This window comes from Coregonus clupeaformis, chromosome 31 (assembly GCF_020615455.1).
Source record: "Coregonus clupeaformis isolate EN_2021a chromosome 31, ASM2061545v1, whole genome shotgun sequence".
Lineage (NCBI taxonomy): Eukaryota > Metazoa > Chordata > Actinopteri > Salmoniformes > Salmonidae > Coregonus > Coregonus clupeaformis.
The window spans coordinates 43,150,548-43,222,636 of NC_059222.1; the positions used below are offsets into that span (position 1 = coordinate 43,150,548).

Here is a 72,089-nt window from a genome sequence, read left to right on the forward strand (position 1 = left end):
TTAGTCTCTATACAGGGTGTAGCCTCTATACAGGGTGTAGACTCTATACAGGGTGTAGTCTCTATACAGGGTGTAGTCTCTATACAGGGTGTAGTCTCTATACAGGGTGTATACTCTATACAGGGTGTAGACTCTATACAGGGTGTAGCCTCTATACAGGGTTAGTCTCTATACAGGGTGTAGTCTCTATACAGGGTGTAGTCTCTATACAGGGTGTAGCCTCTATACAGGGTGTAGTCTCTATACAGGGTGTAGTCTCTATACAGGGTGTAGCCTCTATACAGGGTTAGTCTCTATACAGGGTGTAGCCTCTATACAGGGTGTAGTCTCTATACAGGGTGTAGTCTCTATACAGGTTGTAGTCTCTATACAGGGTGTGGTCTCTATACAGGGTGTAGTCTCTATACAGGGTGTAGTCTCTATACAGGTTGTAGTCTCTATACAGGGTGTAGCCTCTATACAGGGTGTAGTCTCTATACAGGGTGTAGCCTCTATACAGGGTGTAGTCTCTATACAGGGTTAGTCTCTATACAGGTTGTAGTCTCTATACAGGGTGTAGTCTCTATACAGGGTGTAGTCTCTATACAGGGTGTAGCCTCTATACAGGGTTAGTCTCTATACAGGGTGTAGACTCTATACAGGGTGTAGTCTCTATACAGGGTGTAGCCTCTATACAGGGTTAGTCTCTATACAGGGTGTAGCCTCTATACAGGGTTAGTCTCTATACAGGGTGTAGACTCTATACAGGGTGTAGTCTCTATACAGGGTGTAGTCTCTATACAGGGTGTAGTCTCTATACAGGGTGTAGCCTCTATACAGGGTGTAGTCTCTATACAGGGTGTAGTCTCTATACAGGGTGTAGTCTCTATACAGGGTGTAGTCTCTATACAGGGTGTAGTCTCTATACAGGGTGTAGACTCTATACAGGGTGTAGACTCTATACAGGGTGTAGTCTCTATACAGGGTGTAGCCTCTATACAGGGTGTAGTCTCTATACAGGGTGTAGTCCCTATACAGGGTGTATACTCTATACAGGGTGTAGTCTCTATACAGGGTTTAGTCTCTATACAGGGTGTGGTCTCTATACAGGGTGTAGTCTCTATACAGGGTGTAGTCTCTATACAGGGTGTAGTCTCTATACAGGGTGTAGTCTCTATACAGGTTGTAGCCTCTATACAGGGTGTAGTCTCTATACAGGGTGTAGCCTCTATACAGGGTGTAGTCTCTATACAGGGTGTAGTCCCTATACAGGGTGTATACTCTATACAGGGTGTAGTCTCTATACAGGGTTTAGTCTCTATACAGGGTGTGGTCTCTATACAGGGTGTAGTCTCTATACAGGGTGTAGTCTCTATACAGGTTGTAGTCTCTATACAGGGTGTAGTCTCTATACAGGTTGTAGTCTCTATACAGGGTGTAGTCTCTATACATGGTGTAGTCTCTATACAGGGTGTAGTCTCTATACAGGGTGTAGCCTCTATACAGGGTGTAGTCTCTATACAGGGTGTAGTCTCTATACAGGGTGTGGTCTAAGGCACTGCATCGCAGTTCTAACTGTGCCACTACAGATCCTGGTTCGAATCCAGGCTCTGTCGTAGCCGGCCGCAACCGGGAGACTCATGGGCGGCGCACAATTGGCCCAGCGTCGTCCAGGGTAGGGGAGGGAATGGCCGGCAGGGATGTAGCTCAGTTGATAGAGCATGGCGTTTGCAACGCCAGGGTTGTGTGTTCGATTCCCACGGGGGGCCAGTATAAAAAAATAAAATAAAATATGTATTCACTAACTGTACATAGTGTTATATTGTTATATAACCAGACAGTGTTATATTGTTATATAACCAGACAGTGTTATATTGTTATATAACCAGACAGTGTTATATTGTTATATAACCAGACAGTGTTATATTGTTATATAACCAGACAGTGTTATATTGTTATATAACCAGACAGTGTTATATTGTTATATAACCAGACAGTGTTATATTGTTATATAACCAGACAGTGTTATATTGTTATATAACCAGACAGTGTTATATTGTTATATAACCAGACAGTGTTATATTGTTATATAGCCAGACAGTGTTATATTGTTATATAACCAGACAGTGTTATATTGTTATATAACCAGACAGTGTTATATTGTAATATAACCAGACAGTGTTATATTGTTATATAACCAGACAGTGTTATATTGTAATATAACCAGACAGTGTTATATTGTTATATAACCAGACAGTGTTATATTGTTATATAACCAGACAGTGTTATATTGTAATATAACCAGACAGTGTTATATTGTTATATAACCAGACAGTATTATATGGTTATATAACCAGACAGTGTTATATTGTTATACAACCAGACAGTGTTATATTGTTATATAGCCAGACAGTGTTATATTGTTATATAGCCAGACAGTGTTATATTGTTATATAGCCAGACAGTGTTATATTGTTATATAGCCAGACAGTGTTATATTGTTATATAACCAGACAGTGTTATATTGTTATATAGCCAGACAGTGTTATATTGTTATATAGCCAGACAGTGTTATATTGTTATATAACCAGACAGTATTATATTGTTATATAGCCAGACAGTGTGTGAGAATTAAGGTTTTATTTCCATCCAGATATAGGTTGCATCTCAAATGGCACCCTATTCCCTACATAGTGCACTACTTTTGACCACAGCCTATAGAACTCTGGTGAAAACGTAGTGAACTATGTAGGGTGCCATTTGAGATGCTGCCACACTTCCCCGCATGTCTAAACAATGCCTTTATCTGTGTAGAATCATCTGATTAGGAAATGGAGGAAAAGGCTATTCCCTATATAGTGCACCTTATTCCCTAGTTAGAGCACTACTTTTGACCAGACCCTATAGGCCTCTAGTGCACTATATAGGGAATAGGGTGCCATTTGGGATGCACTCTAAGTTTTTGTTGTAGTTCTGCTGTGAACTTTGGTTGAACTGCCTTGAATTATGATGCCTATCTCTGCAGGCAACAATATCTGCTTTCAGTGAAGAGAGAGAGAGATACTGAGGGGAAAGGAAGGAAATAGCATCTTGTGTGCATCTCAAACGATCATATCTCAGCGCTTGTTGATTTACTTTCACGAGACTGTCATGTTGTGTTATTTTCCAAATGTCTGTGCTCAATATAACTTTTGTGAATTGTTTTCTTGATTAATTGAATTTCGGCTAGTAATTTAGTTTAAAAGGACATGCACTAAAATAAACAGCTTAATGCAGAATGACGGATAGATAACTAGGCAACAGATAGCCCTATTTGGTAAAAGACCAAGTCCATATTATGGCAAGAACAGCTCAAATAAGCAAAGAGAAACGACAGTCCATCATTACTTTAAGACATGAAGCTCAGTCAATATGGAACATTTCAAGAACTTTGAGTGCAGTCGCAAAAAACATCAGGTGCTATGATGAAACCGGCTCTCATGAGGACCGACACAGGAATGGAAGACCCAGAGTTACCTCCGCTGCAAAGGATAAGTTCAGTAGAGTTATCAGCCTCAGAAATTGCAGCCCAAATAAATGCTTCACAGAGTTCAAGTAACAGACACATCTCAATATCAACTGCTTAGAGGAGACTGTGTGAATCAGGCCTTCATGGTTGAATTGCTGCAAAGAAACCACTACTAAAGGACACCAATAAGAAGAAGAGACTTTCTTGGGCCAAGAAACACGAGCAATGGACATTAGACCAGTGGGAATTTGTCCTTTGGTCTGGAGCCCAAATTTAAGATTTTTGGTTCCAACCGCCGTGTCTTTGTGAGACGCGGTGTGGGTGAACGGATGATCTCCACATCTGTATTTCCCACCGTAAAGCATGGAGGAGGAGGTGTTATGGTGTGGGGGTGCTTTGCTGGTGACACTGTCTGTGTTTAATTTAGAATTCAAGGCACACTTAACCAGCATGGCTACCACAGCATTCTGCAGCGATACGCCATTCCATCTGGTTTGGACTGTCTGTAAGAAAGTCATTTCGTGGGGAAAAACGTATTCTGATTGGCTGGGCCTGGCTCCCCAGTGGGTGGGCCTATGTATGCCCTCCCAGGCCCACCCATGGCTGCGCCCCTGCCCAGTCATGTGAAATCCATAGATTAGGTCCAAATGAATTTATTTCAACTGACTGATTTCCTTACATGAACTGTAACTCAGTAAAATTGTTGCATGTTGCATTCATATATATTTTTCAGTATAGCTTTACAGTGCTGCACAATGTATTATATAGCGTTACTACAGACTGCGGAGAGAGTTCTGAAAGGTTGCCAACCTCATCAAGTCTTAAGCAACATTAAGCACATCTTATTCCTTCCTCCTCGTGTTATCATATTCTCCAACGTTTGGATGAATAAAGGCAACCTCGATTTTTTAAACTTTATTGGCTGTGTTGGCTTGGAGAAAACTACTGATGAGTGAAAACACACTAAGAGGTTCATATAAATCTAATACAATCAGTTCTGATACTTTAGCATATTCCTCTTTTCAGTGGTGGAATAAGTACTCTATTGTCATACTTGAGTAAAAGTAAAGATACCTTAATAGAAAAAGACTCAAGTAAAAGTGAACGTCACCCAGTAAAATACTACTTGAGTAAAAGTCTAAAAGTATTTTGTTTTAAATATACTCAAGTATCAAAAGTATATGTAATTGCTAAAATATACTTAAGTATCAAAAGTAAAAGTAAAAGTATAAATAATTTTAAATTATAAATAATTTTAAATGTCTTATATTAAGCAAACCAGACATCCTCATTTTCATTTATTTATTTATTTACGGATAGTCAGGGGCATGCTCCAACCCTCAGACATAATTTAACGAAGCATGTGCTTAGTGAGTCCGCTAGATCAGAGGCAGTAGGGATGACCAGGGATGTTCTCTTGATAAGTGTGTGAATTTGACCTTTTTCCTGTCAAAATGTAATGAGTACTTTTGGGTGTCAGGGAAAACGTATGGAGTAAAAAGTACATGATATTATTTATGAATGTAGTGAAGTAAAAGTAAAAGTTGTCAACAAATATAAATAGTAAAGTAAAGTACAAATACCCCCAAAAACTAATTAAGCAGTAATTTAAAGTATTTTTACTTAAGTACTTTACACCATTGCCTCTTTTGTATAAGTCTTTATATACAGTGGGGAGAACAAGTATTTGATACACTGCCGATTTTGCAGGTTTTCCTACTTACAAAGCATGTAGAGGTCTGTAATTTTTATCATAGGTACACTTCAACTGTGAGAGACGGAATCTAAAACAAAAATCCAGAAAATCACATTGTATGAATTAATATTTGGTACAGAAACCTTTGTTTGCAATTACAGAGATCATACATTTCCTGTAGGTCTTGACCAGGTTTGCACACACTGCAGCAGGGATTTTGGCCCACTCCTCCATACAGACCTTCTCCAGATCCTTCAGGTTTCGGGGCTGTCGCTGGGCAATACAGACTTTCAGCTCCCTCCAAAGATTTTCTATTGGGTTCAGGTCTAGAGACTGGCTAGGCCACTCCAGGACCTTGAGATGCTTCTTACGGAGCCACTCCTTAGTTGCCCTGGCTGTGTGTTTCGGGTCGTTGTCATGCTGGAAGACCCAGCCACAACCCATCTTCAATGCTCTTACTGAGGGAAGGAGGTTCTTGGCCAAGATCTCGCGATACATGGCCCCTTCCATCCTCCCCTCAATACGGTGCAGTTGTCCTGTCCCCTTTGCAGAAAAGCATCCCCAAAGAATGATTTTTCTACCTCCATGCTTCACGGTTGGGATGGTGTTCTTGGGGTTGTACTCATCCTTCTTCTTCCTCCAAACACGGCGAGTGGAGTTTAGACCAAAAAGCTCTATTTGTGTCTCATCAGACCACATGACCTTCTCCCATTCCTCCTCTGGATCATCCAGATGGTCATTGGCAAACTTCAGACGGGCCTGGACATGCGCTGACTTGAGCAGGGGGACCTTGCGTGTGCTGCAGGATTTTAATCCATGACGGCGTAATGTGTTACCAATGGTTTTCTTTGAGACTGTGGTCCCAGCTCTCTTCAGGTCATTGACCAGGTCCTGCCGTGTAGTTCTGGGCTGATCCCTCACCTTCCTCATGATCATTGATGCCCCACGAGGTGAGATCTTGCATGGAGCCCCAGACCGAGGGTGATTGACCGTCATCTTGAACTTCTTCCATTTTCTAATAATTGCGCCAACAGTTGTTGCCTTCTCACCAAGCTGCTTGCCTATTGTCCTGTAGCCCATCCCAGCCTTGTGCAGGTCTACAATTTTAACCCTGATGTCCTTACACAGCCCTCTGGTCTTGGCCATTGTGGAGAGGTTGGAGTCTGTTTGATTGAGTGTGTGGACAGGTGTCTTTTATACAGGTAACGAGTTCAAACAGGTGCAGTTAATACAGGTAATGAGTGGAGAACAGGAGGGCTTCTTAAAGAAAAACTAACAGGTCTGTGAGAGCCGGAATTCTTACTGGTTGGTAGGTGATCAAATACTTATGTCATGCAATAAAATGCAAATTAATTACTTAAAAATCATACAATGTGATTTTCTGGATTTTTGTTTTAGATTCCGTCTCTCACAGTTGAAGTGTACATATGATAAAAATTACAGACTTCTACATGCTTTGTAAGTAGGAAAACCTGCAAAATCGGCAGTGTATCAAATACTTGTTCTCCCCACTGTATATCTTGCCTTTGTGCCTAAGAAAATACTGTATATAAGTATTAATCGACTGTGTCATGGTGACGTAAGGGTTAACAGTCCCAGTTGTCACAGTAATGTCAATGTTTGTTTTTTTACAGGATGTTTTCTGAAATCTTCTCAGCCATTACTTTACAAGTAACTTTCCACTACTAATAACATGAAATGCATTCAACTCAAACACTGCCCTCGAATCTCCACTTCATTATAAACTATCATATCGTGTGAAGTAATTGAGAAAGAGCTACGTGCTGAGTGATACAAATTACCCTAATGATGGTATGAATTACACCACAAGGTTTGGCCAGTAGAGACCTTTTCCTCTCCGTGCCGTGGCAGAACAGATCAGAGCACAGTCAGGAGAGAATGGGTGCGTCCCAAATAACACCCTCTTGTCTTTATAGTGCACTTATTTTGACCAGAGCCAATAAGGTGCTGGTCAAAAGTAGTGCACTATATAGGGAATAGGCTGTTATTTTGGGACTCATATCATATCTGACGTGTCAAAGTGTCTGAGGCCAAGGAGGCAGAGAGAGAATGAAAAGCTAGCTGCCTCCATCCAAGGTCGTTTAGCAGTAATTGCAAGCAGAATCTACCTCTCTGATCTCAGCAGCGGTATGCACCATGCCAAAACAGCCAGGCTTTGACAGATAGTCTTCCCACTATAACAACTTATGCATGTTCTCTTTTCTCAAATGAGGCCATGCTTCCCTCACACCCACACCACACCACAAAATGGGAGTACGGATTGCTTCTTTTTTTTATTCCTCTCCACAAAATATATAACAGTATATATGACAATATACATTACAGTATATATGACAGTATAGACAGTGAGGGAAAAAAAGTATTTGATCCCCTGCTGATTTTGTACGTTTGCCCACTGACAAAGACATAATCAGTCTATAATTTGAATGGTAGGTTTATTTGAACAGTGAGAGACAGAATAACAACAAAAAAATCCAGAAAAACGCATGTCAAAAATGTTAGAAATTGATTTGCATTTTAATGAGGGAAATAAGTATTTGACCCCTCCGCAAAACATGACTTAGTACTTGGTGGCAAAACCCTTGTTGGCAATCACAGAGGTCAGACGTTTCTTGTAGTTGGCCACCAGGTTTGCACACATCTCAGGAGGGATTTTCTCCCACTGCTATTTGCAGATCTTCTCCAAGTCATTAAGGTTTCGAGGCTGACGTTTGGCAACTCGAACCTTCAGCTCCCTCCACAGATTTTCTATGGGATTAAGGTCTGGAGACTGGCTAGGCCACTCCAGGACCTTAATGTGCTTCTTCTTGAGCCACTCCTTTGTTGCCTTGACCGTGTGTTTTGGGTCATTGTCATGCTGGAATACCCATCCACGACCCATTTTCAATGCCCTGGCTGAGGGAAGGAGGTTCTCACCCAAGATTTGACGGTACATGGCCCGTCCATCGTCCCTTTGATGCGGTGAAGTTGTCCTGTCCCCTTAGCAGAAAAACAGCCCCAAAGCATAATGTTTCCACCTCCATGTTTGACGGTGGGGATGGTGTTCTTGGGGTCATAGGCAGCATTCCTCCTCCTCCAAACACGGCGAGTTGAGTTGATGCCAAAGAGCTCGATTTTGGTCTCATCTGACCACAACACTTTCACCCAGTTCTCCTCTGAATCATTCAGATATTCATTGGCAAACTTCAGACAAGCCTGTATATGTGCTTTCTTGAGCAGAGGGACCTTGCGGGCGCTGCAGGATTTCAGTCCTTCACGGCGTAGTGTGTTATCAATTGTTTTCTTGGTGACTATGGTCCCAGCTGCCTTGAGATCATTGACAAGATCCTCCCGTGTAGTTCGGGGCTGATTCCTCACCGTTCTCGTGATCATTGCAACTCCACGAGGTGAGATCTTGCATGGAGCTCCAGGCCAAGGGAGATTGACAGGTCTTTTGTGTTTCTTCCATTTGCGAATAATCGCACCAACTGTTGTCACCTTCTCACCAAGCTGCTTGGCGATGGTCTTGTAGCCCATTCCAGCCTTGTATAGGTCTACAATCTTGTCCCTGACATCCTTGGAGAGCTCTTTGGTCTTGGCCATGGTGGAGAGTTTGGAATCTGATTGATTGATTGCTTCTGTGGACAGGTGTCTTTTATACAGGTAACAAACTGAGATTAGGAGCACTCACTTTAAGAGTGTGCTCCTAATCTCAGCTCATTACCTGTATAAAGGCACCTGGGAGCCAGAATTCTTTCAGATTGAGAGGGGGTCAAATACTTATTTCCCTCATTAAAACGCAAATCAATTTATAACATTTTTGACATGCGTTTTTTCTGGATTTTGTTGGTGTTATTCTGTCTCTCACTGTTCAAATAAACCTACCATTAAAATTATAGACTGATCATTTCTTTGTCAGTGGGCAAACGTACAAAATCAGCAGGGGATCAAATACTTTTTTCCCTCACTGTATGACAGTATATATGACAGTATATATGACAGTATGTATGAAAGTATGTATGACAGTATATATGACAGTATATATGACAGTATGTATGACAGTATGTATGACAGTATATATGACAGTATGTATGACAGTATATATGACAGTATGTATGACAGTATATATGACAGTATGTATGACAGTATATATGACAGTATGTATGAAAGTATGTATGACAGTATATATGACAGTATATATGACAGTATGTATGACAGTATGTATGACAGTATGTATGACAGTATATATGACAGTATGTATGACAGTATATATGACAGTATGTATGACAGTATATATGACAGTATGTATGACAGTATATATGACAGTATGTATGACAGTATGTAAGACAGTATATATGACAGTATATATGACAGTATGTATGACAGTATGTATGACAGTATATATGACAGTATATATGACAGTATATATGACAGTATATATGACAGTATGTATGACAGTATGTAAGACAGTATATATGACAGTATGTATGACAGTATATATGACAGTATATATGACAGTATGTATGACAGTATATATGACAGTATATATGACAGTATGTATGACAGTATGTAAGACAGTATAGATGACAGTATGTATGACAGTATGTAAGACAGTATATATGACAGTATGTATGACAGTATATATGACAGTATGTATGACAGTATATATGACAGTATATATGACAGTATATATGACAGTATATATGACAGTATGTATGACAGTATGTAAGACAGTATATATGACAGTATGTATGACAGTATGTAAGACAGTATATATGACAGTATGTATGACAGTATGTAAGACAGTATATATGACAGTATGTATGACAGTATATATGACAGTATGTATGACAGTATATATGACAGTATATATGACAGTATATATGACAGTATATATGACAGTATGTATGACAGTATGTAAGACAGTATATATGACAGTATGTATGACAGTATATATGACAGTATATATGACAGTATGTATGACAGTATATATGACAGTATATATGACAGTATGTATGACAGTATGTAAGACAGTATATATGACAGTATGTATGACAGTATGTAAGACAGTATATATGACAGTATGTATGACAGTATATATGACAGTATGTATGACAGTATATATGACAGTATATATGACAGTATATATGACAGTATATATGACAGTATGTATGACAGTATGTAAGACAGTATATATGACAGTATGTATGACAGTATGTAAGACAGTATATATGACAGTATGTATGACAGTATGTAAGACAGTATATATGACAGTATGTATGACAGTATATATGACAGTATGTATGACAGTATATATGACAGTATATATGACAGTATATATGACAGTATGTATGACAGTATGTATGACAGTATATATGACAGTATGTATGACAGTATGTAAGACAGTATGTATGACAGTATGTATGACAGTATGTAAGACAGTATATATGACAGTATGTATGACAGTATGTATGACAGTATGTATGACAGTATATATGACAGTATGTATGACAGTATATATGACAGTATATATGACAGTATATATGACAGTATGTATGACAGTATGTATGACAGTATATATGACAGTATGTATGACAGTATGTAAGACAGTATATATGACAGTATGTAAGACAGTATATATGACAGTATGTATGACAGTATGTATGACAGTATGTATGACAGTATGTAAGACAGTATATATGACAGTATGTATGACAGTATGTAAGACAGTATATATGACAGTTTGTATGACAGTATGTAAGACAGTATATATGACAGTATGTATGACAGTATGTATGACAGTATGTATGACAGTATATATGACAGTATGTATGACAGTATGTAAGACAGTATATATGACAGTATGTATGACAGTATGTAAGACAGTATATATGACAGTATGTATGACAGTATGTATGACAGTATATATGACAGTATGTATGACAGTATATATGACAGTATATATGACAGTATATATGACAGTATATATGACAGTATGTATGACAGTATGTATGACAGTATATATGACAGTATGTATGACAGTATGTAAGACAGTATATATGACAGTATGTATGACAGTATGTAAGACAGTATATATGACAGTATGTATGACAGTATGTATGACAGTATGTAAGACAGTATATATGACAGTATGTATGACAGTATATATGACAGTATGTATGACAGTATATATGACAGTATGTATGACAGTATACATTACAGTATACACTACCGGTCAAAGGTTTTAGAACAACTTCTCATTCAGGGTTTTTCTTTATTTTTACTATTATCTACATTGTAGAATAATAGTGAAGACATCAAAACTATGAAATAACAAATATGAAATCATGTAGTAACCAAAAAAGTGTTAAAAAGAATAAACAAATATTTTGTAGATTTTAGATTCTTCAAATAGCCTCCCTTTGCCTTGATGACAGCTTTGCACACTCTTGGCATTCTCTCAACCAGCTTCATGAGGTAGTCACCTGGAATGCATTTAGATTAACAGGTGTGCCTTCTTAAAAGTTAATTTGTGAAATTTCTTTCCTTCTTAATGCATTTGAGCCAATCAGTTGTGTTGTGACAAGGTAGGGGGGTATACAGAAGATAGAACCTATTTGGTAAAAGACCAAGTCCATATTATAGCAAGAACAGCCCAAATAAGCAAAGAGAAACAACAGTCAATCATTACTTTAAGACATGAAGGTAAGTCAATACGGAACATTTCAAGAACTTTTAAAGTATCTTTAATCAATCAATCAATCAATCAAATATTATTTATAAAGCCCTTTTTACATCAGCAGATGTCACAAAGTGCTATACAGAAACCCAGCCTAAAACCCCAAACAGCAAGCAATACAGATGTAGAAGCACGGTGGCTAGGAAAAACTACCTAGAAAGGCAGAAACCTAGGAAGAAACATAGAGAGGAACTAGGCTCTGAGGCGTGGCCAGTCCCCTTCTGGCTGTGCTGGGTGGAGATTATAATAGTACATGGCCATTAAGGCCAGATTTTTCTCCAAGATGTTCAAATGTTCATAGATGACCAGCAGGGTCAAATAATAATCACAGTGGTTGTAGAGGTTGCAACAGGTCAGTACATCAGGAGTAAATGTCACTTGGCTTTTCATAGCCGGGCATTTAGAGGTTGAAATAGCAGGTGCAGTAGAGAGAGAGAGTAGAAAACAGCAGGTCTGGGACAAGGTAGCACGTCCGGTGAACAGGTCAGGGTTCCATAGCCACAGGCAGAAGAGTGGAAACTGGAGCAGCAGCATGACCAGGTGGACTGGGGACAGCAAGGAGTCATCAGGCCAGGTAGTCCTGAGGCATGGTCCTAGGGCTCAGGTCCTCCGGGATGGGAGGGAGAGAGGGAGAGAGAGAAAGTTAGAGGGAGCATACTTAAATTCACACAGGACACCGGATAAGACAGGAGAATAACACCAGATATAACAGACTGACCCTAGCCCCCCGGCACATTGACTATTGCAGCATAGATCCTGGAGGCTGAGACAGGGTGGTGGGGTCGGGAGACACTGTGGCCCCGTCCGATGATACCCCCAGACAGGGCCAACCAGGCAGGATATAACCCCACCCACTTTGCCAAAGCACAGCCCCCACACCACCAGAGGGATATCAACAGACCACCAACCTACTACCCTGAGACAAGGCTGAGTATAGCCCACAAAGATCTCCACCCAGGAAGATCACGTCAGCGACTCAACCCACTGAAGTGATGCACCCCTCCTCGGGACGGCATGGGAAGCACCAGTAAGCCAGTGACTCAGCACCCGTAATAGGGTCAGAGGCAGAGAATGGAGAAGTGGAGAGAGGGGAGCCGGCCAGGAAGAGACAGCAAGGGCGGTTTGTCGCTCCAGTGCCTTTCCGTTCACCTTCGTACCCCTGGGCCAGTCTACACTCAATCATAGCACCTACTGAAGAGATGAGCCTTCAGTAAAGTCTTAAAGGTCGAGACCGAGTCTGCGTCTCTCACATGGATAGGCAGACCATTCCATAGAAATTGAGCTCTATAGGAGAAAGCCGTGCCTCCAGCTGTTTGCTTAGAAACTCTAGGGACAATAAGGAGGCCTTCGTCTTGTGACCGTAGCGTACGTGTAGGTATGTACGGCAGGACCAAATCGGAGAGATAGGTAGGAGAAAGCCCATGTAATGCTTTGTAGGTTAGCAGTAAAACCTAGCCTTAACAAGAAGCCAGTGTAGAGGCTAGCACTGGAGTAATATGATCAAATATTTGGGTTATAGTCAAGATTCTAACAGCCGTGTTTAGCACTAACTGAAGTTTATTTAGTGCTTTATCCGGGTAGCCGGAGAGTAGAGCATTGCAGTAGTCTAATCTAGAAGTGACAAAAGCATGGATTAGATTTTCTGCATCATTTTTGGACAAAAAGTTTCTGATTTTTGCAATGTTACAAAGATGGAAAAAATATTTCATTGAAATATTATTGATATGCTCGTCAAAAGAGAGATCAGGGTCCAGAGTAACGCCGAGGACTTCACAGTTTATTTTGAGACGACTGTACAACCATCAAGATTAATTGTCAGATCCAACAGAAGATCTCTTTGTTTCTTGGGACCTAGAACTAGCATCTCTGTTTTGTCCGAGTTTAAAAGTAAAACATTTGCCGCCATCCACTTCCTTATGTCTGAAACACAGGCTTCCAGGGTAGGCAATTTTGGTGATTCACCATGTTTCATCGAAATGTACAGCTGTGTGTCGTCCGCATAGCAATGAAAGTTAACAAGTGCAGTTGCAAAAACCATCAAGCGCTATGATGAAACTGGCTCTCATGAGGACCACCACAGGAACGTAAGACCAAGAGTTACCTTTGCTGCAGAGGATAAGTTCATTAGAGTTACCAGCCTCAGAAATTGCAGCCCCAATAAATGCTTCACAGAGTTCAAGTAACAGACACATCTCAACATTAACTGTTCAGAGGAGACTGTGTGAATCAGGCCTTCATGGTCGAATTGCTGCAAAGAAACCACTACTAAAGGACACCAATAAGAAGAAGAGACCTGCTTGGGTCAGGAAACACGAGCAATGGACTTTAGACCGGTGGAAACTTGTCCTTTGGTCTGGAGTCCAAATTGGAGATTTTTGGTTCCAACTGCCGTGTCTTTGTGAGACACGGTGTGGGTGAACGGATGATCTCCGCATGTGTTATTCCCACCGTAAAGCATGGAGGAGGAGGTGTTATGACAGTATATATGACAGCACATATGACAGTATGTATGACAGTATGTATGACAGTATATATGACAGTATGTATGACAGTATGTATGACAGTATATATGACATTTTGTATGACAGTATATATGACATTTTGTATGACAGTATGTATGACAATATGTATGACAGAATTTATGATAGTATATATGACATTTTGTAAGACAGTATGTATGACAGTATGTATGACAGTATGTATGACAGTATATATGACAGTATATATGACAGTATGTAGTGCCTACGGTCTAGTACATCACTGGGGCCAAGCTTCCTGCCATCCAGGACCTCTATACCAGGCGGTGTCAGAGGAAGGCCCTAAAAATGGTAAAAGACTCCAGCCACCCTAGTCATAGACTGTTCTCTCTGCTACCACACGGCAAGCGGTACCGGAGCACCAAGTCTAGGTCCAAAAGGCTTCTTAACAGCTTCTACCCCCAAGCCATAAGACTCCTGAACAGCTAATCAAATGGCTACCCGGACAATTTGCATTGTCCCCCCCCCGGTACCCTCTGTATATAGCCTCGCTACTGTTATTTTACTGCTGATGTTTTTCTACTTATCTATTTTTTACTTAATACTTATTTTTCTTAAAACTTTATTGTTCGTTAAGTAAGTAAGCATTTCACTGTAAGGTCTACACCTGTTGTATTCCGCGCATGTGAGAAATAAAATGTGATTTGATACACACAACCTGTATCGTTGAACCCACAGGGTAGCCTTGGGTAACCACAACAGGAAGTGATCCCACCGTGCCTTTCTTATTCTCTCTCAGCTGATAAAACGACGTCTCGAATTGCATCCTATTCCCTATATAGGGTCCATAGGGTTCTGGTCAAAAGTAGTGCACTATAAAGGGAATAGGGTACCATTTGGGATGCAGTCTGTGCCCTGCTATCCTGCTGTTGCCCTGCCTCAAGACAGACAAACAGACAGAGGGACAGAGGGACAGACAGAGAGAACCCTGTGTGCTCCTTTGTGGAGGTGTATTCTCTGGCCCATCAAAAGGCCTGGCAGCTCCACCCTGTGACTGTCCAAACAACGTTTAGTCTGTGTCCCAAATGGCACCCTGTTCCTTATATAGTGCACTGTTCAAAAGCAGTGCACTATAAAGGGAATCGGGTGCCAATTGGGATACAATATTTAGCCTTCCACATCAAACACACACTGCCCTGCCTCTAACTCCGACTGCCTGCAAAGCCCATGGGAAAGTTTAAAACCACAGGGTGTTGCAAGTGCTTATTTATTTATTTATTTTTCACATATAAAAATGTGTCAGCTGGGGCACTCGTTACTGTAATTTATGGACTTTATTAAACTATATATTAGGCTTTATTCCAAGAGCCGTTTTGACATTGGACTACATACTGGACGTTAAACTAAACCCAGTTCTATTGGACATTAAACTATACCCGGTACTATTGGACATTAAACTATACCCAGTTCTATTGGACATTAAACTATACCCGGTTCTATTGGACATTAAACTATACCCGGTACTATTGAACATTAAACTATACCCAGTTCTATTGGATATTAAACTATACCCAGTTCTATTGGACATTAAACTATACCCAGTTCTACTGGACATTAAACTATACCCAGTTCTATTGGACATTAAACTATACCCAGTTCTATTGGACATTAAACTATACCCAGTTCTATTGGACATTAAACTATACCCAGTTCTATTGGACATTAAACTATACCCAGTTCTATTGGACATTAAACTATACCCAGTTCTATTGGACATTAAACTATACCCAGTTCTATTGGACATTAAACTATACCCAGTTCTACTGGACATTAAACTATACCCAGTTCTATTGGACATTAAACTATACCCAGTTCTATTGGACATTAAACTATACCCAGTTCTATTGGACATTAAACTATACCCAGTTCTATTGGACATTAAACTATACCCAGTTCTACTGGACATTAAACTATACCCGGTGCTATTGGACATTAAACTATACCCAGTTCTACTGGACATTAAACTATACCCAGTTATATTGGACATTAAACTATACCCAGTTCTATTGGACATTAAACTATACCTGGTTCTATTGGACATTAAACTATACCCAGTTCTATTGTACATTAAACTATACCCGGTTCTATTGGACATTAAACTATACCCAGTTCTATTGTACATTAAACTATACCCAGTTCTATTGGACATTAAACTATACCCAGTTCTACTGGACATTAAACTATACCCAGTTCTACTGGACATTAAACTATACCCAGTTCTATTGGACATTAAACTATACCCAGTTCTATTGGACATTAAACTATACCCAGTTCTACTGGACATTAAACTATACCCGGTGCTATTGGACATTAAACTATACCCAGTTCTACTGGACATTAAACTATACCCAGTTATATTGGACATTAAACTATACCCAGTTCTATTGGACATTAAACTATACCTGGTTCTATTGGACATTAAACTATACCCAGTTCTATTGTACATTAAACTATACCCGGTTCTATTGGACATTAAACTATACCCAGTTCTATTGGACATTAAACTATACCCAGTTCTATTGGACATTAAACTATACCCAGTTCTATTGGACATTAAACTATACCCAGTTCTACTGGACATTAAACTATACCCGGTGCTATTGGACATTAAACTATACCCAGTTCTACTGGACATTAAACTATACCCGGTGCTATTGGACATTAAACTATACCCAGTTCTACTGGACATTAAACTATACCCAGTTCTATTGGACATTAAACTATACCCAGTTCTACTGGACATTAAACTATACCCGGTGCTATTGGACATTAAACTATACCCAGTTCTACTGGACATTAAACTATACCCAGTTATATTGGACATTAAACTATACCCAGTTCTATTGGACATTAAACTATACCTGGTTCTATTGGACATTAAACTATACCCAGTTCTATTGTACATTAAACTATACCCGGTTCTATTGGACATTAAACTATACCCAGTTCTATTGTACATTAAACTATACCCAGTTCTATTGGACATTAAACTATACCCAGTTCTACTGGACATTAAACTATACCCAGTTCTACTGGACATTAAACTATACCCAGTTCTATTGGACATTAAACTATACCCAGTTCTATTGGACATTAAACTATACCCAGTTCTACTGGACATTAAACTATACCCAGTTCTACTGGACATTAAACTATGCCCAGTTCTATTGGACATTAAACTATACCCAGTTCTATTGGACATTAAACTATACCCAGTTCTACTGGACATTAAACTATACCCAGTTCTACTGGACATTAAACTATACCCAGTTCTACTGGACATTAAACTATACCCAGTTCTACTGGACATTAAACTATACCCAGTTCTATTGGACATTAAACTATACCCAGTTCTATTGTACATTAAACTATACCCAGTTCTCCTGGACATTAAACTATACCCAGTTCTATTGTACATTAAACTATACCCAGTTCTATTGGACATTAAACTATACCCAGTTCTATTGTACATTAAACTATACCCAGTTCTACTGGACATTAAACTATACCCGGTTCTATTGGACATTAAACTATACCCAGTTCTATTGGACATTAAACTATACCCGGTTCTATTGGACATTCAACTATACCCAGTTCTATTGGACATTAAACTATACCCAGTTCAATTGGACATTAAACTATACCCAGTTCTATTGGACATTAAACTATACCCGGTTCTACTGGACATTAAACTAAACCCAGTTCTATTGGACATTAAACTATACCCGGTTCTACTGGACATTAAACTATACCCAGTTCTATTGGACATTAAACTATACCCAGTTCTATTGGACATTAAACTATACCCAGTTCTATTGGACATTAAACTATACCCAGTTCTATTGGACATTAAACTATACCCAGTTCTATTGGACATTAAACTATATCCAGTTCTATTGGACATTAAACTATACCCAGTTCTATTGGACATTAAACTATACCCGGTTCTACTGGACATTAAACTAAACCCGGTTCTATTGGACATTAAACTATACCCAGTTCTACTGGACATTAAACTATACCCGGTTCTACTGGACAATAAACTATACCCAGTTCTACTGGACATTAAACTATACCCAGTTCTATTGGACATTAAACTATCCCCAGTTCTATTGGACATTAAACTATCCCCAGTTCTATTGGACATTAAACTATACCCAGTTCTATTGGACATTAAACTATACCCAGTTCTATTGGACATTAAACTATACCCAGTTCTATTGGACATTAAACTATACCCAGTTCTATTGGACATTAAACTATACCCAGTTCTATTGGACATTAAACTATACCCAGTTCTATTGGACATTAAACTATACCCAGTTCTATTGGACATTAAACTATACCCAGTTCTATTGGACATTAAACTATACCCAGTTCTATTGGACATTAAACTATACCCAGTTCTACTGGACATTAAACTATACCCAGTTCTACTGGACATTAAACTATACCCAGTTCTATTGGACATTAAACTATACCCAGTTCTACTGGACATTAAACTATACCCGGTTCTATTGGACATTAAACTATACCCAGTTCTATTGGACATTAAACTATACCCAGTTCTATTGGACATTAAACTGTACCCAGTTCTACTGGACATTAAACTATACCCAGTTCTATTGGACATTAAACTATACCCAGTTCTACTGGACATTAAACTATACCCAGTTCTATTGGACATTAAACTATACCCAGTTCTACTGGACATTAAACTATACCCAGTTCTACTGGACATTAAACTATACCCAGTTCTACTCAGCGTTTCTGCATCCAGTTGATTCTGCTTCAGGGGAGTAACAAGGATAGACAAGTTAATTAAATATCCTTTCAGCCTACCGTTCAGTTTAGGCAGCTAGTGCACAACCCACAATGTATGAGCCTAAAGCGAGACCGATTCAAGACTAGGACTAGAGCAAATCGAGTCCGAGTCAAGACCGGAGGGGGTGGGGCAAGACCGAGTCTAGACCAAGACCGGGAGGGGGGTTAGGGGCAAGAGGTCCGAGACCAAGTCAAGTCCGAGACCAGAATAATGCGATTCCAATTCAAGACCATGGTTGTAATTGTGTCAAATTACCACGATAATAAGTTCAAAATGCCCAGTCCCTTACGAAAACATATGGCAGTCAGAGTGCAGTATAACTGCAGTTTGCTGCAAATACTGCATCCAAAATAACACACGTTTTTTTTTACTGCAGCAATTTTGCAGTACAACTGCAGTTTAACTGCAGTACACTGTAGTTATTCTGCAATTACTGCGTCCAAAATACCACAGTCGACTGCAGTTACTGCACTTTTACTGCAGTTTCAATACAGCAATCTTTTTTTTTTTGTAAGTGGGGGATTTCTGTGTTCATATTTCAGGAGAACATATGGATTCTTTAGACATTCAGAATGGTGAAAAAAATAAAGGACAGTAGTGTTACAAGTAAAGTAGGTTTCAATAGGTAATAAGATAATAATGTGTCATGAAAGAAGTGTGGTTATTTGGCCTGGCGAAGAGGTTTTATGGGCTGACTGAATGAGAGCTGATAATTATGTGTTTTTCACTCCGCTGGTCTCAGTTGGTCTTGGCAAGAAATTACAAGTCCTAATTGTCCGAGACTGAGTCAGGACCGAGTCAAGACAAAGTAAAAATGTATCTGACACAGAGACACTCAATATGTGGTCTGGAGACCTGTCTCGAGCACTACAACACTGCAAGCTACGCCAACGGCTTAAACCGGGTCACTAATCCATTCATCCTGTCTTGAAAACCTTAAAACGTAGACATTCGTGGGTGAATGCTGTGTGGAAATGTAAATCCACTTTAGAGGAGCTTTGGGTCAGTGCTGGATAAAACGCATAGTCTTGGCATTTACTCTGCAGGCCATCATTCATCCCCCGTCTGTGTGTCGTAGGCAGAAAGCAGAGAGGGAACCTTATTCAGGAGAGAGAGAGAGAGCCCCTTCTGGCCCCTAGATGACCTGGACTCACTCAGTAAGACCTGCTGTGGTTCAGATGCCTTTCTCTGTGACTGATCTGGGTTCAGAAACGATTTAAACAATCTTTCACGTGCTTTGAGTGTTTGCTTAAGTCTGCGTGGAGTGTCAAAAAAATGCAGGGGTTACAGTTTTGGGACTTTTCTAACCCAGGTTTACTCTGTGACTGAAAGGAACATTCACATGACTGTAATAACTGGGACTGTTAACCCCTTATGTCACCACGACAAACTTGATCATTAATCATTTTTATTTTCTGTTTATTGCCTATTTAAAAACCTTCTGTTTTAGTCGTAGTGTACTCAATTTAACTTTCAAGTTCATATCTTTATAACAATGCCCTTACATTTAAAAAAAACGTTGTCGCTTGTAACGTGCTGTATTAACTATTTTGTTCTTGTCACACGACAGGCCTGTATTGTGTACAGTACACCTACGTTTGAGCAACTCGAACATGGACACATTAAAAAGGATCAACTTCAAAGGTAGGGATTCATCACCAGTGTCCTCACACACACACCAGTGTCCTCACACACACACACCAGTGTCCTCACACACACACCAGTGTCCTCACACACACACCAGTGTCCTCACACACACACACCAGTGTCCTCCCTGCCACCTGCACAAACAACCTACCCTACAGACGACATTGATCAAGTGATTTAACTGTTTAATATGGTGACATTTTATTCCCTCCTAAAGGAGCTCATGGCAGTTAGTGTGTTTACAACATAGTCATGTGAGTGTCATCTGACGCCTTTACCTCTCCGACGGGTTTAGTCATGCACATAGAAGTAGGAACCTTCTAAAGACTTAAAATGGAGAATCCTTGACTATGTGGGTCTACATTGCCGACCAGTTTGAGTAGACTTCTCCTTGACATTATCTTGACGTCAGGGTTGAAATTCTCCAGCTGGTTTTGTCTGTCAGATAAAAGACAGGAAATGTGTTGTTGATACGTTAATTAAAACATGCTTGTTTGTCCGCCTATTCGTTAGTCATTCAAAAATTCAGTTGATGAAGTGACATGCAAAGTAAAACACCAGCTGCTGAAATGCATTCTCGCTGCTGAATATGCACATATCCACGCTTTTTCAAATCATAGACAACATGACAACTTGACATTCCCTGAACTGTGAACTGTGGCGATAAACCTCTTGTAAGCTATCCAAATATCTCTGTGCGCATCTCAAGTGGCACCCAATTCCCTATGTAGTGCACTACTTTTGACCAGGGCCCATAGGGATCTGGTTAAAAGTAGTGCACTATATAGAGAATATTGTGCCATTTGGGACGTAGCCTCCGTGCACAGATTGCAGCTCTGGCGAGTAAATACAGCTGCAGCCCTATCTGAATAACTAGCATGGCTCCCATGCAGATCATCACAGGATGTGACCACCGATAGACAGACCACCTCTTATCGCCTGCTCCTATCAATCTACCAGTAAATAACTCCTTTGACACCCTCCCTGCGTTCTCTATTTCCAGGGTGCCTCACGTGACCGACGCCGCCATCTTGGAAATAACAGGAGAAGGAGGGGAGTGGGGGTTTTGAGGGGTGAGAACAACACACGGGCCAAATGTTTTTATTTTAACCGTCCCAAACCCCCTCACCAACCACGCACAGGCTTAATCCCAAATGGCGCCCTATTCCCTATTAAGTGCACTACATTCGACCAGGGCCCATAGGGCATATTGGGAATAAAGTGACGTTTGGGACTCAACCATAGACATACATCCTCACATCCTGCTAGACCCCATTTCAGGCAGTACCATCGGGTGTCACGAGTTAGTCCTCTCGATATCACTCCTTTGAAATCATATCATATCATGAATGTCCTTCTGCCTGGCCGCTACAGCTAAATCAGATGTATAACTACTGTCAAAGGCAGGGAAGACATGTCAATGAGTTTAAATGGCTGGCATCTGGACTGCTGAAACTGGCTCTAACAAGCATAAAGGTCTCAATGAGCTGTCTTTTAAAAGTTTGATGTGTTTCGTGGATGGAGATGAATTACCTCTGTCATAGAGATGTATTTATACAGCAGTTGGAAGGAAGGGTGTGCCTGCCACCAGATCCAGGACATGAGCGCTTTCATGAGCTCTTGCAGGCAGGCAGAAGCAGCATCTGTTAAAGGAAGGTTGGGTCCCAACTGGCACCCTATTCCCTATTTAGTGCACTAATTTACGGCTCTGCTTTACGGACGCAGAGGGAAGTCTTGTACTGTATTAGTTGTAACGGTTGAAGCCATCTGTTTAGCTATTAGATACATGATAATGTCATTACAGTTGCAGATTTGATTTAGATCTATACATACTTGATGATGCAACAACATAATGGAAATGTCGCTGAATCTATAAACGTTGTACTTTTATATGTGGATCCACCTGCACTCGCGTCTGCCTGGTTATGTCTTCAGATGTAGGACTACATAATCAAACAGGACCATACTAACATCCAAGGATATGGTAAGATTGAATATATTTATGGAGAAAAACATTAACCCTCTTGAGTCTAAGCCTGTGCGGGGAGGGGGGGGTTCTACTAAGCTAACATATGGAATTGTTTTAAGATGGTCATAACATGGATCATTTAGCTATTTGATTTAGAATTTTAGGACACGTGGGTATCAACATCTTTTTTTTTGTTGCCTTATTGCTATTAGCCCATAGAAACACATTGAATAACACATTCATACATCGCAAAACAGATAGTCCAAAAATTAATCAAAAGGAAGTATGTTTTGAAGTGTTTGTCCTATATCTGATAGATAGTAGAACTGGGTATAAAATTGTCCGTGATGAGATTTGAACACCCATGCACCTCGACCAACCATTCTACTTTCATTTTTGCCTTAACTAACCTTCTGTCTAATGTAACCGTACCAAACGTAACATATCATACTAATTTGAGTGTCCCGGGATTTACATTTACTGTGTTACGTCTAGCCTATGAGACCGGGCTGAGCAAAACAGCGTCATGTCCTTGTTCGGAGAGTCTCAGCTTTCCGTGGTGGGGTCAAAATACTTTCTAGCTCAAACCGTTCCGGACTTCACAGACGTTTTCATGAAAAATTACTTTTTGGCATCCTCTCATGTCTGACAAACACCGATTTTCTGAAGCGCCTGTCTACTGCATAGGTGAATAGCTGACAACGGCAGATTCAGTGGATTGTGACGCAGCCCATGCAACAACAAAAAAAACAGGAAGTTGCTAGCGTAAACACACAGGGTTTTATTTAATAAAACGTGATGATGTCACCGATTTCAGCATGGACATCGACCTAGGAACCAGGGAATAATTTCAAGATTGAATGAATGAAAGACAAGACCACCAGGACTGGGAGTGGTCAACCATGTCATTGTCAGCCCCACCCCCTCACTAACCTCCTCCCTCAGCCCCACCCCCTTACTAACCTCCTCCCCCAGCCCCACCCCCTCACTAACCTCCTCCCTCATCCCCATCACATGAACCCCAGCCAGCCGGCAAGACAGCTCCACCCTCCACTGCCTCCTGGACAATAGATACTAGGAGGTCATGCTCCTCTGCAATTCTGGCCCATTTTTTCTCCAGAACAGAGCAGGCTAAGATCCTCTCAGTTTAAAGAGCCAATTATAGATCACTTCAAAAACTCTTCATTATATCACTTTTAAAAAACTCTTGCAGATGGAGAAATGTTCCCCCTCGCTAGTAAAAAAAAAAACTGCCTTGATTGAACTAAAAGAACATGCATTTTGTGTAGTTGACCGTGTTACGTTAGCTAGCTAGTTCTACTGGCTAACACACAGAGGTGTTACCAGGCAACAGCATTTTGTTGTCTTATCTTTCTTTATTGAAATATAAAAATGGCCGAAAGTCCTCCTCATTGATGATGAAGTGGCGGCTCAACTTTAAGCTACAGTACCCCACTTTTTAGATTCATTCATCACCCCAATAATCCTCTATAGGGCTTTAAAACTTCAAACAGTTATTCTACAATGTAGAAAATAGTAAAAATAAAGAAAACCCCATGAATGAGTAGGTGTTCTAAAACGTTTGACCGGTAGTGTATATAATATTTTTTAAATGTTTTTTTTTGGGGGGGGGGGGTCCTGCAGCACCACCCTCAGCACCCCTACTTACATCCTCCACAGTTTAATTTAGAGAATACATCCTCCACTATTTAACTTAGAGAATACATCCTCCACTATTTAACTTAGAGAATACATCCTCCACTATTAAACTTTGAGAATACATCCTCCACAGTTTGTGTGTTCCTTTTCAGAGGCTACCCGAAATGGCCACGGTAAACTTTGCTCTAATTCCACTAGGATCTTGCTTTTGTATGAGCTAATAAAGAAAGGTTTAAGGAACACTCAAAGCACAGATTACCAAGGGAAGTATAATGCATTGTACTTTTCTTGCAGATAACCTGGTAATAAGGACAAATAAGTCTATGACTGAAGAAGATTTCAAGTTAGTCCAGCTGTACATTAGAAAATGCGGTAGGGTCATTGAGAAATCAACTGAGATAAAACGTCTGAGATGACTACTCTTGTGCCCTGATCCTTTTTACGATCCCCTTTAAATTAAACATTCTTTCCCATTTCTGTAAAACCATACTGACGTGTAATATGAACATTAATGTTATTGAAACGTTATTGTTAAATTCAGCTCACTGTCTCCTACTAACATTATTATCCTCCATTTTGTTTCCATCTTGAACATGTTTCAATATTTATAGGGGCTTGCTCATGTGAATCAACTGATTCAATAGATTCTCTGAATTGTTTTGTCAATAATGTCCTCATAAACCATATCCTAAACTCCAGGTTGTTGGAGGCACAGTCCACTGTTAAATCCTGTTAAAGATCAATAACCCAAGTTACCCCATTATTCTGTTCTTTCTCGTTAAACAAACCACTGACTGAACAGGAGTGAGGAAGTAGACAAGGGAAAGCAAAGCAACTGATTTCAATGTAATAAGGAATTCCTTTGTTCCTATTCAAAACTGTTCTAGCTTATTTTTCCGTTCTGGAAAAAGTTAATGAGAAAAAGTGTGGACGCTCTTTTTTTTCCCCCTCATGTTGAGTAAGAAGTAATCTAAAAACCACAAGCCCTATTGGACCTTGTCAAAAGTAGTGCACTACATAGGGAATGTTGTGGGACGCAGCCCATGTGACCAGGAACCAGGAAATCATGCCAGCGTCTGAAAGCTGGTCTCAGGGCCATGTGCACTTCACTTCACAGCTCACTAACTGACGACAACCGTCTAACCATAAACACACCACCAAATAAATGCTGAAAATAAACTCCCGTAATGAAAGGCAACAATTTAACTGGGTGTTTAAGTATTCAATTATGTACGAGCACCACATTTTTAGAGAACATCATAAAGTATTAATTAAGCATTTAAACATTGCTTTATGAGGCTTTTTTTTTTCTCCCAAACATGAAGTCTTGAGTTTATGGTAAATGAATGGGTTCTCTGTCAAAAGCCCTTGAGAAACTAATGAGTCTTTCTTTCCACTCTAATTGGAGAAGTGTCCATTTTGACAATCAATCTCCATGGTAATGATGTGATCTTTCCCAAACACACTTCTAAACCACACATTAACGCAGAAAACGATGTCAGATAACCAAGATAATAAAGCTATTGGTATGCTTAAACCATGAAACCATGACAACAGCATGGCATTGGAATTTTTTAAGAGACAACAAATTACCCTTGGTCTTCATGTATGACATGTTACTTCCTTTTTCCCCCCAACTAAACAGTGACGGAGCACTTCTCCGACCTGGGTTCAAATACTATTTAAAAATCTTTCAAATACTTAGCCTGCCTAGAGTGCCAGATGGGTGGAGTTTACAGTTATGGGACTATTATTTTGGTCCAGGCAAGCTCAATCAAACACAGATAAAGTATTTGAAATGATTTCAAATCGTGTTTGAAACCAGGTCTGGCACTTCTAACCATTGGCTGTGTGTCAACCTGCTTTTCTAATGGACGGTCACAGAGCCGACAGGCAGTAAATGATTGGGACTATAGAAGGCCATTAGTGGAAGGATACACAATAAAACCTCTGTAATGGGGCTCATAAACCCAGCAGCGCTACACCACACATTCTTATGCTATGGTTTGAGTTTCAACAGAAACCATGAATGACTGAAAATAGCGTAAACTCAAAAGGGAAATTTTCCTGAGGAAAAGATTGTCTGACTTGCTTCAGCTGGCCAATTGTATTTTTATATGACTGTATTACAGTAGGGAGACAGTAGCCTTTAGTGGTATAGTCACAGTAGGGAGACAGTAGCCTTTAGTGGTATAGTCACAGTAGGGAGACAGTAGCCTTTAGTGGTATAGTCACAGTAGGGAGACGGTAGCCTTTAGTGGTATAGTCACAGTAGGGAGACAGTAGCCTTTAGCGGTATAGTCACAGTAGGGAGACGGTAGCCTTTAGTGGTATAGTCACAGTAGGGAGACAGTAGCCTTTAGCGGTATAGTCACAGTAGGGAGACAGTAGCCTTTAGCGGTATAGTCACAGTAGGGAGACAGTAGCCTTTAGCGGTATAGTCACAGTAGGGAGACAGTAGCCTTTAGTGGTATAGTCACAGTAGTTGTAATGACTGTTGGTCCCAGATGGCGCCCTATTCCCTATATAGCCTACTGCACTACTTTTGACCAGAGCTCTATGGGCCCTGGTCAAAGTAGTGCACTATATAGGGAATAGGGCGCCATTTTGGATGAAGACTGTGTGTGGTGGTGAGGGGTTTGGGACGGTTAAAAGAAAAGCATTTGGCCGTGTGTTATAGTGAAGGTTATGAAGCAGTATTTATTGTGATTATCGAAGAGGTCCTACTGAGCTGTGACTGACAGACACCCATTGATTTACAGTGAGCTATTCATAAATGACTGATGTTCTCAGAGAGACGGTTGCCATGTTAAGTCCTGTACTCCTTTGAAACTGCCTTAAATAGTGTAGTGCACAACCCGGTCCTGAAGCCTACAGTATCTGTCAGTGTAGATGTAAGAGTTCTTATATATTACCAATTAACTTGTTTTTCTACATGGTAAAATGAGAATTGGACAAAGACTGAGCAAAATTTATGAAAAAGTGGCGCTGGAGAAGATGGCTGCCGTTTTACAGCCCTCTAACCAATTGTACTATTATGTGTGTTTTTTTGCGTTATTTGTAATTTATTCTGTACATAATGTTTCTGCCACCGTCTCTTATGACAAAAAAGAGCTTCTGGATATCAGGACAGCGATTACTCACCTCGTATCGGACGAAGATTTTTTCTTCAACGAGTCGGACGCGAAGGATATCCTACAGACACCCGACAAGGCCCAAATCCCCGTCTTTCGCATGAGAAAGAGATGGATATCGTGGACGTAGGTCGGGTGCCTTGTAAGGATCCGACGGCGAGCGAGTAAACTGCCTCTTCCATCAATCCTATTAGCCAATGTTCAATCATTTGAAAACAAATTGGACGACCTAAGATCAAATCAAATCAAATCAAATCAAATTGTATTGGTCACATGCGCCGAATACAACAGGTGCAGACATTACAGTGAAATGCTTACTTACAGCCCTTAACCAACAGTGCATTTATTTTTAAAAATAAAACAACAACAAAAAAAGTGTTGAGAAAAAAAAGAGCAGAAGTAAAATAAAGTAACAGTAGGGAGGCTATATATACAGGGGGGTACCGTTGCAGAGTCAATGTGCGGGGGCACCGGCTAGTTGAGGTAGTTGAGGTAATATGTACATGTGGGTAGAGTTAAAGTGACTATGCATAAATAATTAACAGAGTAGCAGCAGCGTAAAAAGGATGGGGTGGGGGGCAGTGCAAATAGTCTGGGTAGCCATGATTAGCTGTTCAGGAGTCTTATGGCTTGGGGGTAGAAGCTGTTGAGAAGTCTTTTGGACCTAGACTTGGCACTCCGGTACCGCTTGCCGTGCGGTAGCAGAGATAACAGTCTATGTCTAGGGTGGCTGGAGTCTTTGACAATTTTGAGGGCCTTCCTCTGACACCGCCTGGTATAGAGGTCCTGGATGGCAGGAAGCTTGGCCCCAGTGATGTACTGGGCCGTACGCACTACCCTCTGTAGTGCCTTGCGGTCGGAGGCCAAGCAGTTGCCATACCAGGCGGTGATGCAACCAGTCAGGATGCTCTCGATGGTGCAGCTGTAGAATTTTTTGAGGATCTGAGGACCCATGCCAAATCTTTTCAGTCTCCTGAGGGGGAATAGGCTTTGTCGTGCCCTCTTCACGACTGTCTTGGTGTGTTTGGACCATGATAGTTCGTTTGTGATGTGGACACCAAGGAACTTGAAGCTCTCAACCTGTTCCACTACAGCCCCGTCGATGAGAATGGGGGCGTGCTCAGTCCTCTTTTTTTTCCTGTAGTCCACAATCATCTCCTTTGTCTTGGTCACGTTGAGGGAGAGGTTGTTGTCCTGGCACCACATGGCCAGGTCTCTGACCTCCTCCCTATAGGCTGTCTCATCGTTGTCTGTAATCAGGCCTACCACTGTTGTGCCTGGCCATGCAGTCATGGGTGAACAGAGAGTACAGGAGGGGACTGAGCACGCACCCCTGAGGGGCCCCCGTGTTGAGGATCAGTGTGGCAGATGTGTTGTTACCTACCCTTACCACCTGGGGGCGGCCCGTCAGGAAGTCCAGGATCCAGTTGCAGAGGGAGGTGTTTAGTCCCAGGATCCTTAGCTTAGTGATGAGCTTAGAGGGCACTATGGTGTTGAATGCTGAGCTGTAGTCAATGAATAGCATTCTCATGTAGGTGTTCCTCTTGTCCAGGTGGGAAAGGGCAGTGTGGAGTGCAATAGAGATTGCATCATCTGTGGATCTGTTGGGGCGGTATGCAAATTGGAGTGGGTCTAGGGTTTCTGGGATAATGCTGTTGATGTGAGCCATGACCAGCCTTTCAAAGCACTTCATGGCTACAGACGTCAGTGCTACGGGTCGGTAGTCATTTAGGCAGGTTATCTTAGAGTCCTTGGGCACGGGGACTATGGTGGTCTGCTTGAAACATGTTGGTATTACAGACTCAGTCAGGGGACATGTTGAAAATGTCAGTGAAGACACTTGCCAGTTGGTCAGCACATGCTCGGAGTACACGTCCTGGTAATCCGTCTGGCCCTGCGGCCTTGTGAATGTTGACCTGCTTAAAAGTCTTACTCACATCGGCTACGGAGAGCGTGATCGCATAGTCATCCGGAACAGCTGGTGCTCTCATGCATGCTTCAGTGTTGCTTGCCTCGAAGCGAGCATAGAAGTGGTTTAGCTCGTCTGGTAGGCTTGTGTCACTGGGCAGCTCGCGGCTGTGCTTCCCTTTGTAGTCTGTAATAGTTTTCAAGCCCTGCCACATCCGACGAGCGTCAGAGCCAGTGTAGTACGATTCAATCTTAGTCCTGTATTGACTCTTTGCCTGTTTGATGGTTCGTCGGAGGTCATAGCGGGATTTCTTATAAGCGTCCGGGTTAGAGTCCCGTTACTTGAAAGCGGCAGCTCTACCCTTTAGCTCAGTGCGGATGTTTCCTGTAATCCATGGCTTCTGGTTGGGGTATGTACGTACGGTCACTGTGGGGATGACATCATCGATGCACTTATTGATGAAGCCAGTGACTGATGTGGTGTACTCCTCAATGCTGTCTGAAGAATCCCGGAACATGTTCCAGTCTGTGCTAGCAAAACAGTCCTGTAGCTTAGCATCTGCGTCATCTGACCACTTTTTTATTAACCGAGTCACTGGTGCTTCCTGCTTTAGTTTTTGCTTATAAGCAGGAATCAGGAGGATAGAGTTATGGTCAGATTTGCCAAATGGAGGGCGAGGGAGAGCTATGTATGTGTCTCTGTGTGTGGAGTAAAGGTGGTCTAGAGTTTTTTTTCCTCTGGTTGCACATTTAACATGCTGGTAGAAATTAGGTAGAACGGATTTAAGTTTCCCTGCATTAAAGTCCCCGGCCACTAGGAGCGCTGCATCTGGATGAAAGTTTTCCTGTTGATTTATGGCCTTGTACAACTCATTCAGTGCAATCTTAATGCCAGCATTGGTTTGTGGTGCTAAATAGACAGCTATGAAAAATATAGATGAAAACTCTCTTGGTAAATAGTGTGGTCTACAGCTTATCATAAGATACTCTACCTCAGGCGAGCAAAACCTTGAGACTTCCTTAGTATTTGATTTTGTGCACCAGCTGTTGTTTACAAATATACACAGACCGCCACCCCTTGTCTTACGGAGTCAGCCGTTCTATCCTGCCGATGTAGCGTATAGCCCGCTAGCTGTATGATATCCATGTCGTCGTTCAGCCACGACTCGGTGAAACATAAGATATTACAGTTTTTAATGTCCCGTTGGTAGGATAACCGTAATCTTAGGTCATCCAATTTATTTTCAAATGATTGAACGTTGGCTAATAGGATTGATGGAAGAGGCAGTTTACTCGCTCGCCGTCGGATCCTTACAAGGCACCCCGATCTACGTCCACGATATCTCCGTCTCTTCCTCACGCCGAATGACGGGGATTTGGGCCTTGTCGGTGTCTGTATGATATCCTTCGCGGCCGCCTCGTTGAAGAAAAAATCTTCGTCCAATACGAGGTGAGTAATCGCTGTCCTGATATCCAGAAGCTCTTTTTGGTTATAAGAGACGATGGCAGAAACATTATGTAAAAAATAAATTACAAATAACGCGGAAAAACAAACATAATAGTACAATTGGTTAGAGGGCTGTAAAACGGCAGCCATCTTCTCCGGCGCTGTTTATTTTTCAGATTTTCTTACCAATGGGACATTAAAAACTGTAATATCTTATGTTTCACCGAGTCGTGGCTGAACGACGACATGGATAACATACAGCTAGCGGGCTATACGCTACATCGGCAGGATAGAACGGCTGACTCCGGTAAGACAAGGGGTGGCGGTCTGTGTATATTTGTAAACAACAGCTGGTGCATGAAATCTAATACTTTTTTTGCTCGCCTGAGGCAGAGTATCTCATGATAAGCTGTAGACCATACTATTTACCAAGAGATTTTTCATCTATATTTTTCGTAGCTCTCTATGTACCACCACAAACCGATGCTGGCATTAACATTGAACTCAATGAGCTGTACAAGGCCATAAGTAAACAGGAAAACGCTCACCCAGAGGCAGCGCTCCTAGTGGCCGGGGACTTTAATCCGTTCTGCCTAATTTCTACCAGCATGTTAAATGTGCAACCAGAGGAAAAAAAACTCTAGACCACCTTTACTCCACACACAGAGACGCCTACAAAGCTCTCCCTCGCCCTCCATTTGGCAAATCTGACCATAACTCTATCCTCCTGATTCCTGCTTATAAGCAAAAACTAAAGCAGGAAGCACCAGTGACTCGGTTAATAAAAAGTGGTCAGATGACGCAGATGCTAAGCTACAGGACTGTTTTGCTAGCACAGACTGGAATATGTTTCCGGGATTCTTCAGATAGCATTGAGGAGTACACCACATCAGTCACTGGCTTCATCAATAAGTGCATTGATGACGTCATCCCCACAGTGACCGTACGTACATACCCCAACCAGAAGCCATGGATTACAGGCAACATCCGCACTGAGCTAAAGCGTAGAGCTGCCGCTTTCAAGGAGCGGGACTCTAACCCGGACGCTTATAAAAAATCCCGCTATGCCCGCCGACGAACCATCAAACAGGCAAAGAGTCAATACAGGACTAAGATTGAATCGTACTACACCGGGCTTGAAAACTATTACAGACTACAAAGGCAAGCACAGCCGCGAGCTGCCCAGTGACACAAGTCTACCAGATGAGCTAAATCACTTCTATGCTCGTTTTCGAGACAAGCAACACTGACGCATGCATGAGAGCACCAGCTGTTCCGGATGACTATGTGATCACGCTCTCCGTAGCCGATGTGAGTAAGACTTTTAAGCAGGTCAACATTCACGAGGCCGCAGGGCCAGACGGATTACCAGGACGTGTACTCCGAGCATGTGCTGACCAACTGGCAAGTGTCTTCACTGACATTTTCAACATGTCCCTGACTGAGTCTGTAATACCAACATGTTTCAAGCAGACCACCATAGTTCCTGTGCCCAAGGACACTAAGAGAACCTGCCTAAATGACTACCGACCCGTAGCACTCACGTCTGAAGTGCTTTGAAAGGCTGGTCATGGCTCACATCAACACCATTATACCAGACACCCTAGACCCACTCCAATTTGCATACCGCCCCAACAGATCCACAGATGATGCAATCTCTATTGCACTCCACACTGCCCTTTCCCACCTGGACAAGAGGAACACCTACGTGAGAATGCTATTCATTGACTACAGCTCAGCATTCAACACCATAGTGCCCTCAAAGCTCATCAATAAGCTAAGGATCCTGGGACTAAACACCTCCCTCTGCAACTGGATCCTGGACTTCCTGACGGGCCGCGCCCAGGTGGTAAGGGTAGTTAACAACACATCTGCCACACTGATCCTCAACACGGGGGCCCGTCAGGGGTGCGTGCTCAGTCCCCTCCTGTACTCCCTGTTCACCCATGACTGCATGGCCAGGCACGACTCCAACACCATCATTAAGTTTGCCGACAACACAACAGTGGTAGGCCTGATCACAGACAACGATGAGACAGCCTATAGGGAGGAGGTCAGAGACCTGGCCGTGTGGTGCCAGGACAACAACCTCTCCCTCAACGTGATCAAAACAAAGGAGATGATTGTGGACTACAGGAAAAAAAAGAGGACTGAGCATGCCCCCATTCTCATCGACGGGGCTGTAGTGGAACAGGTTGAGAGCTTCAAGTTCCTTGGTGTCCACATCACCAGCGAACTATCATGGTCCAAACACACCAAGACAGTCGTGAAGAGGGCATGACAAAGCCTATTCCCTCTTAGGAGACTGAAAAGATTTGGCATGGGTCCTCAGATCCTCAAAAGGTTTACAGCTGCACGATCGATAGCATCCTGACTGGTTGCATCACTGCCTGGTATGGCAACTGCTCAGCCTCCGACCACAAGGCACTACAAAGGGTAGTGCGTACGGCCCAGTACATCACTGGGGCCAAGCTTCCTGCCATCCAGGACCTCTATACCAGGCGGTGTCAGAGGAAGGCCCTCAAAATTGTCAAAGACTCCAGCCACGCTAGGCATAGACTGTTCTCTCTGCTACCGCATGGCAAGCGGTACCGGAGCGCCACGTCTAGGTCCAAAAGGCTTCTCAACAGTTTCTACCCCTAAGCCATAAGAATCCTGAACAGCTAATCATGGCTACCCGGACTATTTGCACTGCCCCCCGACCCCATCCCCCTCTTTTACGCTGCTTCTACTCTGTTTATTATTTATGCATTAACTCTACCCACATGTAAATATTACCTCAATTTCCTCGACTAGCCGGTGCCCCCGCATATTTACTCTGCACCGGTACCCTCTGTATATACCCTCCCTACTGTTACTTTATTTTACAGCTGCTCTTTAGTTATTTGCTTTTATTTTTTTACTTAACACTTTTTTTATTTTAATGCATTGTTGGTTAAGGGCTTGTAAGTAAGCATTTCACCTTAATGTCTACACCTGTTGTATTCGGCAGAGGGTTGAATTCGGCGCATATGGCAAATATGATTTGATTTGAATATTTCAGTGTTCAAATACTAATAAAAGTTGATATTTTTGGCCATGGCCTGCATCTGAAATGGCAACATATTCCAATGTTCACTACTTTTGACAGAGCCCTAAGCATGCCTGTGAATGTCTCCAGTCATCCTACTGCCTCACTTCTCATCTCCAGACAGACTGTTCTGTCTCTCCTACTGCCTCACTTCTCATCTCCAGACAGACTGTTCTGTCTCTCATACTGCCTCACTTCTCATCTCCAGACAGACTGTTCTGTCTCTCATACTGCCTCACTTCTCATCTCCAGATAGACTGTTCTGTCTCTCCTACTGCCTCAATTCTATTCTCCAAACAGACCGTTCTGTCTCTCCTGCTGCCTCACTTCTCATCTCCAGATTGTTCTGTCTCTCATACTGCCTCACTTCTCATCTCCAGACAGACTGTTCTGTCTCACCTACTGCCTCACTTCTCATCTCCAGACTGTTCTGTCTCTCCTGCTGCCTCACTTCTCATCTCCACTGTTCTGTCTCTTCTACTGCCTCACTTCTCATCTCCAGACTGTTCTGTCTCTCCTACTGCCTCACTTCTCATTTCCAGACTGTTCTGTCTCTCCTACTGCCTCACTTCTCATCTCCAGACTGTTCTGTCTCTCCTGCTGCCTCACTTCTCATCTCCACTGTTCTGTCTCTTCTACTGCCTCACTTCTCATCTCCAGACTGTTCTGTCTCTCCTGCTGCCTCACTTCTCATCTCCAGACTGTTCTGTCTCTCCTACTGCCTCACTTCTCATCTCCAGACTGTTCTGTCTCTTCTACTGCCTCACTTCTCATCTCCACTGTTCTGTCTTTTCTACTGCCTCACTTCTCATCTCCACTGTTCTGTCTCTTCTACTGCCTCACTTCTCATCTCCACTGTTCTGTCTCTTCTACTGCCTCACTTCTCATCTCCAGACTGTTCTGTCTCTTCTACTGCCTCACTTCTCATCTCCAGACTGTTCTGTCTCTCCTGTTGCCTCACTTCTCATCTCCAGACTGTTCTGTCTCTCCTGCTGCCTCACTTCTCATCTCCAGACTGTTCTGTCTCTCATGCTGCCTTTGGTCAAAAGTGTTAAATGGCACCTTATTCCCTTAATAGTACACTACTTTTGTCCAGAGCCCTAAAGATAGTGCACTAAATAGGACACGTCCTACAACTCTACTTGGCACTGGAGTAAAGGCAGCAGCATCCCCAATGGCCCATGTCTGTGCCACTCATTTGTCAATCAAAGAGGTCCTCTTCATTCTGACACTTACGACTTAAAAGAAACAGTCAAGAACGGTGATGAATCTGAGGTGACAGATGGGTAAGCTGGGAGCTGCATTTTCATAAACCATAATGTGCTTTAGATATGAATATCAACCGGCACCACTGACAGGTCATACAAGGTTACATTTAATTTGTCACTCTATCCAAGACTATCTTACTTTGTGTGCCTCCCAAATGGCACCCTATTCCCTATTTAGTGCACTATTTTTACCCCAGGGCCCATAGGTCTCTGGTCAAAGTAGTGCACTATATAGGGAATAGGGTGCAATTTGTGACATGCGTTATTTAATTTGTCCCTCTATCCCAGACTATCTTACTTTGTCTTTTCATTCTCTTTCCATCAGGGAAGTAACATCTCATTTTGACAGCCCATGGGGACATTTAATGCGCTTTCATTTAAAATCCAAGATGGCATCCGTCATGTTTTCATTAAAATGCAAAACGCTTGCCTTTATAGATGGATGCAGTTAGTATACTATTATCTACTCAATACAGAATGAAATGTGCAGTACGTTATCAAGTACATCACTCTCGAACGATGGCTTTAAAAAGTTGCTGATAAAAGAAGGTACTGATAAAAGAAGGTACTGATAAAACAAGGAACTGATAAAAGAAGGAACTAATAAAATAAGGTACTGATAAAAGAAGGAACTAATAAAAGAAGGAACTGATAAAAGAAGGTACTGATAAAAGAAGGAACTAATAAAAGAAGGTACTGATGAAAGAAGGTACTGATAAAGAAGGCACTGAGAAAAGAAGGTACTGATAAAAGAAGGACTGATAAAAGAAGGAACTAATAAAAGAAGGTACTGATAAAAGAAGGAACTAATAAAAGAAGGTACTGATAAAAGAAGGAACTGATAAAAGAAGGAACTGATAAAAGAAGGAACTAATAAAAGAAGGAACTGAGAAAAGAAGGTACTGATAAAAGAAGGAACTGATAAAAGAAGGAACTGAGAAAAGAAGGAACTGATAAAAGGGAACAGAATAACAAAAAGAGAAACAATCTACTTTATAAACACAGCAGCATCCACCAATCAATGTAGCTGATTAGTCTGGTCCCAGCCAGGTCTGTTTGATCTTTCTTGCCACCTCCTTTGGTCATTGCCACTCCAAACAATGACCAAAGACAATGGCCAAAGACAATGGCCAAAGACAATGACCAAAGACAATGGCCAAAGACAATGGCCATAGACAATGACCAAAGACAATAGCCAAAGACAATGGCCATAGACAATGACCATAGGATCTTGCAAGACAGTACAAACAGTCCTGGGTCCAGGCTAGTATTTGATCCCAAAGGAAAAAACCCAAAGCAGCAGCACCTTGCTGTAAGGCAGCGTCCAACCCAACTCTACCTTCCAGTTCCTGCCATCATAAATGCCTTGCATGCCTCGCCGTCAGTCTACCCTGCCTGCTATCCTGTCCCCTACCGCGTGACACTAAGTCCTGATTGAAGCGCCCCTCCTGGTTATCCTTAATCCGACCTGTGAAATGTGACAAAATCACTACTTTAGGATGAATAATCTGCCTATCACCGACAGTCATCCCAACCTGCACCTCTCCTTCCACGGTCATAACATGCTACCTGTTACCTTTCCAGCCCGGCTCAACTCTCTTAAATTAAATCTTAAATTAGTAAAGAAACATGGGATCAGTGAACTAACAAACCATGTTGCACTCACTGAATGCTATTCAGCATGTGAACTGCACTTGGAATAAATGTTGGTATAATATTGATTTCCATTATAAATATACACTGGATTATACAGTAGATTTTAAAAGCAGTATATCATTCTTGTTGTCTTCGTGATCATTCCATTTAGGGTTGTTATTTTACTTATTATAAAATAATAAGAAATGCACCTAATTCATGCCAATAAGATTCCTTCAGAAGCATCAAAACCAACACCAGTGGTGCCATGCTTTGATGTCTAGAACTGATGTCTTGATTCAATTTCCTTCATCTCCTGTAAGACGGTTAGGAAGAGAGAACAGTCTTATAGGGCCTTCCTGAAGTTTCCTCACATTTCTGCAGTAATATGGCAGCTGTCACATTGTGATGCACCAGCCGTACCACACATTGGTTCCAGTCCTGACAAGGAGGCGAGGTGAAGTCAGATCCAGTCAGATCCGGTCTATACCAGTCAGATCCGGTCTATACCATGACTGGAGCTTGCCAAGTTCCTCCTCATCTACCTGGTGGCAAGAAGTGGACGACCGACAGATCGACAGCATAATCTCCTCTCCAGGCTGTACTTCCATCCACCTCAAGGCTCTTCAGACCACAGCTTTAGCTAATTGATGAGACACCCTGAAAAAGACCCTTCACCAGAATGTTCTAGGTTTTCACCTCAACTTTTCTAACTCTGTTTCAGTCATGACATACTAACTACACCTAATCTCACATTGTCTCACTTCTGGTGTGATGAGAGGCATCATGACAGTTTCACGAATGTCAGCTCTCTCCGAGTTGAGTTTTTAGAAATTATATCATTGCTATTTAGAGGGTAAAAATCTTTCATCCACCGCACAGACAGTTGAAGGGAATGAAATGAGTTCTCTAACTATCTGAAACGTCCTGACGCCTAAAATCTATAATACTTTCTGACACATTCTCCCAACCTTTTCCCTGACAGCTTCTGTGATGTTTTTTTTGTCTTTGGGTGGAGAACAGAAGAAAGCAGTCTAGTTCCTTGCCATTTAACATTGAAAGGTATCTCCTAACTCAGAGTCGAATTCACACATTTAAAGACATGGTTATTGTAGTCAGTATATACAGTGCATTCGGAAAATATTCAGACCACTTGACTTTTTCCACATTTTGGTTTTTTTCCCTCATCAATACCCCATAATGACAAAGTAAAACTCAGACCCTTTACTCAGCACTTTGTTGAACCACCTTTGGCAGGGATTACAGCCTAGAGTCTTCTTCGGTATGACTCTACAAGCTTGGCACACCTGTATTTGGGGAGTTTCTCCCATTCTTCTCTGCAGAACCTCAAGCTCTGTCAGGTTGGATGGGGAGCGTCGCTACACAGCTATTTTCAGTTCTCTCCAGAGATGGTCATTCGGGTTCAAGTCCGGGCTCTGGCTGGGCCACTCAAGGACATTCAGAGACTTGTCCCGAAGCCACTCCTGCGTTGTCTTGGCTGTGTGCTTAAGGTCATTGTCCTGTTGGAAGGTGAACCTTCGCCCCAGTCTGAGGTCCTGAGCGCTCTGGAGCAGGTGTTCATCAAGGATCTCTCTGTACTTTGCTCCATTCATCTTTCCCTCGATCTTGACTAGTCTCCCAGTCCCTGCCACTGAAAAACATCTCTACAGCATGATGCTGCCACCACCATGCTTCACCGTAGGGATGGTGCAAGGTTTCCTCCAGACGTAACGCTTGGCATTCAGGCCAAAGAGTTCAATCTTGGTTTCATCAGACCAGAGAATCTTGTTTATCATGGTCTGAGAGTCCTTTAGGTGCCTTTTGGCAAACTCCAAGCGGGCTGTCATGTGCCTTTTACTGAGGAGTGGCTTCCGTCTGGCCACTCTACCATAAAGGCCTGATTGGTGGAGTACTGGAGAGATGGTTGTCCTTCTGAAAGGTTCTCCCATATCCACAGAGGAAATCTGGAGTTCTGTCAGGGTGACCATCGGGTTCTTGGTCACCTCCCTGACCAAGGCCCTTCTCCCCCGATTGCTCAGTTTGGCCGGGCGGCCAGCTCTAAGAAGAGTCTTGGTGGTTCCAAACTTCTTCCATTTAAGAATGATGGAGGCTACTGTGTTCTTGGGGACCTTCAATGCTGCAGAAATGTTGTGGTACCCTTCCCCAGATATGTGCCTCGACACAATCCTGTCTCGGAGCTCTACGGACAATTCCTTCGACCTCATGGCTTGGTTTTTGCTCTGACATGCACTGTCAACTGTGGGACCTTATATAGACAGGTGTGTGCCTTTCCAAATCATGTCCAATCAATTGAATTTACCACAGCTGGACTCCAATCAAGTTGTAGAAACATCTCAAGGATGATCAATGGAAACAGGATGCACCTGAGCTCAATTTCGAGTCTCATAGCAAAGGGTCTGAATACTTATGTAATAAGGTATTTCTGTTTTTAATACATTTGCAAAAATGTCTAAAAACCTGTTTTGCGTTGTCATTCTGGGGTATTGTGTGTAGATTGATGAGGAAAAATGTATTTAATAAATTTTAGAATAAGGCTGTAACGTAACAAAATGTTGAAAAAGGGAAGGGTTCTGAATAGTTCTGGAATGCACTGTACCCTCTTATAATGGTTATTGTAGTCAGTATATACCCTCTCATAATGGTTATTGTAGTCAGTATATACCCTCTCATAATGGTTATTGTAGTCAGTATATACCCTCTCATAATGGTTATTGTAGTCAGTATATACCCTCTCATAATGGTTATTGTAGTCAGTATATACCCTCTCATAATGGTTATTGTAGTCAGTATATACCCTCTCATAATGGTTATTGTAGTCAGTATATACCCTCTCATAATGGTTATTGTAGTCAGTATATACCCTCTCATAATGGTTATTGTAGTCAGTATATACCCTCTCATAATGGTTATTGTAGTCAGTATATACCCTCTCATAATGGTTATTGTAGTCAGTATATACCCTCTCATAATGGTTATTGTAGTCAGTATATACCCTCTCATAATGGTTATTGTAGTCAGTATATACCCTCTCATAATGGTTATTGTAGTCAGTATATACCCTCTCATAATGGTTATTGTAGTCAGTATATACCCTCTCATAATGTTTATTGTAGTCAGGCTTTATCTAGTTTATCCTTAGCCTATTTCCGGTTAATTCAGGACTGTAGTTCCATACTTAAAACATATTGACAAACCTCAACCTTTGTTCTCGATGATCAAACAATGCATAATCCAGGAACATTCTAGACTAGCACCTGTATATAAAAAAAATAAACATACAGTGAATCCAGTAGTCTGCCTTATTTTGTATATAGTGCACTGCTTTGACCGGACTCTGGTCAGTTAGCGCACTACAGGGACTAGGGTTCCATTTGGGATGCACGCAGTATGTGTTTAAAGTGTGCTTTCTTATTTCAGAGGTAGTGCACTTGTGATGCGTGATTTGAAGGAGTCAGGCGCAGGAGGGTAAATCACGGTATACTGAGTTTATTCCGTAATCCAGCGTAACCAGTCCAGTGCGCAAAACAGACGCACTGGAACAAACAAGCACACGGGGAAAATACCCCGGCAATACAAAATACTGAGCTCAACGAGCTACTAATCCTCACAATGAACAATCACCCACTAGGACAAGGGGGCAGAGGGAACACTTATACACGTACTAATGAGGGGAATATGAACCAGGTGTGTGTAATTGACAAGACAAGAGAGATGGAATGATGAGATATGGAGCGGCAGTGGCTAGAAGGCCGGTGACGACGAACGCCGAAGCCTGCCCGAACAAGGAGGGGAGGCAGCTTCGGAGGAAGCCGTGACAGCACTGCAGATGTCCTGTGATATCAACGTAGGTCGCCAACATACACTATAACACAGCTTAGTCAAACTACATATTACAACAATCTACAAAATGAAACATGGGCCGAGGAGGAGTCCATTTACACGTTGGTAACAGACAAGAGCAAATATGCACTTCAAATACCAAGAGGCTCACTCAGAACCTAATCAGGGAAGGCATCTGCCTAATTACAAACACAAAACAAACATTAAACAGATTTGAATCAACTAGTCACATTCCACAACGTTTAGGATTGAGAGGAGTATCCATTCCAAACTATATATTCCGTTACAACAGATCCACAACAAGGCAGACATCACTAAAACAGACCCAACATAAAAACACTGCTTTTAGAATCCATTATGACCAGTTTATGATGGCATATTGAATTAAAGAGGAACTGAAATATTTACTTTGTAGAAATGAAACGAACAGGTATTCAGAATATAAAAAAATGCGTCATTGTCACTTTAGATTTGATCAGGCTACACCTGTGAAAATGGCATCCTAATGGCACCCTATTCTATAAATAGCACCCTAAAAATGGCACCCTATTCCCTAAATAGTGCACTACTATTGAACAGAGCCCTATTGGCCCTGATCAAAAGTAGTGCACTAAATAGGGAATAGGGTATCAATGCTGCCATGGCTCCAAAGACACCCCAGTTAGGGGTTTTAATTTCCTGATAAGCACGCCAATCTGTGTGACACGGTAGGGTCACGTACTTAACCATTATTAATGTGACAGCCCTCAGCGCAAAGCCAATCAATTAAACAGGAGCAATTTCTATCCCAACTCAGTCCCAGGCCCTGGAACGGATAACTCTTAGGACCGCTTCCATGTGACAAAGAGTCAACCCTGGGATCAAACACATTGAGAATTTGCTTTAGCCTACCTGGAGTGTCATATGATTAGCCGTCCAGTTTTTTGGACTATTCTGTCGGCTCCATTAAGCCAGGCAAGCTCAATCAAGCGCAGATAAAGTATTTGAAAGAATTTCAAATAGTATTTGAACTGCTTAGGACCGCTTCCATGTGACAAAGAGTTAGGGCCTCTGTGTGTTCTACTCTGCCCTGCACCACCTGACACTGACAGGTGAGGAACGGAGGTATGAAACAATAACACCTTCTAACCATCAGTTCCTCTTTTCACCTGTCAGACCCAGTAGTCTGTCTGCCTGCCTGTCTGTCTGTCTCTCTGTCTGTCTGTCTATCTGTCTGCTGAGATGAACGTAGCCTTCACCATTGAGCTCAATGGTTCTAATGATTAACTTAGCCTTCACCATTGAGCTCAATGGTTCTAACGATGAACTTAGCCTTCACCACTGAGCTCAATGGCTCTAACGATGAACTTAGCCTTCACCATTGAGCTCAATGGTTCTAACGATGAACTTAGCCTTCACCATTGAGCTCAATGGTTCTAACGATTAACTTAGCCTTCACCATTGAGCTCAATGGTTCTAACAATGAATTTAGCCTTCACCATTGAGCTCAATGGTTCTAACAATGACTTTAGCCTTAACCATTGAGCTCAATGGTTTTAATGATGAACTCAGCCTGAAGATGCTTTAGGGAAACCGGCCCTGATTCTTTATTCAGACACATCAGGGCTTAGCGCTGATAGTCAGGGGATCTTAGATAGATCCTTCAGTGACATTACAGACACATTATATTAAGATGATTCTAATACATGTATTTGTTATAGAGGCATTAGGCCTTGTTGCTATTTCATAAATATTTCAAGGTGGCAGACAAAGATATGTTAGTAGATAACACTACAGTTCAACGATAGTCAAGGTAAAATATGTTTACATTGATAAAAACAACAATTTATTTGTAGAGGAGTCATTATTCTTTGGGTCATTATTCTGTAAATAACAAACAACTTTGTCATTGGAATTGCATGAAGGGTGTGTAAACATAACTACAGCACGGGATAAGTTGAATGTGTGTACTCATGAATAGCAAAAAACTGCTGTAAATTATATTTGCACTTATAGGCCCCGTGTAGCTCAGTTGGTAGAGCATGGCGTTTGCAACGTCAGGGTTGTGGGTTCGATTCCCATGGGGGGCCAGTATGAAAAAATGTATGCACTCACTAACTGTAAGTCACTCTGGATAAGAGCGTCTGCTAAATGACTAAAATGTAAATATGTCTGTAGGGTTATGTACAATGCATGACTACAGTCATAATAATGACTATCTTCAATAAGTTCCCCTGGTAATTAAACCAATTGTTAAAAAATGATATTGTCTCTAACAGAGTGGAGGAGACAATCCAGCTCATGGATATTAAGAGCCTATATAATAAAATGTGAATTTATCATTTATGGCTTCATCTCCTCAAATTGCTCCTAGTGAAGGTCTCTGCTGTTTAGCTAATTGCTCCTAGTGAAGATCTCTGTTGTTTAGCTAATTGCTCCTCCTGAAGGTCTCTGCTGTTTAGCTAATTGCTCCTAGTAAAGGTATCTGCTGTTTAGCTAATTGCTCCTAGTGAAGGTCTCTGCTGATTAGCTAATTGCTCCTCCTGAAGGTCTCTGCTGTTTAGCTAATTGCTCCTCCTGAAGGTCTCTGCAGTTTAGCTAATTGCTCCTCCTGAAGGTCTCTGCAGTTTAGCTAATTGCTCCTCCTGAAGATCTCTGCTGTTTAGCTAATTGCTCCTCCTGAAGGAATCTGCTGATTAGCTAATTGCTCCTCCTGAAAGTCTCTGCAGTTTAGCTAATTGCTCCTCCTGAAGGTCTCTGCTGTTTAACTAATTGCTCCCCCTGAAGGTCTCTGCTGTTTAGCTAATTGCTCTTCCTGAAGGTCTCTGCTGTTTAGCTAATTGCTCCTCCTGGAAGTCTCTGCAGTTTAGCTAATTGCTCCTCCTGAAGGTCTCTGCTGTTTAGCTAATTGCTCCTCCTGAAGGTCTCTGCAGTTTCACTAATTCCCCCTCCTGAAGGTCTCTGCTGTTTAGCTAATTGCTCCTAGTGAAGGTATCTGCTGATTAGCTAATTGCTCCTACTGAAGGTCTCTGCTGTTTAGCTAATTGCTCCTCCTGAAAGTCTCTGCAGTTTATCTAATTGCTCCTCCTGAAGGTCTCTGCAGTTTAACTAATTCCTCCTCCTGAAGATCTCTGCAGTTTAGCTAATTGCTCCGATATGCCTATATTGTATGAGAGAATCCGTTACCAATACTGCATCAGTCTCCAACCACCGTGACTGTCCTCAGAAAAGTGGTGAAAGATCTCTATGGAGAGTCTGTGCTGTAAATAATTATAAATAATTATATTTGCATCATGTAGGGAGTGATCCATAAACACATCACTGGTGTGAAATATGGGTAGGGATTTCAAACGTTATATTTGAATGTCAATATGTTCCCGTTTAAGGATAATGCCGAGTAATTGGTGTCTGGCGCAGTGGGCTATCCATCACGTGGACAATAAAATGAATATTTGCTTGACGTTGGAACTGTATGGTCGCCCTTCTACTCCCTAATAACTCATGCGCTGTGTTGGGAGCCTGACAGCCGTTGCCGAAAAGAGCAACCCTGTTATCTATTTTTTTTTTTTATCACTCGCATATGTTTATTTTTGTTTCTGATCAAGCTGGACACTTAAATAAGGTGATATTACGCTATGAATGACAAATCGTTTTTGAGCCGTTTAGCTTGTATAATTGGTCGAATGTAACAGGCAAGTTGTCAGGGGAAATTATCCTATAGGGCGGTTTGCATTCATAATATCTTGTTTAGATGTATGCACGCATGACTGTAAGTCGCTTTGGATAAAAGCGTCTGCTAAATGGCATATTATTATTATTATTATTTAGATGTGACAATTTATGTTTATCGTCATTTTGATTGGGCAAATTGAGTAGCTCAATCTAAACTAAATCAAACTATTGATTTTAGGGTTACCCTTCAGATAAATAGAAAATAATGAGTTTGATATGTTTGGGACTTTTTGCGTCAGTCCTTAATTTTCTCCAGTTGTCATATTTGAATTCTGGCACATTGGCCTAATGAAAAGACAATCAATAAAAGGCGACATTTTACAATATTATGAGAGAATAAAAACATGTGAATAAATGTTATTTGAACCACAGTCAATATAAACAAACATTGTGCACTTGTCAACTCAAAACCCGAAAATATATTTTCTATTTTCTATAAATCCTGAATTACTGTCCTTGGAGCTGCGCTGCATAATCGAATATGTCATTATTCAGTGTTGGTGAAATATGATGACATGAGAGTTGTCTACTTTAGACAGAGGCATTGGCATCCGTCCCAAATGGAACCCTATTCCCTATATAGTGCACAAATTTTGACCAGGGCCCATAGAGCTTTGGTCAAAAGTAGTGCACTATATATGGAATAGGGTTCCATTTGGAACGGAACCTCAGGCATTGGAAGTAGGATCAGGTCTACACCTGTTGTATTCGGTGCATGTGACAAATAACATTTGATTTTATTTATTCAAAAGTATGTGGACACCCCTTACAATTAGTGGATTCAACTATTTCAGCCACACCCGTTGCTGACAGGTGTATAAAATCGAGCACACCGCCATGCAATCTCCATAGACAAACATTGGCAGTAGAATGGCCTTACTGAAGAGCTCAGTGACTTTCAAGGTGGCACCGTTATAGGATGACACCTTTCTGACAAGTCAGTTTGTCACATTACTGCCCTGCTAGAGCTGCCCAGGTCAACTGTAAGTGCTGTTATTGTGAAATGGAAACATCTACCAGCAACAACGGCTCAGCCATGAAGTGATAGGCCACACAAGCTCACAGAACAGGACCGCCGAGTGCTGAATCTGCGTAGCGCCTAAAAATCGTCTGTCCTCGTTTGCAACACTCACTACCGAGTTCCAAACTGCCTCTGGAAGCAACGTCATCAGCACAAGAACTGTTCATCGGGAGCTTCATGAAATGCATTTCCATGGCCGAGCAGCCGCACACAAGCCTAAGATCACCATGTGCAATGCCAAGCGTTGGCTGGAGTGGTGTTAAGCTCGCCTCCATTGGACTCTGGAGCAGTGGAAATATGTTCTCTGGAGTGATGAATCACGCTTCACCATCTGGCAGTCCGACAGACGAATCTGGGTTTGGCGGATGCCAGGAGAACGCTACCTTCCCCAATGCGTAGTGCCAACTGTAAAGTTTGGTGGAGGAGGAATAATGGTCTGGGGCTGTTTTTTATGGTTCGTGCTAGGCCCCTTGCTTCCAGTGAAGGGAAAGCTTAACACTACAGCATGTGCTTCCAACTTTGTGGCAACAGTTTGGGGAAGGCCCTTTCTTGTTTCAGTATGACAATGCCCTGTGCACAAAGCGAGGTCCATACAGAAATTGTTTGTCGAGATCGGTGTGGAAGAACTTAACTGGCCTGCACAGAGCCCTGAACTCAACCCCATCAAACACCTTTGGGATGAATTGGAACACCGACTGCGAGCCAGGCCTAATCGCCCAACATCAGTGCCAGACCTCACTAATGCTCTTGTGGCTGAATGGAAGCAAGTCCCAGCAGCAATGTTTCAACATCTAGTGGAAAGCCTTCCCAGAAGAGTGGAGGCTGTTTTAGCAGCAAAGAGGGGACCAACTCCATGTTAATGCCCATGATTTTGGAATGAGATATTCGAAGAGGAGGTGTCCACATACTTCTGGTAATGTAGTGTATCTTCTGTTTGGCGTTTTTTAAGCTTAACTAAAACATCCTATAACATAGATAGACTACCCACAGGGCACAGACCTCATTTCAACAAAATCTAGTTTTGATTTACATTTGGTTGAGATGTCCACTAAAATGAATTCAACATGAAATCCAAAAAACATGTCACAATGTCATTGGATTTACTGTAGGTTAAAAGTTTGGTGAAAAAAAAAAGACGAAAATCCCTGACTTTTTGCAAATCCAATCAGTTTTCCACATTGCTTCAACGTCATCAGACTGAATTGTTTTATTCATATTACATGTATTCTACATGCGTAACATGTTCACAACAACAACACTTCCCATAAAACGAATAGACTATTTATGTCAATGGACATGGTTTAAGTAATTCCCAGGATATCCCCCGGATAAATAATACGCCCGTTTGAGGAGGCGACGTCACATTCCCTTGACTCTCCAATCACCTCGGGGGCTCATTTGATTGGAAGGCGGCAAAGGCTTTAATCTCGAGACTAATTCAGACGCTGCTGAAGGGAGAAGAGCTTTTCTTCTACATCCGACGTAGAGAGCAAGCGCACAGACGTGCTGCTGCCGCTGACACGCTCACACACAGCGACACTGAGGAAGGATACAGCCGCACACTCCTGCTGCGAAATTAACGGGATATGTTCTGATCTTCTCCTCCTCTAATAAGGATTATACGAAGTTTATCTATTTACTGGTTTTATTTCGAACTGCGGTGCTATAGAACAACATGTTACTTTGATGCGTTTTCTTTTTCTTCGTGAACATCAAATGTATTTTTCTCTCATTTCAATGACAATTGGGTCATGATCACATCGCCTGCATTCTCTGTTCTGAGAAATAGTATCGCGAATCCGGTGTGGGAGAGCAGTTCTTCAGGGGAGAAGGGCGCAGCGAGAATCAACAAGCCATTTCTTCACCTCGTTTCTCCCTCAGACCCTTTACGGCAGGCTAATCGTATACCCATAAAGATTTTGAAAATGCTTACCGCACGGGGAGGTCATATTTTGCACCCGGAGTACCTTCAACCTTTGCCATCAACCCCTATCAGTCCCATCGAGGTAAGCACCACATATACTACGGGATATAATAGGGATAGATAAAGTGTGATTTTGGGCAGTTACAAACGAATCTTCATATTTTTTCATATTGGTACTATTAGGCAATTTTTCTTGTAACTATATCAGTTAATTATCATATTGTTATTGTAAAATGAACTGGAGATAAATGTAGTCCTATGCGCAGTGCGTTAAACTTGTGCGTAATTTTGTGGTGTTCTCCAAGGGCGCATAAAATACTGCATATATAACAGGAACATATTGGTTCTTTTTTAAACACCCCATAAAAAAAAAAACATTACAGTGAAAACGTGAATAATAAGTATTATTTCATCTTATTTCGCAGCTGGATGCCAAGAAAAGTCCGTTGGCTCTCTTAGCACAGACCTGCTCTCAAATCGGCAAACCAGACCCTCCGTCCTCTTCCAAACTCTCATCCGTAACCTCAAATGGATCTAGTGACAAAGAGACCAAATCTGCACCATTAAAAATGAGTGACATTGGAAATGAAGACAAATCTAGCTTCAAACCCTACTCCAAATCATCGGAGAAGAACAAGGACTCCTCGTTCAGCAGTGGCAGTCTGGGTGGAGATAAAGTTAGTTTCCGAGTGCCTAGCGCCACCTGTCAGCCGTTCACCCCCAGGACAGGCAGCCCCAGCTCCTGCCACTCTGTGTCTCCGCTGCCGTCAGATGGTAAGCAGGGAGACACGGAGGAAAATAAGAAGGAATTTGATAGCAATAAAAACGGTACAACGGAGGGCAGCGGCAGTCACAGACGGATATGTGGGATTAATGGTGAGGTTAACCAACGCCAGGAGAACACCTCTGGATCAAAGGCTATCACATCAGACTCACTCACATCTGTCTCCTCGTCATCATCTGTTCTGGGTTCAGGAGGACTCGTAGCGCCCGTCTCCCCCTACAAACCTGGTCACAGTGTTTTTCCCCTACCGCATTCCGGCATGTCCTACCCTGGAAGTTTAGCAGGTGCGTATGCAGGCTATCCCCAACACTTTCTCCCTCATGGAATGACTTTAGATCCGACGAAATCTAGCAGTCAACTACTCAGTGCTCAGTTTGCCGCTGCCAGCCAACTTCAGTGCAGTAAGGCTGGGAGCCCCTTATCCAGGGCTTCTCCTCCGTCTCTAATGTCTGCTAGCCTGTGCAGAGACCCGTACTGCCTGAGTTACCACTGCCCGAGCCACTTATCCGGTGCTTCCGGTGCCTCTCAGTGCCATGAATCCTCGGCTTTGAAGTCAGGATACCCTCTCATGTACCCAACTCACCCTTTGCACAGCGTGCATTCCTCGCCGCCATCTTTTGCTGGACACCCGTTATATCCCTATGGCTTTATGCTCCCAAATGACCCTCTGCCACACGTCTGTAATTGGGTGTCGGCTAACGGACCTTGTGACAAGCGTTTTTCTTCCTCAGAAGAGCTTCTAAATCACCTAAGGACTCACACTGCTTTTGCGGGGACGGAGAAGTTGATATCAGGGTACCCGGGTTCATCTTCGTTAGCCAACGCTGCCGCGGCCGCCATGGCTTGCCATATGCACATGCCCCCGAACGGCACCCCGGGCAGCCCTGGAACGCTCACACTCAGGAGCCCGCATCATCCTCTGGGACTGAGCACGCGCTATCACCCCTATTCAAAGAGCCCCCTGCCCCCCGGCGCGTCGGTTCAGATGCCCGCTGCCACAGGTTCATATTACTCTCCCTATGCCTTGTATGGACAGAGACTCACCACGGCATCCGCACTAGGATACCATTAGGATACCAGTAGAAGATGCAGGCAGGCAGACAGACGGACAATAACTATACATTTATAAAGCAGATTTTAGGCCTACATTACTTTATATTGGTTGTATTTCATGCAGGACGGGATCCGTGGGCTCAATGTATTTATTTGCGATAGCTCCAAGCGTGACAAAAATAAAGTCATTATAATATAATTGGTAAGAAGCTCAAGGTGCATTATTTTTCTTACAATTAAGATGTAGGATATATTGGATGACGCCATCTTGACGTTACATTGACATTACAAGGCAGTGAGTATGTTGTTTTTGAAATGCTTATTTTGAGGAGTTGTATGTTTCCTACATACAAAAGTCTGCAGGCCTATTCCTTATTTTCTTATTGTGTTTTTCATCGGAAAGTGGTAGCCTATTTTGATGTCTGGTGGGTCACATCGCAAATAACCTTTCCACATTAAACTATACCTTAGAATGACATGTTTAGATAATTTTCTGGTAAATTGGGCTATCTCATATTTCTTCATAAATTACATTATTAATTCCACAAGCTAAATCAGGTTTATGAACCTGGTAGGTTGTTTATGGAATAAATAATTCGACCTAAAAATGGCTTGATTACTTCATGATTAACACTTGAGTATGTGAGACATGAGCATCATTGGTCTGTTAAAAATCGACGCAATTTAATTGATTTTAAGACGTGTGTAGGGCCTATTTCGGTTTTAAATCTGTGCCATATAAACTACATTTTAGTAACATTTTATTCGAATCACATTTTATTCACATTTCGATACCTTTAAGACTGCAAAATATATTTTTAAATAAGTAAGCCAAATTGCAGGCTAGGCTACAGTGATCTGACACAAATGTATTTCGCCACTCGATGTGCAATAGAGTCATTTATTGTTAGATTAATTTAGGCGGTAGCTTAATAATCTATCTGATATTAATTTCAACATGCCATTAGAAAATGGAGTATTGTTTTTTTAATTTTTTTAAAATTATATTTAGCCTACACCTTCGAACAAATGACGGTCTCAGTCAGATTAAATCAGAATAAGGAGGTTATCCGCGTATGCAGTTATATGTAAAACATGCAATTTCAGCAGCACGTTGTGACAGAACAATCGATCGTAAAAAGTAACACCCCATAGAACACGAATGATTGTTTTGCGTCTACTTTTCATCTCGCAGGATTCCCTATGGACATTGGCTTATATTTTTCTGGGCATAGAGAGTTTATCATAACAGAGAAGTGAGATTAGATACATTTATAAATTTGCTATAAAAACAATTAGGCCTATTCTTTTTGTTAGGGTAAATATTTCTGTTTAGGCTACTGTGTATAGGGCGCAATATTGGCTATATGATCTGACCACATCATCTAATTTATCCTAAAGTCAAAACTCTTTATTCTACAAAAATGCTGTTATGTTTTAAGTTATGGCGTTATGTTTTAGATTGTGGCGGTTGTAGTCCGTTGCGTTTAAATATTTTTCTTCATCAACTTGTTTTAAAGAAAAACGACGCGTTCTGGAAGATTTTTTTGCTGGCTGCATTGCTCCATAGCCTACCATATGGGACAAGCCAACACACGTTTATATTTTCAAACTAGGGTTATTGAATGTCAAGCAAATTATGGAGAACACAATAGGTTAAATCAGATAGACCACTCCATAAGTACGCATGTATTTTCGATACAATCCTTGCACAGATCAATATCCGAGGCACTCAACTAAGAAACCAACATGCGGGTGAAATAGTCTATAGCTGCCCGATAATACTTATAGGCTACTACCATCAAGAAGGCACATCAAGTGTAGGCCTATACTGTTTTGAGAGGATTGTAATGCTATTACATAATACACTATGGAAGGGGTTCCACTTGTTTTATGATTCTACAATCTGGAAAACTAAAACCTCTCAGTCCTGCTCCTGAAGAAAGGGACGGCGCCGCAGCTGATGCATCGTTACCCACAGTAGGCCTATATGCACGCAGACGTCAGGCAACTAGGCGTCAGGCTGCACACCTATTTCCACTCATACATTAGGCAACATTACGACTGTTATATATAATTACTGTGTGTGTGTGTGTGTGTCTGTGTGTGTCTGTGTGTGTGTGTGTGTGTCTGTGTGTGTCTGTGTGTGTGTCTGTGTGTGTCTGTGTCTGTGTGTGTTTTCCACATCAATATGATGTATGTCAATATAAACACATAAATTAAATGCATACAACACTGGATTAATTCATTTAAACATTGCCAAATGATTTATCAAAATAAGCATTTTAATCCTTCCAGTTAAATTATGAGATCACACCTTATTTTATGAACAATGAAATAATTGGCAAAATGAAATAAATGGCAGCTGTGCTAAACAATGATTTATAATGACACCCAATGTGAGATATTTAAGCAGCTTTTGTGATTGCAGTATTGAAGCACTATGAAGCAAATAGCATGGAATCAAGCAAGGCCTAACACATTAAATTATCTCCTTAACCACATCTGCTGAATCAAGCAAACAATGTCATAACCCATCCCAGAGTAAATCACAGCTATTCCCAAGAGATAAAATCAACATCATTACACAGCTATTCCCAAGAGATAAAATCAACATAATTAATGGTCACAAGTCATATTCATCAAATCGACCAACCCTTTTCAACAGATTAATTCTTTACCAGCCCGCTATCATGATGCATGATGCTAGCCCACAACTCACCACCCCAACCAGCCCGCTCTCATGAGAATGTGGGGCCTGTTTGTAATTTACAAACGGCACATCAACGTGATTTGGAGAATATGTGAGAATATAGATGATGTCAATTGTGTGGCTCATCTATCTTTTCACGTTTTGGGGACTTCCTTGTTTAGGGGACGTCCTAGTTTTGGGTTTGAACTGTAGCAACTCAATATTAGAAGGTGTTCCTAATGTTTGTACATTCAGTGTATAGTGTACATGTTTACATATACATTTATGGACTGTACATAAACGTCCTCTCCTCTCCTCTCCTCTCCTCTCCTCTCCTCTCCTCTCCTCTCCTCTCCTCTCCTCTCCTCTCCTCTCCTCTCCTCTCCTCTCCCCTTCTCTCCTTTCCTCTACCACCTCCCATCCTACCTACCATTATTATATTATTATTATTATTATTATTATTATTATTATTATTATTATTATTATTATTATTATTATTATTATTATTATTATTATTATCATGTGTTATGTCCCTCTCAATCACACTGATATGTCAGAATATGCTTTTCCACATGTTGTCAAGGTGATATAGTCTTGACATGAGAGATGGTTTGGTGCCTCCCAATTTATCTCCAGCCTGTCACCTGTTCCACTTTGAATTCCAATGCTAGGACGACATCTGGCCCCTTCTGGCCCAGAGAACGTAGCAGTGTATCGTGATGTGCCACAGAAAAATGCTGGATTAAGAATGGTGTATGCACAATACCAGTCAAAAGTTTGAACACACCTACTCATTCCAGGGTTTTTCTTTATTTTTTAAAACTATTTTCTACATTGTAGAATAATAGTGAAGACATCAAAACTATGAAATAACACATATGGAATCATGTAGTAACCAAAAAAGTGTTAAACAAATCTAAAAATATTCTTCAAATAGCCACCCTTTGCTTTGATGACAGCTTTGCACACTCTTGGCATTCTCTCAACCAGCTTCATGGGGTAGTCACCTGGAATGCATTTCAATTAACAAGTGTGCCTTCTTAAAAGTTAATTTGTGGATTTTCATTCCATTTAATGCGTTTGAGCCAATCAGTTGTGTTGTGACAAGGTAGGGGTGGTATACAGAAGATAGCCCTATTTGGTAAAAGACCAAGTCCATAGTATGGCAAGAACAGCTCAAATAAGCAAAGAGAAACGACAGTCCATCATTACTTTAAGACATGAAGGTCAGTCAATACGGAACATTTCAATAACTTTTAAGGTTTCTTCAAGTGCAGTCGCAAAAAACATCAAGCGCTATGATGAATCTGGCTCTCATGAGGACTGCCACAGGAAAGGAAGACCCAGAGTTACCTTTGCTGCAGAGGATAAGTTCATTAGAGTTAACTGCACCTCAGATTGCAGCCCAGAACTACACGGGAGGATCTTGTCAATGATCTCAAGGCAGCTGGGACCATAGTCACCAAGAAAACAATTGGTAACACACTACGCCGTGAAGGACTGAAATCCTGCAGCGCCCGCAAGGACCCCCTGCTCAAGAAAGCACATATACACGCCCGTCTGAAGTTTGCCAATTAACATCTGAATGATTCAGAGGAGAACTGGGTGAAAGTGTTGTGGTCAGATGAAACCAAAATCAAGCTCTTTGGCATCAATTCAACTCGCCGTGTTTGGAGGAGGAGGAATGTTGCCTATGACCCCAAGAACACCATCCCCATCATCAAACATGGAGGTGGAAACATTCTGCTAAGGGGACAGGACAACTTCACCACATCAAAGGGACGATGGACGGGGCCATGTACCGTCAAATCTTGGGTGAGAACCTCCTTCCCTCAGCCAGGGCATTGAAAATGGGTCGTGGATGGGTATTCCATCATGACACTGACCCAAAACACACGGCCAAGGCAACAAAGGAGTGGCTCAAGAAGAAGCACATTAAGGTCATGGAGTGGCCTAGCCAGTCTCCAGACCTTAATCCCATAGAAAGAATATGTGGAGGGAGCTGAAGGTTCAAGTTGCCAAACATCAGCCTCGAAACCTTAATGACTTGGAGAAGATCTGCAAAGAGGAGTGGGACAAAATCCCTCCTGAGATGTGTGCAAACCTTGTGGCCAACTACAAGAAACGTCTGACCTCTGCGATTGCCAACAAGGGTTTTGCCACCAAGTAATAAGTCATGTTTTGCAGAGGGGTCAAATACTGATTTTTCTCATTAAAATGCAAATAAATTTATAACATTTTTGACGTGTTTTTCTGGATTTTTTTTGTTGTTATTCTGTCTCTCACTGTTCAAATAAACCTACCATTTAAATTATAGACTGATCATGTCTTTGTCAGTGGGCAAACGTACAAAATCAGCAGGGGATCAAATACTTTTTCCCCTCACTGTACAAACTATGGCATATGGGAACGATCAGCGGATAAGAGGCAATCCGTAATTTCGATGAAGACATTAATGAGTGAGCTAAGACGGATGTAGTCAAAATAACTATTTGTTCAGCACTTTTGAAATGTACAGCGACAGAATTCAGAACATGGGCCGTTCTTACAGTATTCTCCCTCTACTCCAAGTCAGAACTGTAGGATAAATAAAGGGGGAATATAAGCAGACAATGAAAGCTCTTACAATATTCAATGATGACATTTCTCTAAAACAAGCTATAGGCTACATATGCACCACCAAGTCAGAACAGTAGGCTAAGTTATGAGGGGGAAAGGGACCAAATTATTAGGGTGAGGCACATGGGCTCCTAACAGCTTACTACACAACATACACTGAGCATTACTTTCTTAGCTACAGTATACATATCTCCCTGGCATATTACATCATTTATGCAGCAGCATACAATACATTTTTGGACTCACCTTGTTGTGCTGTGCTCACTTGAACAGGAAGGTGGCGCAGCAGTACTTCTTGTGGGCAAATCTTGTCATCAAACGTTGTCATCAAAGTCTGCCATTCTCTGGATTTATGGTGCTTTCAAGACAACTGGGAACTCTGTAAAAAACAAGGTTGAATCATGACGTTAGTGATCTTCAGGTCGGAGCTCTAGGAAGAGGGCAGAGTTCCTGACTTGGAATTCCGATTGGATGACCGCTCAAAACGTATTTTCCCAGTCTGAGCTCGTTTTTCTCAGAGTTCTCAGTTGGCTTGAACTCACTGAAGTCTGAGATTTCCCAGTTCCGAGTCTCCAGTTGTTTTGAACACTGCAGAAGTCATGCTGGATTGACATCATGGCCAATGTATTCAACCTTTTCTGGCCCATTGTGTTGCATGTGAATGTTTATCCTTTTAAGCTTGGAAAAGCTTAATAAAAATTGAAAAGCTGAAATGTCTTGAATCAATAAGTATTCAACCCCTTTGTTATGGCAAGTCTAAATACGTTCAGGTGTATACATTTGCCTAACAAGTCACATTAAAAGTTACTTGGACTCAGTCTGTGTGCAATAATAGTGTTTAACATGATTTTTGAATGACTACCTCATCTTTGTACCCCACACACACAATTATCTGTAGGTCCCTCAGTCGAGCAGTGAATTTCAAACACAGATTCAACCACAAAGACCAGGGAGGTTTTCCAATGGTTCGCAAAGAAGGGCACCTATTGGTAGATGGGTAAAAAAAAAAAGCAGACATTGAATATCCCTTTGAGCATGGTAAAGTTATTAATTACACTTTGGATGGTGTATCAATACACCCAGACACTACAAAGATACAGGCGTCCTTCCTAACTCAGTTGCCAGAGAGGAAGGAAACCGCTCAGTGATTTCACCATGAGGCCAATGGTGACTTTAAAACCGTTACAGAGTTTAGTGGCTGCGATAGGAGAAAACTGAGGATGGATCAACAACATTGTAGGTACTCCACAATACTAACCTAATTGACAGAGTGAAAAAAAGGAAGCCTGTACAGAATAAAAATATTTCAAAACATGCATCCTGTTTGCAACAAGGCACTAAAGTAATAATGAAAAAAATGTGGCAAAGCAATTAACTTTTTGTCCTGAATACAAAGTGTTATGTTTGGGGCAAATCCAACACAACACATTACTGAGTACCACTCCATATTTTTAAGCATAGTGGTGGCTGCATCATGTTATGGGTGTGCTTGTAATCGTTAAGGACTGGGGAGTTTTTCAAGATAAAAAAGGAACGGAATGGAGCTAAGCACAGGCAAAATCCTAGAGGAAAACCTGGTTCAGTCTGCTTTCCAACTGTCACTGGGAAATGAATTCACCTTTCAGCAGGACAATAACCTAAAACGCAAGGCCAAATCTAGACTGGAGTTGCTTGCCAAGAAGACACTGAATGGTCCTGAGTGGCCAAGTTACAGTTTTGACTTAAATCTACTTGAAAATCTATGGCAAGACCTGAAAATGGTTTTGATCAACAACCAATTTGACAAAGATTGAAGAATTTTGAAAAGAATAATGGGAAAATGTTGCACAATCCAGGTGTGCAAAGCTCTTAGAGATTTACCCAGAAATACTCACAGCTGTAATCGCTGCCAAAGGTGCTTCTACAAAGTATTGACTCAGGGGTGTGAATACTTATGTGAATTAGATATTTCTGTTTTTCATTTGCAACAAATTTGCCAACATTTCTAAAAACTTTTTTTCACTTTCTCATTATGGGGTATTGTTTGAAGATGGGTGAAAATAAATATATGTCATCCATTTTGAATTCATGCTGTAACACAACACAAATGTGGAATAAGTCAAGGGGTATGAACACTTTCTGAAGGCACTGTATGTGTCCAAAAAAATAACAAAAATATTTCCTGAGTTTATTATATCTCCTAGATATAGGACAGACACTTTAAAACGTTATTCCTTATGATACATTTTTCTATGGGGCTATCGTAGTATAGGCCAACGTTTTTATATGCCTTCAGGGGTCCTTAAATTCCAAATCCAATAGCTAAATGAGCCATGGTATGACCATCTTAAAACAATTCCAGATGTTAACTTAGCAGAACCTCACCACCCATTAAGAGGTTAAACAGATTGATACAGAGATTTCATTCTAGATCGCGTCCCAAATGGCACCCTATTCCCTCCCAAATGGCACCCTATTCCCTTTATAGTGCACTAATTTTCTAAAGTAGTGCACTATAAAGGAAATTGGGAGCCATTTAGGTATGCAGACTCTGTTTCTTTGATATTGTTGGGGGTTTTGGTGGGGGGGATAGGGGAACTTGCTATGAGATTTATGGGATCAATCATGTCGAAGTTACATACGGTTGTTATCCACAAATGCTTTTAAGTAACCTATCTCATAAAAATAATGATTGAAATGTCCATTACAATATTATTGGACTCCAGACACATTTTATTGGTACATTTACTTTTATACGGTTGGGATTTTGTGAATACGTTCTGTAGTAATATGAATGTAGTTCAATCATATCATTCATCCTAAATGGCACCCTGCTATTCCTTATGTAGTGCATTACTTTTCACCAGAACCCTATGGGGATCCTTAATAAATACAATACAAATACAATACTATATAGGAAATATAGTGCCATTTGGGACGTAACCTTATAGTTCTACAGTCCTCTGTATAAATGACCTAATCAAGAGACCCTGTTTTTACCTCAACTTTAGCGGTGGTTTGGCTGGCTTGCTTGGATAAACCTTCCACAATGGTTATGTACACTGCTGGTCCTGGAAAGGAGACCGTTCACTGCTCACTTCACTGCTTCTGGCTCACTGTTTACAAAGGCATAGGAAAATAGATGACCTTTTGCCTGTTCAATCAACTGAGAAGTGTGTATTCAATCACTGTGAGAGAAAGGCTGGTTTATTTTAGCTGGAGAAAGACTTTAGTTCTCCAAACAAGAGCCGTATTAATCACCACTTCATCACTTCCTGATACTGACAGGGCAGAGTGAACCGCCTGCGTCCCAAACTGCACTATGTTCCCTATATAGTGCACTACTTTTGACCAGGCCCCATAGAGCTCTGGTCAAAAGTGGTGCACTATGTAGGAAATAGGGTGGCATTTGGGACCCTACCCAACCTTAAACTTGGGGAGTTAAACCTGTGTGTTTACGTCCCTCATGAAAAAAACACGTGATCTTAGAGTTGTACTAAAGCTAACATACTGTATGGAGTTATTTTAAGATGGTCATACCATGGATCATTTAGCTGTTTGATTTGGAATTTTGGAACCCCTGTAGGTAATCAAATAACATATTTGATAAAATATAGAATTTGGCCTTTACTGCCATAGCCCATAGAAATACATTGAATAACACATTCATAAAGGGCAAAACAGTCGAAAAATACATCATATGGAATAAGGTTTTGAAGTGTCTGTCCTGTATCTAGGAGATGTAAGACAGATCAGGGAATATTTGTATGTTTTTTATTTATTTTTACAACCCATTTAACCTTTAACCCCTTTGTTTTGGTGGGGCACAAAACTACGTCCATACTTCCATTCCTTTTTGAAATTGGTACAGGTAGAACTAAACGGGGAACACCAATTGTTTTCTTGGTGACTATGGTCCCAGCTGCCTTGAGATCATTGACAAGATCCTCCCGTGTAGTTCTGGGCTGCAATCTGAGGTGCCGTTAACTCTAATGAACTTATCCTCTGCAGCAAAGGTAACTCTGGGTCTTCCTTTCCTGTGGCGGTCCTCATGAGAGCCAGTTTCATCATAGCGCTTGATGTTTTTTGAGACTGCACTTGAAGAAACCTTAAAAGTTCTTGAAATGTTCCGTATTGACTGACCTTCATGTCTTAAAGTAATGATGGACTGTTCGTGAGTCTCCCCTTTCCATAGAGTGCTATATTAGTTTGTAGGCAAAACCCGTTCGGACGCTACAGACGTTTTCGTGAGAAGACTGATTCTCCTGGTCTGACAAAACAGCGCTGTAGCGCTGCCACTTTCCACCACAGATGCAAAAGGCAGACATTGACGGATGCGGTGGATTGAGACACAGCCCATAGCTTAATAATGAGCTACACTGTGCATTTTCCAGTAACTTAATGGCAACTTGAAGCCAGAAGTTGCTGTGAATTTGTCATTTCTTAACTGGAAACTACTTGTCAGTAAGTTATTGTAAAAGTCACAATAACTTACTTGTAAAATGTTGACAGTAACCCATAGCCCAGGAAGTAGTTTATGGGTGGGGGGTGCTGTGTTAAAAAAATAAATATTTTTATTCCTTTACTATTTTGTCGAGTGGGCGGGTGCTGATAAACAAATGGTTTGCTACAGAGCACTATTAAAGGCCCAGTGCACTACTTTTGTGAGAAAAAATATATACACTGCTCAAAAAAATATCCTAGATCTGAATGAATGAAATAATCTTATTAAATACTTTTTTCTTTACATAGTTGAATGTGCTGACAACAAAATCAAAAAATTATCAATGGAAATGAAATTTATCAACCCATGGAGGTCTGGATTTGGAATCACCCTCAAAATTAAAGTGGAAAACCACACTACAGGCTGATCCAACTTTGATGTAATGTCCTTAAAACAAGTCAAAATGAGGCTCAGTAGTGTGTGTGGCCTCCACGTGCCTGTATGACCTCCCTACAACGCCTGGGCATGCTCCTGATGAGGTGGCGGATAGTCTCCTGAGGGATCTCCTCCCAGACCTGGACTAAAGCATCCGCCAACTCCTGGACAGTCTGTGGTGCAACGTGGCGTTGGTGGATGGAGCGAGACATGATGTCCCAGATGTGCTCAATTGGATTCAGGTCTGGGGAACGGGCGGTCCATAGCATCAATGCCTTCCTCTTGCAGGAACTGCTGACACAGTCCAGCCACATGAGGTCTAGCATTGTCTTGCATTAGGAGGAACCCAGGGCCAACCGCACCAGCATATGGTCTCACAAGGGGTCTGAGGATCTCATCTCGGTAACTAATGGCAGTCAGGCTACCTCTGGCGAGCACATGGAGGGCTGTGTGGCCCCCCAAAGAAATGCCACCCCACACCATGACTGACCCACCGCCAAACCGGTCATGCTGGAGGATGTTGCAGGCAGCAGAATGTTCTCCACGGCGTCTCCAGACTCTGTCACGTCTGTCACATGTGCTCAGTGTGAACCTGCTTTCATCTGTGAAGAGCACAGGGCGCCAGTGGCGAATTTGCCAATCTTGGTGTTCTCTGGCAAATGCCAAACGTCCTGCACGGTGTTGGGCTGTAAGCACAACCGCCACCTGTGTACGTCGGGCCCTCATATCACCCTCATGGAGTCTGTTTCTGACCGTTTGTGCAGACACATGCACATTTGTGGCCTGCTGGAGGTCATTTTGCAGGGCTCTGGCAGTGCTCCTCCTGCTCCTCCTTGCACAAAGGCGGAGGTAGCGGTCCTGCTGCTGGGTTGTTGCCCTCCTACGGCCTCCTCCACGTCTCCTGATGTACTGGCCTGTCTCCTGGTAGCGCCTCCATGCTCTGGACACTACGCTGACAGACACAGCAAACCTTCTTGCCACAGCTCGCATTGATGTGCCATCCTGGATGAGCTGCACTACCTGAGCCACTTGTGTGAGTTGTAGACTCCGTCTCATGCTACCACTAGAGTGAAAGCACCGCCAGCATTCAAAAGTGACCAAAACATCAGCCAGGAAGCATAGGAACTGAGAAGTGGTCTGTGGTCACCACCTGCAAAACCAGTCCTTTATTGGGGGGTGTCTTGCTAATTGCCTATAATTTCCACCTGTTGTCTATTCCATTTGCACAACAGCATGTGAAATGTATTGTCAATCAGTGTTGCTTCCTAAGTGGACAGTTTGATTTCACAGAAGTGTGATTGACTTGGAGTTACATTGTGTTGTTTAAGTGTTCCCTTTATTTTTTTGAGCAGTGTATATATTATTCTGATTTTTCAGGGGCCCTACTTCTCGAAGGCTATGCAGTAACCTACTGTGCCTTCACTGACTCTTCTGTTTACAACATGCACATCACTTGCTGATTGACAGCGTACTGTAACAGCGGCAATCTATCAGAAGATTGCAGGTGTGGCTTTCAGGTAGCTCTTTTCGGTCTCCCATAAGAGGGAACGTCATCCCAGATAACGTGCTCTGTTCGCGAACGTTAAGCTTGTACACGGTCAGTTCTACAGCCTTTGGTAAAGGCTGACGATGATTTCAAAGCAGGTGAACGCATCCAACAGGTAGTTACGACTTCACAGCTGGTAAATTCTCTCCTCCCACGTGTTTTACGAACGCAGATTTATATTTAATATATTGGGTAGAAAAATTTACCGTTATACTAGATTATCCGCACATGTACCCTAAAAGGTACCGACCAGTACCATGTGAGTTCCTATGTGTACCTCTGAAGGTACCTTCTGTGTACCTTTGACCTTTTTGTACACCAGGGAACAACACTGTACCTTAACCATACTCTTATTTGTTTGAGTGTGTGGATATACTGTATGTTCTTGGTGATCTTGTGGCACTGCTGAGACGTTAATGCACTCCAGACCAAAAGGTCGCAAGTTCAAATCCCGAGAGCATTTATGGAACACTTCACGTGTGACATTTCACATGTGTTTTTGAAACACTTCACATGTGATCAGTTTTTCTTGTGTGTATTTTTAACAAAGCTGAGATTTACTTTGAAGTCCGAAGTGTATGAATACAGGTGAAATCAGTCACCAACATGGGCATGGTGGTGTAGCAAGAAGATTGGAATGCTGTGAAACAAGAGGTTGTGAGTTCAAATCCCAGATAATGACATGTTGAATAATAATGATTGTATAAATATACATACACAATGTAGTCATGTACCGTATGTCAAAAATGTAAGTTGAAAACACTATATGTTAAAAACACTGTGTGTATATCATAACAACTCATTTTTGTTTGCAGGGCATCACCTGTGAAATCTCGTGAACATTTGAATACACATGTGAAAGTTTATGTGATCACGTGAAAATCCACATGTGAAACCTCATCACGTCCAAAAAAACATATGGTTTCGCATGATTTCACATGTCACGTGAAATCATGTGATTTTCCACATGTGAAATCGTGTTTTTTCCGTAAGGGATCACACAGATTATTCTGAACCAATGGCATGCTGCCATCCCCTTCATATTCAATTCTATAGAATTCTATTTTTCTACTCTATTCAGTGAAACATGTATATTCAGCCAAAATCCATAGCAATTGATCAATATTACTTGCAGAACATATCATATCTTAAAGGTCAGCTCCGCGATGTGAGTGGAACAGTGGGCCCTTGTCTGTCAGCACTCAACATGGCCCTGTAATTTATACAGTATTCTACTGGCAGTCGACTGAAGACAGACAACATGGCCCTGTAATTTATACAGTATTCTACTGGCAGTCGACTGAAGAAAGACAACATGGCCCTGTAATTTATACAGTATTCTACTGGCAGTCGACTGAAGAAAGACAACATGGCCCTGTAATTTATACAGTATTCTACTGGCAGTCGACTGAAGACAGACAACATGGCCCTGTAATTTATACAGTATTCTACTGGCAGTCGACTGAAGAAAGACAACATGGCCCTGTAATTTATACAGTATTCTACTGGCAGTCGACTGAAAAAAGACAACATGGCCCTGTAATTTATACACTATTCTACTGGCAGTCGACTGAAGACAGACAACATGGCCCTGTAATTTATACAGTATTCTACTGGCAGTCGACTGAAGAAAGACAACATGGCCCTGTAATTTATACAGTATTCTACTGGCAGTCGACTGAAGAAAGACAACATGGCCCTGTAATTTATACACTATTCTACTGGCAGTCGACTGAAGACCGACAACATGGCCCTGTAATTTATACACTATTCTACTGGCAGTCGACTGAAGACCGACAACATGGCCCTGTAATTTATACAGTATTCTACTGGCAGTCGACTGAAGACAGACAACATGGCCCTGTAATTTATATACTATTCTACTGGCAGTCGACTGAAGACAGACAACATGGCCCTGTAATTTATACACTATTCTACTGGCAGTCGACTGAAGACCGACAACATGGCCCTGTAATTTATACAGTATTCTACTGGCAGTCGACTGAAGACAGACAACATGGCCCTGTAATTTATACAGTATTCTACTGGCAGTCGACTGAAGAAAGACAACATGGCCCTGTAATTTATACAGTATTCTACTGGCAGTCGACTGAAGAAAGACAACATGGCCCTGTAATTTATACAGTATTCTACTGGCAGTCGACTGAAGAAAGACAACATGGCCCTGTAATTTATACACTATTCTACTGGCAGTCGACTGAAGAAAGACAACATGGCCCTGTAATTTATACAGTATTCTACTGGCAGTCGACTGAAGAAAGACAACATGGCCCTGTAATTTATACACTATTCTACTGGCAGTCGACTGAAGACCGACAACATGGCCCTGTAATTTATACACTATTCTACTGGCAGTCGACTGAAGACAGACAACATGGCCCTGTAATTTATACAGTATTCTACTGGCAGTCGACTGAAGACAGACAACATGGCCCTGTAATTTATACAGTATTCTACTGGCAGTCGACTGAAGAAAGACAACATGGCCCTGTAATTTATACAGTATTCTACTGGCAGTCGACTGAAGAAAGACAACATGGCCCTGTAATTTATACATTAGTCTACTGGCAGTCGACTGAAGAAAGACAACATGGCCCTGTAATTTATACAGTATTCTACTGGCAGTCGACTGAAGAAAGACAACATGGCCCTGTAATTTATACAGTATTCTACTGGCAGTCGACTGAAGAAAGACAACATGGCCCTGTAATTTATACACTATTCTACTGGCAGTCGACTGAAGACAGACAACATGGCCCTGTAATTTATACAGTATTCTACTGGCAGTCGACTGAAGACCGACAACATGGCCCTGTAATTTATACACTATTCTACTGGCAGTCGACTGAAGACAGACAACATGGCCCTGTAATTTATACAGTATTCTACTGGCAGTCGACTGAAGAAAGACAACATGGCCCTGTAATTTATACACTATTCTACTGGCAGTCGACTGAAGACAGACAACATGGCCCTGTAATTTATACAGTATTCTACTGGCAGTCGACTGAAGAAAGACAACATGGCCCTGTAATTTATACAGTATTCTACTGGCAGTCGACTGAAGAAAGACAACATGGCCCTGTAATTTATACACTATTCTACTGGCAGTTGACTGAAGAAAGACAACATGGCCCTGTAATTTATACACTATTCTACTGGCAGTCGACTGAAGAAAGGCAACATGGCCCTGTAATTTATACAGTATTCTACTGGCAGTCGACTGAAGAAAGACAACATGGCCCTGTAATTTATACACTAGACTACTGGCAGTCGACTGAAGACAGACAACATGGCCCTGTAATTTATACAGTATTCTACTGGCAGTCGACTGAAGAAAGACAACATGGCCCTGTAATTTATACACTATTCTACTGGCAGTCGACTGAAGACCGACAACATGGCCCTGTAATTTATACACTAGACTACTGGCAGTCGACTGAAGACAGACAACATGGCCCTGTAATTTATATACTATTCTACTGGCAGTCGACTGAAGAAAGACAACATGACCCTGTAATTTATACACTATTCTACTGGCAGTCGACTGAAGACCGACAACATGGCCCTGTAATTTATACACTATTCTACTGGCAGTCGACTGAAGAAAGACAACATGGCCCTGTAATTTATACACTATTCTACTGGCAGTCGACTGAAGAAAGACAACATGGCCCTGTAATTTATACAGTATTCTACAGGCAGTCGACTGAAGACCGACAACATGGCCCTGTAATTTATACACTATTCTACTGGCAGTCGACTGAAGACCGACAACATGGCCCTGTAATTTATACATTAATCTACTGGCAGTCGACTGAAGACCGACAACATGGCCCTGTAATTTATACACTAGACTACTGGCAGTCGACTGAAGACAGACAACATGGCCCTGTAATTTATACACTATTCTACTGGCAGTCGACTGAAGACAGACAACATGGCCCTGTAATTTATACATTAGTCTACTGGCAGTCGACTGAAGAAAGACAACATGGCCCTGTAATTTATACACTATTCTACTGGCAGTCGACTGAAGACAGACAACATGGCCCTGTAATTTATACATTAATCTACTGGCAGTCGACTGAAGACCGACAACATGGCCCTGTAATTTATACAGTATTCTACTGGCAGTCGACTGAAGACCGACAACATGACCCTGTAATTTATACATTAATCTACTGGCAGTCGACTGAAGACCGACAACATGGCCCTGTAATTTATACACTATTCTACTGGCAGTCGACTGAAGAAAGACAACATGGCCCTGTAATTTATACACTAGTCTACTGGCAGTCGACTGAAGAAAGACAACATGGCCCTGTAATTTATACACTATTCTACTGGCAGTCGACTGAAGAAAGACAACATGGCCCTGTAATTTATACAGTATTCTACTGGCAGTCGACTGAAGACAGACAACATGGCCCTGTAATTTATACAGTATTCTACTGGCAGTCGACTGAAGACCGACAACATGGCCCTGTAATTTATACACTATTCTACTGGCAGTCGACTGAAGACCGACAACATGGCCCTGTAATTTATACACTAGACTACTGGCAGTCGACTGAAGACCGACAACATGGCCCTGTAATTTATACACTATTCTACTGGCAGTCGACTGAAGACCGACAACATGGCCCTGTAATTTATACACTATTCTACTGGCAGTCGACTGAAGACCGACAACATGGCCCTGTAATTTATACACTATTCTACTGGCAGTCGACTGAAGTCCGACAACATGGCCCTGTAATTTATACACTATTCTACTGGCAGTCGACTGAAGACAGACAACATGGCCCTGTAATTTATACACTATTCTACTGGCAGTCGACTGAAGACAGACAACATGGCCCTGTAATTTATACAGTATTCTACTGGCAGTCGACTGAAGAAAGACAACATGGCCCTGTAATTTATACAGTATTCTACTGGCAGTCGACTGAAGAAAGACAACATGGCCCTGTAATTTATACATTAGTCTACAGGCAGTCGACTGAAGACCGACAACATGGCCCTGTAATTTATACACTATTCTACTTGCAGTCGACTGAAGACAGACAACATGGCCCTGTAATTTATACACTAGTCTACTGGCAGTCGACTGAAGACCGACAACATGGCCCTGTAATTTATACACTAGTCTACTGGCAGTCGACTGAAGAAAGACAACATGGCCCTGTAATTTATACACTATTCTACTGGCAGTCGACTGAAGAAAGACAACATGGCCCTGTAATTTATACAGTATTCTACTGGCAGTCGACTGAAGACAGACAACATGGCCCTGTAATTTATACACTAGTCTACTGGCAGTCGACTGAAGACAGACAACATGGCCCTGTAATTTATACACTAGTCTACTGGCAGTCGACTGAAGAAAGACAACATGGCCCTGTAATTTATACAGTATTCTACTGGCAGTCGACTGAAGAAAGACAACATGGCCCTGTAATTTATACAGTATTCTACTGGCAGTCGACTGAAGAAAGACAACATGGCCCTGTAATTTATACAGTATTCTACTGGCAGTCGACTGAAGACCGACAACATGGCCCTGTAATTTATACACTATTCTACTGGCAGTCGACTGAAGACCGACAACATGGCCCTGTAATTTATACACTATTCCACTGGCAGTCGACTGAAGACCGACAACATGGCCCTGTAATTTATACACTATTCTACTGGCAGTCGACTGAAGACCGACAACATGGCCCTGTAATTTATACACTATTCTACTGGCAGTCGACTGAAGAAAGACAACATGGCCCTGTAATTTATACAGTATTCTACTGGCAGTCGACTGAAGACAGACAACATGGCCCTGTAATTTATACAGTATTCTACTGGCAGTCGACTGAAGAAAGACAACATGGCCCTGTAATTTATACATTAGTCTACTGGCAGTCGACTGAAGACCGACAACATGGCCCTGTAATTTATACACTAGTCTACTGGCAGTCGACTGAAGACCGACAACATGGCCCTGTAATTTATACAGTATTCTACTGGCAGTCGACTGAAGAAAGACAACATGGCCCTGTAATTTATACACTAGTCTACTGGCAGTCGACTGAAGAAAGACAACATGGCCCTGTAATTTATACAGTATTCTACTGGCAGTCGACTGAAGAAAGACAACATGGCCCTGTAATTTATACACTATTCTACTGGCAGTCGACTGAAGAAAGACAACATGGCCCTGTAATTTATACACTATTCTACTGGCAGTCGACTGAACACCGACAACATGGCCCTGTAATTTATACAGTATTCTACTGGCAGTCGACTGAAGACAGACAACATGGCCCTGTAATTTATACACTATTCTACTGGCAGTCGACTGAAGACCGACAACATGGCCCTGTAATTTATACAGTATTCTACTGGCAGTCGACTGAAGACAGACAACATGGCCCTGTAATTTATACACTAGTCTACTGGCAGTCGACTGAAGAAAGACAACATGGCCCTGTAATTTATACAGTATTCTACTGGCAGTCGACTGAAGAAAGACAACATGGCCCTGTAATTTATACAGTATTCTACTGGCAGTCGACTGAAGACCGACAACATGGCCCTGTAATTTATACACTATTCTACTGGCAGTCGACTGAAGACCGACAACATGGCCCTGTAATTTATACACTATTCTACTGGCAGTCGACTGAAGACCGACAACATGGCCCTGTAATTTATACAGTATTCTACTGGCAGTCGACTGAAGACAGACAACATGGCCCTGTAATTTATACACTATTCTACTGGCAGTCGACTGAAGACAGACAACATGGCCCTGTAATTTATACAGTATTCTACTGGCAGTCGACTGAAGAAAGACAACATGGCCCTGTAATTTATACACTAGTCTACTGGCAGTCGACTGAAGACCGACAACATGGCCCTGTAATTTATACAGTATTCTACTGGCAGTCGACTGAAGACAGACAACATGGCCCTGTAATTTATACAGTATTCTACTGGCAGTCGACTGAAGAAAGACAACATGGCCCTGTAATTTATACAGTATTCTACTGGCAGTCGACTGAAGACAGACAACATGGCCCTGTAATTTATACACTAGTCTACTGGCAGTCGACTGAAGACCGACAACATGGCCCTGTAATTTATACAGTATTCTACTGGCAGTCGACTGAAGACAGACAACATGGCCCTGTAATTTATACACTATTCTACTGGCAGTCGACTGAAGACAGACAACATGGCCCTGTAATTTATACAGTATTCTACTGGCAGTCGACTGAAGAAAGACAACATGGCCCTGTAATTTATACAGTATTCTACTGGCAGTCGACTGAAGAAAGACAACATGGCCCTGTAATTTATACATTAGTCTACTGGCAGTCGACTGAAGACCGACAACATGGCCCTGTAATTTATACACTATTCTACTGGCAGTCGACTGAAGACAGACAACATGGCCCTGTAATTTATACACTAGTCTACTGGCAGTCGACTGAAGACCGACAACATGGCCCTGTAATTTATACACTAGTCTACTGGCAGTCGACTGAAGAAAGACAACATGGCCCTGTAATTTATACACTATTCTACTGGCAGTCGACTGAAGACAGACAACATGGCCCTGTAATTTATACACTATTCTACTGGCAGTCGACTGAAGACAGACAACATGGCCCTGTAATTTATACAGTATTCTACTGGCAGTCGACTGAAGACAGACAACATGGCCCTGTAATTTATACATTAGTCTACTGGCAGTCGACTGAAGACAGACAACATGGCCCTGTAATTTATACATTAGTCTACTGGCAGTCGACTGAAGAAAGACAACATGGCCCTGTAATTTATACAGTATTCTACTGGCAGTCGACTGAAGAAAGACAACATGGCCCTGTAATTTATACACTATTCTACTGGCAGTCGACTGAAGACCGACAACATGGCCCTGTAATTTATACACTAGTCTACTGGCAGTCGACTGAAGACAGACAACATGGCCCTGTAATTTATACACTATTCTACTGGCAGTCGACTGAAGAAAGACAACATGGCCCTGTAATTTATATACTATTCTACTGGCAGTCGACTGAAGAAAGACAACATGGCCCTGTAATTTATACACTATTCTACTGGCAGTCGACTGAAGAAAGACAACATGGCCCTGTAATTTATACAGTATTCTACTGGCAGTCGACTGAAGACAGACAACATGGCCCTGTAATTTATACAGTATTCTACTGGCAGTCGACTGAAGACAGACAACATGGCCCTGTAATTTATACAGTATTCTACTGGCAGTCGACTGAAGACCGACAACATGGCCCTGTAATTTATACACTATTCTACTGGCAGTCGACTGAAGAAAGACAACATGGCCCTGTAATTTATACAGTATTCTACTGGCAGTCGACTGAAGAAAGACAACATGGCCCTGTAATTTATACACTAGTCTACTGGCAGTCGACTGAAGACAGACAACATGGCCCTGTAATTTATACACTATTCTACTGGCAGTCGACTGAAGAAAGACAACATGGCCCTGTAATTTATATACTATTCTACTGGCAGTCGACTGAAGAAAGACAACATGGCCCTGTAATTTATACACTATTCTACTGGCAGTCGACTGAAGACCGACAACATGGCCCTGTAATTTATACACTATTCTACTGGCAGTCGACTGAAGAAAGACAACATGGCCCTGTAATTTATACAGTATTCTACTGGCAGTCGACTGAAGAAAGACAACATGGCCCTGTAATTTATACACTATTCTACTGGCAGTCGACTGAAGAAAGACAACATGGCCCTGTAATTTATACAGTATTCTACTGGCAGTCGACTGAAGACAGACAACATGGCCCTGTAATTTATACAGTATTCTACTGGCAGTCGACTGAAGAAAGACAACATGGCCCTGTAATTTATACACTATTCTACTGGCAGTCGACTGAAGAAAGACAACATGGCCCTGTAATTTATACACTATTCTACTGGCAGTCGACTGAAGAAAGACAACATGGCCCTGTAATTTATACAGTATTCTACTGGCAGTCGACTGAAGACAGACAACATGGCCCTGTAATTTATACAGTATTCTACTGGCAGTCGACTGAAGACAGACAACATGGCCCTGTAATTTATACAGTATTCTACTGGCAGTCGACTGAAGAAAGACAACATGGCCCTGTAATTTATACACTATTCTACTGGCAGTCGACTGAAGACCGACAACATGACCGACCACCATAGCATATAGAGAAAGCACGTTTATTTGTCTCCCACCAACGTCTTGGGTGTGCGCTCCAAATGGCACCCTTTTCCGTACACAGTCCACTGCTTTTGACCCTATGGGCCCTCATCAAAAGTAGTGCACTATATAGGGAATAGGGTGCCATTTGGGACAGATCCCAGGTCTCGGCACGCTGACTGCTGCTATGGCCGTGATTAATGACTTATGGCCTTATTGTGTAGAGGCCCACTAATTAACTGCAGACTGAGTGAAGACATGCTATGAAAATCTTCCCTGATAACCTGAACTCTTTCCTCCCTCCCTTCCTACCACCCGCAGAAACCTTTGCATGTGGAAGCTCTTACTGACAGATTTGTAAGAAGCCGACCAATGTTGAGTAAGATGAATGGTCTCTCCAGGAACAGTAAACAGGCTATAATTTAACAGTATTTAAATGTATGACATACTGGCATTGTGCGCCTGCACTGTTCGTGCTCTCGGGTTCGGAAACTGCAGTCCAAGTTTCCCCCGCTGTTGGTTTAAAATTAGGCTTGGTGTATTCATGTAGGGTGTTTCTGAGATACTGGCCTGGCAGGCATGTGTTCTTTTCCCTTTTAAGAGTTTTCAGCACTTTCTTTTAAACATAGTTATCTGGTACAAGGCAATCAGTTAACTTCTTGAACGTTTCTGTGTAGTGTTAAAAACAACTGTCTCGGGGGGTGGGGGTTTCCCGTCAAAATTCAAAATCGATTTGAATTTCAAACAAGACAGACAAATGCAATTATTTCCCATCTGATGGGCACTGAGGAAAAAACAACATTTAATACATTTAATAATATTCCCAACTAAAATTGGAAGGTCCCAAATGCATCATATTCCCTGTTTAGTACCCTTATCTTGACCAGGGCCCACAGGGATTTGGTCAAAAGTAGTGCACTATATAGGGAATATGCCTGGCGAGATATGCTGTAGCCATCCCACACACTTTACCACCCACGTCCCTCCTATAACTAGGTTTGTTAACATACTGACGTTTTTGCAGTCATGTTGACGGACTAACTTAATCAAGTTACTATGGAACTTGTTGTGCCTCGCCCAAGGTGATGGTTTTAGTGCCAGAAATATAGCCTTGACCTGCCGGGAAGAAATTAGCTGTGGCCGTTTCTGTACATTTGTGGTTTCTCCTTTTTTTTTTTCATGTATTTTGCCAGGTGAAAGATATCATTTGGCCATGCATTGACAATGATGGAAACAAAAATGTTCCACATATATATATATATATATATATATATATATATATATATATATATATATATATATATATGTAGTGGATGAAAAATGCTGCTAGGACATTAAAGTGTTACATCATGCATAATGCCAGCTGGCAGACCATTATGGGTGATGGACATCTCACTTACCTAAGTCAAATATAACAGACTGGTGTTCATTAATATACAGGAGGGGCTGCAGAATCAAGCCTTACCGTCTGGGTACAGAGTCATCTACGGCTCGTGATTAGGTCTAAGGAAGAGAGTTTCTCTTTAATCTTTTTCAGCTTTCACATCATTTCTCTTCAAGACGGATGGACTATTTTCCCCCCACGTTCCTAAATTAGATCAGCAGAAAACAATCAATCTTGTCACCGCCGGGGAAAATAATCTAGATTCAGATTTCATTTTCTCAACCTCTAGTTTTCAGGCAAGGGCTACTGCCCGTTCCCCTGGTAACCCACCACAGATTGTGACCAGT

General features: G+C 41.7%; 1 protein-coding gene across 1 annotated transcript; it reads left to right on the forward strand.

Moving 5' to 3' along the window:
- The first annotated feature begins 47,003 nt into the window (after nt 1–47,003).
- Nucleotides 47,004–49,851, forward strand: LOC121547749 (zinc finger protein 503-like). Its single transcript, XM_041859164.2, has 2 exons — nt 47,004–47,620; nt 47,964–49,851. The coding sequence occupies exons 1-2, from the start codon at nt 47,366–47,368 to the stop codon at nt 49,392–49,394; spliced, it is 1,686 nt and encodes a 561-aa protein (XP_041715098.1). The 5' UTR covers nt 47,004–47,365; the 3' UTR covers nt 49,395–49,851.
- The last annotated feature ends 22,238 nt before the right edge of the window (nt 49,852–72,089 follow it).

Coding starts and splice junctions, on each gene's coding strand:
- LOC121547749 (XM_041859164.2), top strand. CDS start 47,366: ATGATCACATCGCCTGCATTCTCTGTTCTGAGAAATAGTATCGCGAAT. Junction 47,621..47,963: donor CCCCTATCAGTCCCATCGAG/GTAAGCACCACA, acceptor CTTATTTCGCAG/CTGGATGCCAAGAAAAGTCC.